At 44.8% G+C, this 72089-nt stretch overlaps 1 long non-coding RNA gene across 1 annotated transcript; it reads left to right on the forward strand.

Moving 5' to 3' along the window:
- Positions 1–5274: 5274 nt before the first annotated feature.
- LOC125921481 (uncharacterized) lies at positions 5275–19476 on the forward strand. Its single transcript, XR_007457444.1, has 3 exons — positions 5275–5635; positions 14326–14474; positions 16202–19476. It is a non-coding gene; the product is annotated as an uncharacterized LOC125921481 (long non-coding RNA).
- The last annotated feature ends 52613 nt before the right edge of the window (positions 19477–72089 follow it).

Consider the following 72089-nt stretch of genomic DNA (forward strand, 5'->3'; position numbering starts at 1 on the left):
GTCTTGGGCATCCGTGCTCGACCTGGGCCACTCACTGGCTGGGGGTTGGGAGTGGGGGTGGGGGACAGGGGTGGGAGTGTGGAGCCAGTTTGATACCCGTGGTGGGACAGAACAACAACAGCCAGCCAGGCCACCGGTCCACCTGCCTTCACGAGGTGGAGGCTTCCCCATTGCCCCCAGCATGAACCTCAAGGTTTTGGCACCCTTACCCTGACATGGGAGCTGTGGGCTGCTGTGGCCTGGGACCAGAATCCCCAGGACTCACAGTTTGAAGGGGTCGGAGCCACCCGGAGAAGCGCTGGCTGAGGACACGAAGGGAGGACATGAAGTGTTTCTCTCCTTTCCTTTCCTCTGCTCTCAACTCCTGATTCCAAAATCCTGGGAATGGCAGAGGCCGGTGGAAGGGCTGAAATGAACATCAGCCAAGATGGGGGACAACAGAGGCCTCTCTGGAGAGACTTTGGTCCACCTGACCCTCACCAAGCTCAGCCAAGCCAAGCCAGAAGCTTGGAAACAGAAAGTTCACCAAGAAGCAAAACTCTGAAATGGCCCCGGGTGCAGATCCAATCACCGTAAAACACGACACAGCACAGAGGGCTTCTCTACCCTCCTCACACCCGGACAGCCGCACTCTGCAGCGTCGGGAGGTTGGTAAACGAAGCCGAAGTGTCCCTGTGAGTCCCTGCTGACCCGGATTCCCCACCCCCACCCCAGCCTCCATTGCACAGGTCTGCTACCGATTCTCCTTCTCCCGGATCCCTGTGCCTGACCTGGGCCGGCGGCAGCACAGAGAGTGTGGGCCGCTCACGCTGTGCCTCGCCCCAAGGCAGCCTCCTAACTAATCCAGGGAGACAGACCAGAGCAAAAATTAAAAAAAAAAAAAAAAAAAAAAAAAAAGAAAAGAAAAGAAAAAATAACGCTCCATCTCTGAGAGCCTTTATTTTTATTTATTTATTTACTTCTTTAGTTATCTATTTCTGATACGGTGTGGAAGCATCCTGAAAGATCAAAGTGTCAACCTGAGGATCCGACGAAAACGAACCTTAGTGGCCCACACTCTACATGCCGCGTGGCAATGGCGACTGTCCCAATCCGGCAGGGAGAGTCGTTGTCCCTTGGTAATTATGCGCATCCATTAGCATGGCATCCATTCTTTGTCAGAAGCGTTCGGGGACAGTCTTCTGCAGAGAAACGCACAGCTCATGTGGTCTGCAGTCAGTCAGACGCCACAACGGACCTTCCCCTGGGAGATGCCGCCGATAACACCGTACGAAAGGCGGAGTCGCTGGGGTTTTGTTGGTGTTTGCTTGTTGGTGTTTTTAATCTCAGACGCCGGCACAGAGGCAGGGTGTCTGTGATAATTTTACTGACACCACCGACAAAAGCTTCACTCATGAAGGAAAATTAAACGTTAAGATTTCGTGGAAGATGACGGTGGGGTGGGGGCCGGTGAGCCGCAGAAGGTTGGGAGGGATGGGGAAGTGTCATTTCCTTTCCTTTAGGAAAGAAAAATACGGGGTGAGCCATAAACATAGCTTCATTCCCAAGCTGGCAATTCTTACACTTAATATGTTTTGTCAGGCAAGTCTTCAATACAGATTAAAATGAAATGCCAAGTAATTTCCACCTCTTGGCCGCTCATGTCTGCGAACAATGGAGAATGTTTTGATGAATGTCAGTTAATGGCACTTGTGCGCTTATAGATTTAGTCACAGCAGCAAGGACTGAGGAATGGGGGACAGGGTGGGGGGGGGGGCTGTCTGTGTGTGGAGAGAGGAGGGACAGGGAAGATTCTTCCATAATCCCTTTCTGACTGATTCGGTTCATGACAACCCAAATTGAAAGTGAACCAAAGACAAAATCAGGCCAAGATAAGGTGACCCTTTGTTGTTAATGAGGCTCAAAGCATCAAAGATGATTTCCAGAGCTGAGTCGGCTCAGAGGAGGAGTTGTGTGCATTCCAGATGCTTCGTCAGGCAGATTCTGTTTCCGTGGGAAGGAAGGGGGCAGCTGCATTGCTGGGGCCAAGCCTCTGGTCCGGCTGACGTCTTTCCCGCAGGTCTCGACAGTTGTACCTGAGTCGGTCCCCTTCCTCCTCGGTTCTGTCCTGACAGAAACCAGACACCGCAGAACCCACAGGCTGAGTCCTGTTCTCTCATTTCTCCCTGCACATCGCTGCCCTTGCAGCTTTGCATCCTGAAGCCCCGGTGTGAGGTGAATTTGAAGAGCAGGACAAAAACGAGCACCAGCGGAGTTCTGTCCCCCAGGGACTTGGGTCCTCATCTTCCTCACGAAGATCCTTTCTTCAGCTCGATTGGGAGGATTTGGTTTCACTACCTACCCCCTCATTGTTCAGAAGAGGAGCTTTAACTGAAGGTTGCTGGCTGGTTTTCTGGTTGTGTAGGTAACGACACTTCTTTCTGTCCAGCAGTGATTGTGAAGGAAGTGTCCCTGTTCAAAGTCTAGCGGGTTAAATTGGTTTTCCCTTCAAGGTAGCAGAGGCCAGCTGATTAACTCGACTTTGGTGCTTACATGGTCTGTGCTTGTTTTTGTTTTGTTTTTGTTTTGAAATCACTGGTTACCAAATCTGGTAGTGCCCAACCCAGTCTTCTTAGACTCAGAAAGACACTCGCTGAATCAGAAAGGAACTCGTGCGGGAATGCTTGGGACATGTGGAAACAAGATTCTCTTCCTGTGACCTAGGTGAGTCCCAAGGGCAAGGAAAATAAAACCAGATGTGTCGGGCTCAACCGTTTTCACTGTGAGCCAGTAGTGTTTACACCCTGTGCGTGTCTGGATCGGACCCGCAATGAAACTCTGGCGGGGGGGGGGGGGTCACCTTTCCCATTTTACCCTGAAGAGACTGAGCCCACACGACTTTCCCAAGAGAAAGGAATCAAGCCTCCGTCTGACCGCAGGTCCCAGCTGTCTTACCAAAGCCTTATTTTTCAGAAAGTCTCCCAATATAACTCAGAATTGAGCTTACTTGCTAAGTCACTCTCACTATACTTATATACTGGTGCTGAAAGTTTTAACCTTGTTTCCTTTGGGTCAGTAACTAGTCTGGAAGTGTCACGCGTGATGTCCGAAAGCTGAGTCTACATAGAGGATTGCTTTGCCTGTAGGAAGCCTGTACTTTCTCAAGTGCATTTCAGAAGCAGTTAAGTTTTTAAATTCTTAGATAATCTGAAAGGCTCATTTCACTGCCAATTCCAGGCTTTTCAAAACTGAAGTTTAAGGAGGTGCTTCTAAAGCAGAAATAAAGGGAATGGCCCAAGTCGGTCTCCCTTCTGCATCCAGGGAATTTGGCAAAGCCGTGGAGAGTAGGCACATCGCCAATCGTCCAGAGAAGGAAGGGTGCAGCCTTCTGGCAATGTGGGGGTTTGGAGGTCTGTGGCCAGAGCCCAGGTTCTCCCTCGTGCCTGACCCAGAGCCCCTTCTCCCTCCTCACCTCACTCCCCTCCAGGATCCAGAGGAATGCATTATTCTCTCCCCTCTCAGTCACCTGGGGCACATATAGATGTGGGGGAGCACACAGGTGAGGCCACGTCTCCGTTTCCTCACACAAAAAACTGGGGCCATGACACCTTCCTCCCCAGGGGTCTTGGAGAGGTGCGGAGGGCGCCTGGACCACCCAGCAGTCAGGCTTGGGAAAAGGTGGCATTCCAGAAGCTGTGCCAGCTTGCCCAGACATCTCTGTCCCTCCTCAGCAGACCTGAAATCGGTCTGTTTTTTGATAACAGTTCACGATGTTTTGACATTGGGAGGGAAGAGAGAGGGGGGAGTGTATGGTGCTGGGAGGTGACTATCGAGGCCCAGGCTGCAAAAGACAGTTTGAGAGGAAATTCTGAAAAGCAGGACTATCAGGCCAGAGAACTCCAGGGCATTTCCTCAGGCTCATTCCTCTGAGACCCTTTCATGATCAGAAGGACTCTTTAATTCTACAATCAAAGTGAAATCCCTGGCAAAACACCAACATAGAACTGAGCACCTCAGTCAGCAAATTTTGCTTCCTAAAGAACAGTCTCCACAAGTGGAAAACACTGGAGGTAACTAGGGAAGCAGAAAGAGGTGGGGTCCGGGAGCCCTGCCTCAGCCAAGACCACACCTCCATGCGGTGGGCAGAGTGGCATCGGGTCCCCAAGGCCCAGGAGTGGGGAGAGCCCAGGAGGGACATTCCTCCAAAAGGATTGTAAGATTTTGCTAAATTATATTTTGATGAAAGCCTGAGAAATGTCCACGAATGGATTCTAAGGGTGTTAGGCTAAGGAGGGTAGAATAGAGAAATTCTGAATTTATGTGTTTTAGCTCAAGCAGTTGGACGTGGCTCTAAAAGATTTCTTTGCTGACTGGCTGTAAGTTGGACTCAATGGTTCTATATTCAGTAAGGTTCTGGAACTTCCCTAGCATAATGCAGAAGGGAGGAACCGAAGGCTTAGGAAGGCTGGGAGGTTGGAGTAGACTTATCACGTGTGCCCCCCACACCCACTTCCTCACCATCCCCAGAGTAGGCTCAGGGGACCCTCTGCTGAGGCCGTGAGAAATATGGTAGGGAGGCAGCACGCACTGCCTGGGAGAGCTGTGTGGTGGCCAGCTCTGTAGGTTAGGCATGCTGGTGGGGACCCTGCCCCTGATTTCAGTGGGGATGGTGGGGTCAGTGTGTGGCAGAAACGAAGGACAGCACTTAACCTCCAGGGACAAGGGCACAGTTACCTCATGCGCATCAGAGTGTTTTCTCAATATTGCTGTCCAGCTCTCCTACCAACATCAATTCCTTTCTCCATTATTTTTCTGTGATCTGACACTAGAAACACCTGAACACCGTGTTGCCCACCTTGGCTATGAATCAACTGGATGCCTCTACTTTGACCCTTTTTAATTTTTCTTCCTAATGTTTGATATTGGAGAAAAACACTTCCAAGAACATAATGGGTTCGACCAACATGCTTATTATCCTTTGGCTTAATGAACTCTGAGTCCAGGGGCGTTATTTAGAAGGAACGTTCCAAAGTGTGCATCACTCCTCCAGGGCTCCCTAAGACAGAGCTCTGTAGGACCTCCCCACTGTGGCATTTGGGTTATTTCTGTGATCTTAGGGTGCATATTGATGAGTTGCCAATGATGGTGATGATGATGGCTGTGAATATTTATTGAGCCTGTGGATTACCTTTTATTCCTTCTTTTTTTTTTTTTTTTTAATGTTTATTTATTTTTGAGACAGAGAGAGACAGAGCATGAATGGGGGAGGAGCAGAGAGAGAGGGAGACACAGTCGGAAGCAGGCTCCAGGCTCTGAGCCATCAGCCCAGAGCCCGATGCGGGGCTCGAACTCACGAACCGTGAGATCGTGACCTGAGCCGAAGTCGGACGCTCAACCGACTGAGCTACCCCGGCGCCCCCCTTTTATTCCTTCTTAAAGCCAAGGAGGAGAAGTGTTATTCTAGTTCCTATTTTATTCTAGTTCCTATTTCCGACGAGGAAACTGTCAGCCAGTCGTTCGCAATCTGTCTCATTGACCTTTACCCTTCCGTCCCAGGTATCCAGGCTCTCTGTGGGAGTCCCCTCTGAACTGCAGCCACACTGCCCTCTACTTGATGAGTACTCCGTGGTCAGACACTCAGATGCAACCACGAAAGGTGAGCAGTGTTTTACAGTTAAATGTACTTAGGCATTGGTGGGGGCCGAGGGGGCTGGATTTCGTAAATGGCAAAGCCTCACGTGGACATCTTGTCTTGTTCAATTATAATAATCCAGTTCCGTGTTCTTCGTGATGCAGCTGGAGCTTGGGATAGATGAGTGAGTGCCCCAGGGTCATACAGCAGTAAGTGATGGTAACCCTCACCTTCTGACTCCAGGGCTCCCCCATTGTCTCCTACACCTCCATAAGCTGCCCATGGTTCTAAAAACTGGAAAAGGTAACAGAGGTGGTGTTTGGAAATGTTTGCCAGTGGACAAGCTGCCATTTTTCATTACCCCTTCACCTTGCTGGTCTGAAACCATTGTAGGTGTAAAGGAAATAAAAAGCATTGAGTACGAAGCAAATTTTGCTTCAGAGTCAAGTTAAGAGTGTTCACAAAGTACGTCTAGCCCCTACCAACCTGCAATTTTTGTAAAGATAAATAGGCTGCTCCCAGAAAAGTTTGCTTTAAGACCCACTATCTCAGTTTTCCCTATCGGCAACGTGAGGACAAACTGCGATCCATTATGGTGCTTTTGAGGACAAGAGGAGCAGAAGTCAGGGTGGATCTTTGACCGAGAAGACAAGCTTTGCAGAGGCTCTTCTCTTTCCAGCCCTTTCTCTTCAGCTTTCCTTGAAAGCCCTCCCCTCTCCTCCTCTGCCCCCAGACTGTTGCCTCTGAGAGTGAGGGGACAGAGGAATGGCATCAGCTAGGTTGTGGGCTTCGTGCTTTGTCTAAAGAGTATTGTGTTGTCACCCTACCTGGTTTTTATTTTGTTGTCTTTCTAAGAATGAGAATTGGGGGTGAGGGGAGGAGGGAAGGAGGAAAGTGCCTGGGCCTTGAAACAGGAAACTCTTCATCCTCTTGCCATCCAGGCTTGAAAGACCCATCAAAGCATGCCTCTAGAAGCATTGCGTCAAATGAGAGCTAAGAGGCACTTGAAGGTGTTGTGATGTTAGCTGCACCCTGTCAGTGTGTCTTAAAAAATACGCGAGTGCAGGGGAGAATTCCCTGCCAGTCGTGCCCACCATCCCTCTCCAAATTTTCCAGCCCAGACTTAAGACAGCAAATGAATGATAAGGTGGGCCTCCTTTGGTGTAAAGAAAGCCAGCCCCCGTGAAATTCAGCTGAGTCCGAACGTTACCTTTGCTAAGTCTGTAGTTGAGTGAGTATGAGGGTGACAATTTTCTGGAATTTTTTGTAGAATGAAGGAAGCTGGACATCCTGTGTTGTGTCCAGAATAAGGATGGAGAAGCTCAGCAGTACCTACAGGTCAGCAGGATTTATTTTGTGCCTTATGACGAGGCGTTCTGCATTGGCTGCAGCCTGGCTGTGGGCAAGACACATGATGTCCAATTTGGGGGCTCAAGAGTATTGTTATTCCCATGTTAGCGGTAAGCAGACTGAGGCACAGGGGCTCCCGGATGGCTCAGATGGTTGAGCATCCGATTTCAGCTCAGGTCATGATCTCGCAGTTGGTGAGTTCGAGCCCCACGTTGGTCTCTGTGCTGACCGCTCAGAGCCTGGAGCCTGCTTCGAATTTTGTGTCTCCCTCTCCCTGTGCCCCTCCCCTGCTCACACACTGTCTCTCTCCTTCAAAAATAAACATCAAAAAAAAACTTTTTAGCGGGGGGTGCACCTGGGTGGCTCAGTTGGTTAAGCGTCTGACTTCCGCTCAGGTCATGATCCCACGGTTCTTGGGTTCGAGCCCCGTGCTGGGCTCTGTGCTGACAGCTGAGAGGCTGGAGCCTGCTTTGAATTCTGTCACTCTCTCTCTCTCTCTGTCCCTACCCTGTTCATGCACTCTCTCACTCTCTTTCTCTCTCTCAAAAATAAATAGACATTAAAAAAAATTTTTTTTAACTGAGGCACAGGGTGTGAAAGCATGTGGACATAAGGCTGTTGGATGCAGTGAGGTCAGATGGGGCCACAGCTGTGAGGGTTGGGCTGCATCTTTGTATCCGTGCTGACGTCCACCTTTCCACGGCATCCACATCCACATCCACAGGGGTAGGGGCTCTTGATCTTCCCATGTCCTGGATGGACCTCTTCTCACAGTATCTTTAACTACGTACACTAAGATACCTAGGGTTTCAGAAGTGCTTTATTTGAAGTTTCCGGGATATTTGTCTAAGTATTCCTCATTCAGTTTCATCCGTAAATCATTATACAAAGAATTTTTTTAAATGGTGTTCCCAAGGAAGTTGCACGGACCCCCCTGAATTCTACCCTCTGCCTTGGTCCGTCCCACCTTCCCATTCCTCTGAGTAAGCCCCTACCCCAGGCGTGTGAGCCCCTTCACTTGCAAGAAAGCTGTCCCTGCCCCCAGGACTCAGAGGTGTGGCACCAGGGCCCAGAGTTCCACAGGAATTCCCAAATCCAGCTGATCTGGGGCTCCTCCCCGGGGCTAACAGCGGTGGGTCCCTGAGCTACTCCGATAATGGCACACTACAAAAGTCATGCCAGTGATGTGCCTAGGCCTGGAATCTGGGGGAGTGGACCCTCCAGGAGGCGACTGCTCCCAGCCCCCGGAAGCTGTTAGTAACCACAGAAAGATTCAGACTTGTGATTTGTCCTTCGAGTTTGCTAGTGATCTCTAAATGGCGGCTGGCTGGTCTCCTAACAGACTGTGCGCGTGACGCTGCAGTGGCCATCGCAGGTGGGCGAGCCCAGGTGTGCTGTGTGTGCCAGTATGTCCCCTCCTGAGGGCTGCGCACGCAGGACGGGTGGTGACTCATCACTCTCCCAAGCCGGTTGCCGTTATCTTCTCCGGAGCGTTTGGTGCTCGTGTACAGGTAGCTCGTTCCGTCCAGCAGAACCTCCCCTTGCTCCTGGGTTAAGCCTCCTTTCATTAAGACATTCTCTTCCTCCAAGACTGTGTCAGTTGCTGCATTTTCTCAGAGATCGTCTCTTGGGAGACGTCCTGGAGAGAAGAGAATGCAAAGCCGGTGTGACAGAGGCCAGGAATTGTGGGAGGGAGCAGGACTTCCCGAAACACGTAGGTCTCTGCTGAGAACCAGAGCTGCCCAGCCAGGCCTTTGAAGCCTCAACGCGCCGGTCGGGGTTTTCAGACAACAGCTTCTGTTTTTCCTTGAGAAAAAGCTGCTTGGTCAAGCTTCTCCAACATATATTTTGTCCGGCAAGAAACATCGTCGCCTGCAACAGAAATGACAGGAGGCAAGACAGCAGGAGGGACAGACAGGAGCGGAGAGCACCCACCTGCCAGGGGTGACAGGGCCGGCCCTCTGCACGGCCACCTCCGTCGGGGCCGGGGGTGCTCAGGCAGGCGGGGGGGGGGGGGCCTCTGCCGGGTCCTGGGCCAGCGGCAGGACGGGGAGAGAGCTCAGCAACTCCGTGCACGCCTTGGCTCTGGTCACTGGGCGATGGGGCTTTGTGTTTGAGAGAAAACGGAGACAGGACCGGCTTGTTCGTTTATTAATAGGCGTTTGTCACACACCAGGTTAGGAAATAATCCCCCTATTGTCGTTGTGTCTTAATCCTCCTGTTGTCAATATGTCTTCGGGGCTTGCCGGGGAGGGAGGTCCTTTTTCAAAAGAAATCCCTTTTCAGAGATAAATGCAGATGGACTTCTCTTTATACAACGGGCATGGCCCGAAAATGAAATGTGCCGCGAACGTGGTCTTTAAGGTATGGAGGAAACTTCCTTTTAAGGAAGAAACTTCCTTCTTCTCTTGAAGTCACTCCTTAGGTGGTTTTTGTATCAGCAGAGGCTTCTGTGTAGAGGGATTCTTTAAAGCAAGGGTTTTCTGCCTTTTGCTTGGACTCTAAAATAGTTACAAGCTGCATCGTTTAGGAAAGACAAGGAGCTGACAACCCTTTTGGAAACTCTTAGTGTCTCAGGGAAGTCGCATCCACCTCTGCTGAATGCATGTGGACTTTCACCTCCCTGGATCACATCCTCTCACACCCCTCTGAGACAAACCTAGTAAATGAGATCACCCCAACTTAGAAAAAAAAAAAATGCCAGCGGCCTTCAAGCATCTTCAAATTCAGTGAAGAATTACAAAAGCAGAGTCCCGAGAGCAGAGTCAAAAACAGGCCTCTTTAAATCGTGTGATTGTCAGTTAAATCTTCTAGAGTAGAGAAACCTGAGCAGTCTCTATCCCTCTGACAGGAGGAAGTGAGTGCTGAGTACATCCCTAGAGCCACCAGAGATCCTGGATGCAGCCAACTTTCACTTAGCTAAAAAGGAAGGGGGGGGGCAGGGAAGCACCACTAGCTATTCTCACCGTAGAAAAGAAGAAATCATCAACTCCCTCCATGATGCTAAGTAGCACGCATGGCAAAAGTGAATTTTCTGGCAGTGATTCCACCACGAAAAAAAGCTTCCTGCAGCACATGCAGGGAGCGGCCTCCTCAGACACGTCATGTGCTTCTAATTCTGCTCCCAGCCTTTATTCCAGCCCCTCACCCCCTACCTGCACTCAGCTACAGCAGCCCAGTGCCAGGAGGAGCTTCGCCTCTGTGAGGTTAATCGCCAGCGGGGGCCCCAGGTCTGGCTGGGATGTGGGATCGATCCTGCCAGAGGAAACGTAACAGGAAGCCGGTGCTGCCTTTTGTGCAGTAAGCAGAGCTCGAGGACGTTTGCATTCTGCTGGGCAAGCGTGACTCTCTCGAGACCCGGGCTCCGCGGACTGCCCGCTCAGCAGGAGTTCTCGCCAAGGCGACACACGGCTGTGCCTCAGTGGCCTCGTCGGAGCCACGGAGGCCAGAGTCACAACTGCTCATTCTGCAAATGGCACGATTCTATCATGTTTCAATCACGTGAAGTGTTACAAACCCATTCAAGAGATTGGCAAACGAACACCGGATTGAGATCTGTGCGGTCGACTTGAGGTGTATAGGGTTTTTCTAATGAATCACTGGAGCGTGCTGGATGCTAGAATTTCCTAATTTTTGCAGAAAAAGAGTCTTGGGGTTGTGTGGGGGATTTGTGCCATATTCTCCTCACCCCCCTTGAAACTTAAGTATAGGATTTGTGAACGACTGAAATGAAAAGGAAAAACACTGCATTTGGCATAGCTGTAACTTGGAACAAATAAATGCGAAAGAGAGTTGCGAATTCAGGAGGTCTACCTTGACTCAGATGCCAGCAGAAGAATTGGGATTGTGCCAGAGATGTATTTTGTAGCCTAAGGGCCCCGAGAGCCAGCAGCTCTGGGCTCAAACCAGGGCTGTGCGGCCACTTGCTGGGTAAGTTAGTTGTGGCTTCCAAGTCTCCATTTTACTATATTTTAATAATTTAGTACTTTTATTTCTCCGTTTTCTTAAAGTAGGAAATTGGCGAAACAGTACTCTGTCACCTCAACCAGATAATGAATGTGAAGTGTCACGTCTGGTCGTGGGTACACAGTAAGTCCTCCGCTAATGACTGGACTTAATTTACTAGAAGATCCAGCAGGATCTGGGAAGAATAGGTGGTGGTTGGGGCCTCGTTGCCAAGGGAGGCGTGTAGCTCTTCTCGGTAGCAAAATCCTCTCCTTACATCAAGAGCAAAACCCTGTCTTGATGCATCAGGACCAAACAGGGTTAGCCCTCTGCTCTCCAGGTTACCATGCAAGGGTCTAAGTGCTCACATCAGAGTGCACATCAGCTTTGTCCAAACACAGGGGCAGTTTGAAACCTACACATACACACCGTCATTCAAACACCACTCGTTCCTACGCACAGGGCAGCACACGTGGAACTGCCTTTTCCCCACACGCTTTAATATACGTATCCTTTCCTCGGTTTACTTTTTTTTTTTTTTTTTCAACGTTTTTTTATTTATTTTTGGGACAGAGAGAGACAGAGCATGAACGGGGGAGGGGCAGAGAGAGAGGGAGACACAGAATCGGAAGCAGGCTCCAGGCTCGGAGCCATCAGCCCAGAGCCTGACGCGGGGCTCGAACTCACAGACTGCGAGATCGTGACCTGGCTGAAGTCGGACGCTTAACCGACTGCGCCACCCAGGCGCCCCTGCTTTTTAAGTTTACTTATTTTGAGAGAGAGAGAGTGAGAGAGCGCGCATGGGAGAGGGGCGGGGCGGGGGGGATCTCAAGCAGGCTCTGCGTTTTCAGAGCAGAGCCCGATGCAGGGCTTGAACCTACAAACTGTGACTGAGATCATGACCTGAGCCAAAATTAAGAGTCAGATGTTTAACCAACTGAGCCACTCAGACACCCCACTGTCCTCATTTTAAATTGCTGCATAGTTATTCAACCGACAACTTTGGGACATTTAGATTTTTCTCCTTTTTGCTCTCAGTAACTCTGCAGTTAGTGTGCTTAAACATCTTTGCATACTTATTCTTTCCTTTGAATAAAATCCTATGAGAGGAATTACCAAGTCAATTCTACTTCCTTTAAGGACTTTTGTTTTATATTGCTAAATTATTTTCAAGGAAGAAGGCAGTTAACACTCTACAAAACAGTAAGTGAAAATGCCAGTCTCCTCATATGTGTACCAGCTGGACTTAATGAATTATTTTTAATCTTTGAAGAGCATTTTAAACACCCTATGGCCATTGAATTTGGATCATTAGATAAAGCAAAACACCTTGAGGAAATGTATGTATTTTCTATAACGGCCTTAAACTGTTTAGGGGAATCCTTTCTCTCTCTCTCTCTCTCTCTCTCTCTTTCTCTTTGTCTCTCTCTCTCTCTCTCTTAGGGGTACCTACCTATGTGATAAAAGCATTTTTTCATCAGATAAGTAAAAGTAAATGAAGAAAGAAAACCCACTCATAAGTCTTAGGGCTCAGACCAGAAGGCTAAGTGCACACTTACGCAGAAGGGACTCTGCAGCTGAGGGCGTTCGGGAAAAGAAACGAGCCAGGGTGGTCTGTGGTTTACCAGCCATGAGGAGGGCCCTGAGCTCGTGTTGAGCAGCTTGCCGACTGGCTCGCCTGTGCTTTTGACCGTAACCCTCACAATAACCCTGCACTGTAGAACCGACACTCCCGTTTGTGGCGGAAGGGTCTCAGAGGTTGCACGCCTCGCCCAGGGTCAGGTGGGAGCAGAGCCAGGACTGAGTCACTGGGAATCTCACCACAGACCCTTGTTCATCCACCTGGAACACGGTTCACACCTGCCACAGCGGCCAGGGATAACACAGAGAGCAGTGGTAGGGGCACTTTACAAAGGTCTCCGTAGAGCCAGATTTCTGTCATTAGCAGGCCAGAGAGTGGAATTTACATCTGGAGACCCTAAAAAACATGCCCGTGCGGAATTCGACCATGCACTTTGGATACGTACTATAGTAAGCTGCAGGTGGCAGTCCATTTTGACAAATTTCAAATCTGTGCTAAGATAAACTTACATGTATGTGTGTGCCAGCCTCATTCATTGTGATCAACGTATATTAAGTCACTGAATCTTCACAGCAGTTCTATCTTTTGGGTGCTGCGGTCATGCCCATTCTACAGATGAGGACACGTGAGTCCAGAGAGGTGATACCATGTGCCTTAGTTGCTGCAGAGGTAGAAAGTAGACCGGTTGGTATTTGAACCTGGGCAGATCTGACTATAAAGCCCATGTTCTTAACCCCACCAGGCCATGGACAGGAGGAGCGGTCCACTGTGGGGCCTGGAGGTGCTGTCCCCATGTCAGGTGCCTAGCAGACAAAGGTGGTTGCAGGAAGGGGTGCACCTGTTCTAATAATCCATGTTAACGATCCCGTTACGACGTAACGAGGTTGGCATCGTTAAGATGGTGGGCGAGATGTATTTGCTCCATTCAGTCATCTTCAGGCCTTGGAGAACCTAGGAGAAAGAAGAGACGCTTCGCAGATTTTCCTGTTTAACCCTTCCCATTACCACGTTCGGCTGGCAGCCGGGCGAAGCTACTGGAAGGAGTCTGGAGGCCCGCTGAGAGCCTCGGCATTCTTGCTGAATGACATTGGCAATGGCAGCTGTCCAAACACTGTGGTTGACTTTCAAACCATTTAATTGAAACCATATTTAAATTTAAAAAATTAATAAAGAAGAGGAAGAGGAAGGGGCGGGTGCCAGAGTAGGAGAAAGATCTTGGCAAAAAAAACCTCATATGCACTTTTTCCACCATTGGATTGGCCAGACAGGGCCACAAAGCTGAGACAACAGGATTAGCAAAATTGCATTGTTGGACATAGGCACAGCGTGACATGTGCTCCAGCAAAGGCATTTGGCAGGATTAACCTGCCAAGGATAAAGATGTAGCAGACAAGGGGCTGAATTAATGGACTGGCATGACAGAAGCGGGGAAATCTATTTGCATGCAATATTAACTGTGCTAATAAACTCCGGGGCTGTGCTCCGCAGGCCAGGCAGCCCTCCTTGACCAGGAGTTTGTATTTTGAAGTCCACCTGGACGGCATCAGCCAAGATGGGCTAAAGCAAGCAGAATTCCCAGGTTGCATTCAGGTTTATTTTTGCCATTGTCCTAGAGTAGACATGCTGTCTTAAATGCTTATAACAGTATCTGTGACTACTTACTGTGCAGAATGATCCTAATACCTTGGAGCTTTGGGGCCAAAGGGTCTTCCTTTTAGAGGGTTAGTGTCTATGAAAAAGCGATGAAGAAACGTAAGTACGACACACTCTAGAATAAACACCTACTTGGAGTGGGTTGTTTTGCCTGATTTGTGTATTCTCACTCCCTGCACATCAGAACGGTGAGCGAATGAGAAGGCCCAGGATGCAAAATTTCGGGAGGCGCTCACAGTCCTGCTCCTGCAAGAGTGGGGTCAGCATCTGAGAGCAGGTGACTCGTTCCCCTCACCTTGGGCCCGCCCTGCTGAAAGTGACCATGGGAACGTGGTAAGATACACCTGTTCAGCACGTGGGTGCCCTTACATGCATTTAACACAGACACCAAAGCACAGCTGGATTTGGGGAGGTGGGAGGGGAGGGGCCCAATAAGGCTTGTGCTGTCCACCAGGGTCCTGCTTTATGGGGCAGGAGAGCAAGGTATTGTCCACCAACTCCATTGTGCCGCTGGTGGGGGCTCCTGAGGATGTCCGCTCCCTGACACCGAGCTGACACACGCCTGTTCCCGCTCCTGACCCGAGGAAGCCCCCAGGCCTAGGACATTCTGTACGTGGGAGCAGTGGTGCTGGACATCAGCAGCACCCGCCACGTGGGCAAGATGGAATTTGCCTCTGAAGATGCTGAAGCCGTATGGGACTCCTGCTGCTCTGAGGCTCATTGGGAATGTCAGTGTTTAACAGAGCTCTGGATTTAAAGCAGTGGTCCCCAAATCTGGCTTATCAGAGTCCCTGGGATGGGGTGGGGGGGTAGATTCCTGAGCTTCGCTCCCAGACGGACTGGAGTAGGATCTGGAGTGGGGTTGGAGCCCTGAGCCCCCCTCCAGCCCCCCACGGAGCCAGCCAGACTGAGGGCTGGTGTCCGAGGCTGAACGAGTTTGTGTTGACTCTTGTTCAACCTGGGAGGTGGTGGATGAGGGAACCCCCTGTGTTCCTGTTGCTGTCATCTTTTCCCAGAAGTACCAGGCGGCAAAACAGTTTGTTGATTTGAGACCTCTGATGTTATACAGCTTAGATAAATGCCATGTACTTGGGATTGCCAGCACCGAGTGGCCATTTTGTGACTTAAAAAAAACAAAACAAGACTAAACAATTAGCTGGCTTGACCCCATCAAGTGTGTAGTGATCATAAGCAGGCCAATGTAGAAAATAACGAGATAAAAGGTTTTGGTTAAAATCGATGCAGGATTTTGGAACACCAGAAATCTTACATTCCCTGAAAAATGCTCCTGGGGTAGTTGAGGTCCTTAGGGAGGCAAAAGTTGGGAGGAAGGCCCTGAGGTGGGAGAGGACAGGGTAGGTTCCAGCTTTGCCATTCCAGTGTGGCTGGATGACGCTAGAGCCCCCAGCCCTCTGGCAGGTGGGGTTGCGTGAAGACCAAAACCACTCACCGGGTCACATGCCCTGTTATAGTTCTGTGTCTGCCCAGGGAAAGAGGTGCCTTCTTGAGCCCACAAAATGCTCCATCTACAGGAAAGGCCTGCTTCTTTAATTTCAGAAGGCACCATATGGTCTATCTTTGTGTTCCAAGATCTGAGAGAGGGAGTGCAGCTAAGTCCATGAGGAGGGGAGGTGACGGTGGACAGGCACAGGGAGGGAGCTGAGTCACCAGCACCTGTGGGATTTCGCGGGGAATTTGGATTTTATTCTGGGTTTGATGGGAAGGGAGCGAGTGTTTGAAGCAACGCAGGGACACGCTCTGATTCATATTTTAAAAGGATCACTCAGGCTGCAGAGTGAAGAGTGACTCACAAAGGGACAGTTGGATGTGTGTGTGTTGTGTCCTGGTGAGAGGGCAGGGGTCTGCGCTGGGGGTACAGGGCGGCTGTGGAGATGAAGAAATGCCATTCGATGGCAAAATATTGGGCTCTCTGGACGCTGATGATTCATGGGGAGCAGTGAGGACAAATCGTTAACCCACTGGTGTCCGCAGCCCCCCAGCTTTGCAGGACTTTGTTGCCGATTGAGAGCACATCTAAGCTGAAAGCTCTTGTGTTTCAGGTGCCGTGCAGATCCCAGCTACCGGTGACTCCACAATGGCCGCTGCCCTTGGGACCACTGTCTCCTAAAACAGGACTGAAGCCTGGAACAACACTGGACGCAAAAGGTACAAAAATCCTAGATGCCACCAGGTCAAGAGCTTGCAAAGGGGCCAGAGGACCTTCTTGAGGGCTGACCCTGGAGCCCGACTGCAGGAAGAGGGGTGCACTGGGTAGAAAGGGTTAGGGGCATTCAGTCCACGGAAGCATGCCCACGTGGTGTATTGTGGGCACTCCTGCTCCGTAAGTGGGGGGCGGGGGTCAAGCAGGGAAGTGCATTAGGATCTGAGACTCTATCAGGGGCACAAAAGGAGCCTTGGAGAGGTTCAGCCAGATTAGACAGACCCTCTGGGAGAATCCTTCTGATGCCCTGTAGATGAGGGTGGGGTTAGCCTAAAGGCAGGGAGCTGAGTTAGGTCCCGCAGTCATCTATTCATATAAAATCATTCGTTACAAATAGCACCGTGTATGCCCCTCAGGTCCTTGGTGCCGTTTTGATTCATGTCACAGATTCATCTACAAGGTTGCAGTAGAGTCACTGGACTACGAGAATCTTCCTTTAAATCATACATTCACCCAGCCAGTATTAATCCAGCATCCCCCATGTGGCCAATGCTGGGGACCCAATGGCAAGCTTAGAGTTGAGTGGAAGAGACGTCATGCACACTGTATAACAGGTGCCTTGAAGGAAGAGTCTCAGATGCCTGGGAAGCATGTCGTGAGGAGTCCAGTCTGGTCTGGGGGATGGGAGTCAGTCCAGGAGGTGACTTTGGAGTTGAAGTCTGAAGGAGGACTTGGTATTAAACTACACAAAATGGAGAGGGAGGATTCTAGGTGAAGGAAGCAGCTTGTGTAAAGGCCCTGTGGTAGGGAAGAATATGGCATATTTGAGAAGTTAGAAAAACCGAGAGGGAGAGGAGGAGGGAAGTGAAGGATAAGGGGAAAAAAAAGAGGGCCAGGCCTGCTTTGCACAGTGCCCACTCCTTACAAGCATTTGAAGTTACTTTTTGTTAATTTTTTTTTAATGTTTATTTATTTTTGAGACAGAGACAGAGCATGAACGGGGGAGGGTCAGAGAGAGAGGGAGGCACAGAATCTGAAGCAGGCTCCAGGCTCTGAGCTGTCAGCACAGAGCCCGACGCGGGGCTCGAACTCACGGACCGTGAGATCATGACCCGAGCCGAAGTCGGACGCTTAACCGACTGAGCCACCCAGGCGCCCCTGAAGTTACTTTTTTAGACAATCATTTTTTATCTCTCTTTGGCACCCTGAGCACTGGTGAGTTGTAGACAGAACCAAGAAGAGGTGGCTATGGACAGCTGTGTTCATGGCCTCAGCTTCTCCCCTATTCCCCAGTCTCCTTTTGCCCCTCAGATGTAGGAATACCAGTCCCCAGGTTCGTGATGTTTTGCCCTCATAGGAATCTGTGCAGGTTTCAGTTTTAGGAACTTGGTACCAGTACCACCTTCCCACGTACACAGTCTTGGCCAAAAAAGGGCACTAACTTTGCTGAAGTTTCTGGCCACTCAGCACTGGCAATTAACAGTCCCCCTGCTTTATTTTTACAAGGAACTAATCTCACTTTCTAGAACTTGCTCATTCTCAGAGTGGGTGATTGTTAGCCTTTAAGACAATCCACTAGACAGAAAAATTTTGGGATGTCTCTCTACCCAAAGCTCAGCAAGCCAGCCACATAACTTGGTGCCAACACTTATCGAATACACATGTATATCAGGTGTTTGCCGTATGCAAGGTTTTCCAATCTTACTACTCTGTTCGGTGGATACTAAAACTGAGGCCCAGAAGGTTCTGCAACCGGCCCTGGGAACACAAATAGGAAGGGACAGTCTGAACACACACCCTGGGGCCTGGCACGGGCAGCCCATGCACGGTAGACACTCAGCTTAGCAGTGCTGTGGCCCATAGAGGCCCGAGTGTAGACATCATGGCCTACTGTCCCAGCCAGGATTCTTCAATAGTAGACATAAAAATTCAGATGTTTCTGAACTCCAAAGCCAAGTGGTTTACACGGCACCACTGTGGCTGATGAATTATCAAACTTTCTGCCTCCCCCAACTCTGGCAAGAACTTTGGTAGAACTTCTGTGCCACATCCAGTGCTAGGAACTTGCCAACTTTGCGTCCTTAAAATAAAGCAGGTTCCAAGATAGATGGCAGAAAGTGGAAAACATTTTTCTTGATCGGGTAACTAACTAAGAACCATGCAGCAGGCAGGAGCCATTTTTGGCCAAAGAAGCTATTCATTTAAAAGTGTTTATCGACACCTGGAAATAGGGATTCAGCTTCAAATGCTATTTTCATGTCAGTTTATGTTGCATAATTTCCTAATGCTGATAAAAACCTAGGCGAACACCAAAACGAGAATTCCAAAGTCATTTCACTGCTGACACGCTCCTCCGTGTCTACCCGCTGAATCTGATTGCCGAGCAGCCCGGCGGGTCACCTGCTGGTGGAAAGGCAGAGCACAGTGACGGCTCATCGGGGTTCACACCGACCACCCGATTTCCTTTCGGTCAGTCTCACGGCTTTTGTTGGTTTGCGTGACAGCCTCAGATCTTCAGCGATCACCCCTACTTTGTGCTTGGAATGTGTCTCCCCCCTTTGGAGGATGACTCGGAAAGACTCTCCGTCGCTGGATTCCATTCTGAGCCTGGTCACCCTCAGTAAACGAGGGAGCGGCTCCACACAGCCTTCGGGGTCTGAGGACGGACAGATGGAAGGGGCGGAGGTAGGGGGTCTTGGCAGAGTCGCTACTTAGAACACGAGGCGAGTGTGGTTTCCGCGTGTGGCAGCAGAGCGACTGGGGGTCCCTGCCTTCCTGCCACGTAAGTTTCAGTGAGGAAGAATCTTGGCTCACCACTTTGGCTTAGGAATATCTGGTTACCGAGCCACCTCCCAGGGCGGGGATGCGCAAGCTCTGGGGGGCTGTATTTCCCACCGAGGACTTGCTGAAGGCAGGAGGGCCCCCCCAGAGAAGCACCGATGCGCAGGTACGTCTGCGTCCAGGGGCCCCGGGCTCCTTGGAGCCCCCGACGCCACCCATGACTCCGGGGGATGGGAGGGCTGGCCGAGGACGTGGCAAACAGGGAACGCCCAGGGGACGAGGGTAGAGGGAGATGAGATGTCGACACTGCTCGCGTTCGCGTCTAACCCACGGCTGCTCTCTGTCCCCTCCCCCCGTGCCAGCAGCACCGAGGACGCGACCGCACCACCGCCAGCGGCCCCAGTGACCTCCCGGCACGGTGCGGTGGGGCAGCTGGTGTTGTGAATCAGGCCGTTGCCACTCAGAGAACGGCTACTTCACAACACCAGGGTCACACCCCACCACAGGCACCGGCCGCCAGGACCCTGCGGCGGCTCATCCCGGGGCACGCCCAGGGCCTCTGGAAGCCCAGCTTGCACGCGGCTGTGGCTCTTCCTGTGCGCAGCGTGGACTCCACCGCAAACAGGTGCCCGGGGCTGTTTGCCCCCCAGCACGAGTGTCCCCCTCCACTGGTAAGGAAGCAGCCCCCCTCCCGGCATTAGCGTCCACAGAGAAGACCGTGCTGCGGGCTTCCCACTGTGAGACGGCGTTCTGGCCCCTCGGGGGGCTTGAGCGCCCCTCAACTGAGCGCTTCCTGCTGGGTGCCGGGAACACACGGGGTGAACGCGGGTCTCGGGTTTGATACGTGGGGGTGGTGGCTTTGAAAAGGGCAAGGTGGAGGGGAGGGGACCCCTAGTTACAGATGGTGGCCCCGGGGGAGACTCCTGGGGAGACCGAGGCCTCTTGCAGCCGCACAGATGGGGAGCACATCTATGTTGTAGATGGCCCCAGGTCCCCGGAGTGTAAATGCCTTGGTCTGAGTGCAAGAGTGCCACGGCTCTCCATCGGGCGTGTGTCCCCAGCTTGGCTGGATGACAGCCAAGCACAAGAGGACCCTTCCTGGAGTGTAGACTTGTCTGACACTCCCATGCTGGTAATGTGACCTGTCACCTGCACTGACAGGTGGGCTCTCTTTCCACGGACCTCACAGGTAGGGACCTGGCAGAGCTGGAAACCAATGGAGGTCTCCAGAGTCCATGTGTTTCTGTGCCTAACGTAAACCTTACATGTGACGCCACCGTATTTCAGCACCAAGGGGGCAAGTTTAGAGATGGAGTGGCTGGGTTGGCCGGTGTCCTTTCCGAAGTGCTAAGGACTAAGTAAAGGAAGAAGTCTATCTCTCTGGCTTTCTGTGGGACAGGGAGAGTGTCCACAGCCGCTCCGCTCAACCCAGGCTCTGTGTGACCGCAGTGTTGTGCCGCTGTCCCCTGGGAAGCAGAGGGCCGGACGAAACCAGCCCCGTGGAAGGACGACCCAGGACAAGGTTACGTAGAGCCCGGGTCGGGCAGAGCAGCCCTGGGTCTCTGGCACCTCGGAGTCCCGGAAGCTGAGTCCACTGCCTCAGCTAAGTTCTCCCCCTCACCCATCCCCAACTGCTGTGGTATCTCTGAAGTCCATACTCAGTCATGCTTGGGACAGTGTTGTAGAGTTAAAAGAGTCCCAGTTGTTCAGATAGGTCTGCCTGCCTTCTCCTCAAAACGTATCAGCTGCAAGTCTCTGACAAGCCACCCACTTCCCAGTCCCCTACCACCCGGAGAACCCAGGCCGGCGCCACTCACGGCGTGGGCCACAGTGGCACCGTCAGCAGGCGGCAAAGGCCGAGCCCTGGGCCCCACCGCCCACCCTTTGCATCACGATCTTGGGGCAAGGACAGTGTGTTAACGGGCCCTGCAGGGGGCCCTCCAGAGCCCCAACCACCCCTTTGTCTCCCCACACCCTTTCCAGCCTCCATCCAACCCCATCTCTTCTGCAGTCGCAGCCAGAATGCCCTCTTCGGGATGCATGCCTGCGTCATGTGAATCCCTCCACCCTGCCTGAAACTCCTTCAAGAGTTGGCCTCACTCTGACGGTAGGTAGTTAGACCCCATGAGCGGCATGTGGGGCCTCAGGCCCAGGGCCCTTGTGCAGCTCAGCTCTGGCCGCAATGCTCCCAGCCCTCACCAGCCTCCCTGTAACTAACTGATGTCTGACTCTCCTGCGGGTTTCAGACAGAGCCTGGCTTCCTGTGGGCCAGCGCCGCAGCCTGGAGGCCGGATGCACCCAGCAGGCTGAATTCTGCCTTTTCAGAACGCTCCTCTCACGCGGCCATCGTGCATCCATTCCTGGGACTCTCCGCTGAGGGTGCGTCTTCCCCTGCTCCTTGAGGACAGGGACATTCCGCTTCATTCACCCCTGCGCCTCCAGCGCAGCTCCAGGTCCAGCATGGAGTAGTAGCTCAGCGATCTATTTGTTCAGTAAATGTGAGGGTCCTTCAAGGTTACGTTCTCTCTCTCTCTCTCTCGCCCACTGGAGCCCCGGGTCTGTCTTTGCCCTTCAGTGACGTTGAAATCACGGTAGCAGGCACTTACAGAGTCGAGTCAGTGTGTCAGGCACTGTTCTGAGCACTTTGTGTACAGCTAGCCGTTTCCTCGTTGCCTCGGTTTCCTCGTTGCCTCGGTTTCCTCGTAACGGGCAGGTGACATAAGCGTTTTAGTAGCTGGGTCCCGAGACCACACCGTCCATGCTGCTGGCAATTGGTAGCACTGCTCTTCAAACGCTTGCAGTCTGGCCCCACGGTCCACACCGTGAGCCACTGCTTCGTGCTACTCGGGAGCCAGAACGAAGGGGACAGGGCTGAACAGGGAAGTCCCTAGGGCTTGCTCCCAGGGACCGAGCAAAGCCGTCTCCATTCTCAGATCTTCCACCCTGGTGTCCTTAGTCAGGTAGACCAGGCAGTATTCTCCCTGTTTATGCCTTTCTAAAAGGTTAGATCCTAACCTTGTTAAAAGCACTTCAGAGTGGAACCTGATTAAAAACCTAATAAAATAAGAAATGGGGTCAAGTCCAGAGAGAGAAAACTGTTGAAGACAGAGGAAGTTCGACTTAATTTTGTTGTGAAGCTGGTGAATTCATCTGAGGTTTGCACAGTTACCCTCGGAGGTCAGAGGCTGCAAAGGCAAATGGATGTGCTCTGAGAACTGCGTGCTTCTGAGAGCCGGCCTAGGGGGTACGACCCTCGGCTGGTCTGCCCAGTGCTTAGCGCCAGGCAAAGCCCTATGCCTGGTCTGCACTCCTCTGTCCGCAGTATGGCTCCTCTTCCAAAATGCACGCGGCCTCACTGAGAACAGCCTCCCCATCATGCCGAACATCCCAGACCCTCCACTGAAGCACACTGGATGCTACCTGACTGTGCCACCGGAAAGAAACAAGAGGACACCTGGGTGGCTCAATCTGTTAAGGGTCCGACTTCGGCTCAGGTCACGATCTCGCGGTCTGTGAGTTCGAGCCCCGCGTCGGGCTCTGTGCCGACAGCTCGGAGCCTGGAGCCTGTTCGGATTCTGTGTCTCCCTCTCTCTCTACCCCTCCCCTGTTCGCTCGCTCGCTCTCAAAAATAAAATTTTTAAGAAATTAAAAAAGAAACTAGAATGTCCATTCCCCCACCCTCTTCTGAAACCTTGGTTAAGTGATCTACATCACCCGAAGCTCTGAGTTCAGAACCTTTGTAACTACCTTGGGGGTCCCGCGTTTGCTGCTACCACATTCCCGTGGGGACTCTCTCAAGGGGCCCCTCTGCAGACCACCAGAAGCTTGGGAGCTGCAGGGAACTTGTCTGATATGCACTTTGACATCCACTCTGCTGACCCCGGTCCGTGCCTCTGGGGAAAGCCAGGTTCAGAAAGGACATTTTCCGGGTAAATACTTAGTATCAAGTAAAACAGTGGTTCTCAAAATGTCACCAGCATCAGCTTCACCTGGGAACTTGACCTGAAAATTCTTCATGTACCCCCCCCCCCCCCCAGCCCTGCTGAATCGGAAACTCTGGGCTGAGGCCCAGCCATCGGCATGTGAACCAGCCTTTATGGGATTCTGAAGTGCCTCAAGTTTGAGAACCACTAAAACACAGTGAAAGACGGGGGGACACCCCACTTTCAGTACCAAATGAGAAAAGGGCACAGTAATGGAGTGCCCTTGCCCGCCATCCACAGCAGTGTGAAAAATAGGGCATTGACTATACGTCAAATAATGTGTTTTAAACCCACTTTTCTGATTTTTAAAAGTGAATCCTCAGGTGTTCTGGACTCTGGAAATCTGACCCTTCCCTTCTTCATCGTAATTAACATGCCCAGAACGTCCTTTGCTTTCTCCCAGCAGGGACATTGAAAGGTAACGTATTTGCCACTGATTTAAAGGCTTGTGTTTTGGGTTTTTTTCCATGATTATTAAATTCTTAACACAGTGTAGGGCAAATTTTAAAGGCTTTATATTTCTTTAATCCGAGCTCACACCACCCCATTTTCAGGAGAACTGGAGGCAACGGGAGGTGAAGCAGCCTGCCCCCCCTCCCCATCTCCCCAGGAGTAAGAGGTATATGCCTGCTAGAGCAGACGTTGGAACCCAGGGTGTCCCTAGACCCATGGTCAGACCTGCTTTTGATTTGCCACCTCCATTAAGAACAGCTGGGACCAGGAAAGACTAGCCATGCAGCTCAGCACCCTGTGTCTGAGCAGTGAAGAGCCATTTATGATTGGCAGCTAACTTGGGGAACCCCTGACTCCAAAATGTCATGCTGTGAAGACAAAACCCTCCGGGCAGTCGTTTCAAATAAATTTGTTCCTCTTTTACCTTGTTTTGTTTTTGACGAGAGTAGATTCGCTTGTCTTGTCTTGCTTATAGTCATCACTAGATGTTTACCTTAGGCCCCATGGATGGTGTTTTATGTAGGCCTTGTGCAAGCCATGGCCAAGGACACTTGCACCCCGTGTATCTGTCTTTTGGTAGGTACTGGCCCCATGGCAGTGGCTTAAAAAAAAAAGATAACAGTGATTTGAAGGTTTCCGTTCATTGTGTAACAAGGCAAAGGTTCCCACGTACTGCAGTCAGCCTGTCTGCAGGAAAGCTGTGTGGACGCCTTTGCTGGGATTTCAGGAAGACTCTCCCAGACAGAACCCAAGTGGAAGGTTTACACTTTGCAGCGTTGTGATTCTGTTTTTTATAGTTGGGAAAGTGGAGGTTCAAGGTCAAGTAACCTGCATTAGGCACAGCCCAGCCCTGTATTTCCAGAGCCACAGGCCTTTCTGCTCCAGAACAAAGACCCTGACCCGCTCCTCTGCTGGTATTTACTGCCTTGGTGGGGTGGGGGCTGGCGTGTGTCCTCTCAGTTGGGTACAGGGCAGCTCCAGGAAGGGAAGCAGTAGTGTCATTCCTGTTTCTCAGGTGAGGAGCAGGCTTGGAAAGGTCAAGAAGTTTGCCAGTTCTCCCAGCTGTTGAGTGAAGAGTCAGGCTCTGAAGGTGTCTTCTTCTGACCCTGCTAATGGGCCCCCTCCTCCCCTCTACCCCACCGCAGGCTGCAACGTGGGACTGACTGCCTTCCAAACGTTCTAGCTGTCTTCAGCTTGAAACACTGGAGCTTGGGGAGAGAAGGCACTGGAAGTTGGGGGAAAAAAAACCGTGCCCTCCTGGGGCAGACCTCCAAGCTTGTTCCTTCAGGCCTGACTCAAGTGGAAGAAGTGTGTGTGTGTAATTGACTTTTTGTGAAACTCACTTAATTCTCTTCTGTCTCTGCCTGTACTGTTTCTTCTTGTACATCGCCTGGGGGAATACTCTTCAATGTTTAGAGGCACAAAACAAATAACAGAAAAAAGGAAACACTGTTCCAGGAACAAACCATTCAAAATCAGAAGTATTACAGATGTATGGAATAGAATATGAAAGTCCCTTCTCATCCCCAGAGATAACCACTTATTTTTTTAATGATTTTTATTTTTTATTTTTTTAGTTATTACAAAAGTCCTACACATTTATCAGTACATCAGAATGAATTAAAAGTAAATACATGCTGGGGCACCTGGGTGGCTCAGTCAGTTAAGGCTCTGACTTCAGCTCAGGTCGTGATCTCACAATCATGGGTTCAAACCCCTTGCTGGGCTCTGTGCTCACAGCTCAGAGCCTGGAGTCTGCTTCGAATTCCCTCTCTCTCTCTCTCTCTCCCTCCCCCCCCCTCCACTTGTGCTCTGTTTCTCTCTCAAAAATAAGCATTAAAAAAATACATGCTTCATTGCTCAGACTTTTTTGACAGGCACAGGTCTGAGACCACATCGATGCATACAGCTTACCTCATGGGTCACCAGGTCTCCCCACCATTGAGCCCCTTGATTTCTGACTCAGAGTAAATGGAATCGGCGAGGGCTGACCTGCAATCCTTTTGAAACAAATCAATCACTGAGTTCTGACCTTCAGTGCCCAGGGCCACCTGGAATCTGCCTCCTCTCCCCAGCCCACCCCTCCCCTACCATCCTGCAGTTCTGCTTACTGCCCGCCCGTAGGGCTTGCTTAGGCTCCCTTCCCTACAGACTATTCTCTTTCCCCAGGTGACAGCTTGACTCCCTCCCTCCCCTGAATTTCCCATAGAATATGTGCCACTGGCCACAGCACAGTCCTTCCCTCCTGTCTTCCTACCCTGTTCAGCCTTGTCTCCAAAGCCAGATCACCTTCGGATTCTGACATAATTTACCTGTGATCTGATCTCCCACTATAACCCCCTGAGGGCAGTGATCACTGTCTGCTTTGTTCGTTGATCCCCAGCACCCAGAACAGGTCCTGGCACACACTAGGTATTCAGTACGTGTTGGATGAGCAAATGTGGGAGCCACCTTTGCCAAGGCTGAGGAGTAAAGGGCCCTTCTACTGGCCCCCAGCTCCTGCACCCCAGCCCCCCTGTGCTGCTCACATGAGTGGCTTCCTCCCAGCTGAATTCAAATGGCCTTTAAGCGCTGGGAAACTCAAGGTTCATCAAGTCCGGTGCCCTCATCTTACCGATAAGGGTGATGAGGCCCACAGGCCAGGGCACTTGCCAAGGGGAAGAATGCCTTCCGTGGGCATTGTGGCCAGAGGCTGATGTGGACAAGCCCAGGAATCTTGGATGCATCTTGCCAAGCTTAGGGACACAGAAAATCGCTTCCGGGCTGCCTTCCTTGAGCTGACCAGATCAGGTTACCCCGTTACAAACATGGTACCTCCTACTTCAAAACCCTTTATACTCTAATTTAGCAAAGAATCAACTATGATTTTGCAATATCCTCTCTACCAAGCAGTAAGCTTCAGGCGCCTAGGGCCAGGGTCGAATTTGTTCTTGGCCTCCCCAGGACCTGGCACAATGGCCAGCACATGGTAGGCGTTTTGAGGGACACCTGACTCGCTGTCTCATGAGTGCCTTAACACCTCCTCCATCCCGTAAAAGACATCCAGTGTCCCTCCTCCCAGAGCCACCAAACATTCAGACACTACCTCCAAGTAGACATCATCAGCTGGGGAAGAGAGTGTCTTTGTGAAGACGTCCCTGTTTCTCTCTGTGGAGTGGTAGGAGTGACCTAGGACTTAGGGAAGAGACCCAAATTCCGTTACTAGCAGCCAAAAGCATTCATAACTTGTCTAACCAGAACTGTTACAGCGGAATTATCACCCATCACAAGAAGCCTGGAGGTGGGGAGTCCAGGGTTGATGCAGTGTTTCAAAAACCCAGGCCATACCTTTCTGGTCCATCACCTGATGCTCACGAGGCATCACTGCCACGTCCCGGGAGGAAGAAAGGGGAAGCGTAAGGACCAGAAATACACCTCCATTTATCAGGAGACAGCTCTCCCAGAATCCTCCGCAGAGCTGACTTCCACTTACATCTCATTGGCTGGAACCGCATGACGTGGCCGCACTGGCAGAGCGCCTAGAGGAGGTAGAGATTCAACCACTGGGAGTGGACAAGCTGAAGCAATGAGGGAAATAGGTATAATAGCTGTAGAATTAGCCAGCAGCATCTGCCAAGACTACGAAGTTATTTTTTAATATCACCGTTTCTGTGGGCCTTCTTATTGCAAAAGCAATGAGTCACATTGTTACTTCAGAAAAGATTTAAAAATGTCTACAGTCCCATCACACAGAAGTAACCACTGCTTATGCCTGGCTTATTATTCTTCCAGTTCTTTGTATCTTTCAACATGGACAAAACCACACTATGGGTTGCTCTGTAATTAGCCTTTTCACTTGATACAGTGAAAAGTCCTTCCAAATCATTAAACATGCTTTGCAGAATCACATCCTATGTCTGTGTGTTCCATTGAATTAGGTGCCGTGATTTGCTTCTTTGGCCCCTTCATGTGGCGCCTTTTGGGGTTTGTAAGGGTGCGATGTGACAAACCAACACTCATCGCTAACTCTCTGCTCAGCGGCCCCCCCTTCTCAGAAGGGGTCAGGAGAGAATAGTCTTGGACATGCACAGTCCTGAGAGCTTCGAGGGCCCCTGCCAAGTGGCCTCCCTGGATGGGTTGTTCCAATGTACCCCCCTTCCAGCAGATCCAACACCCATTTCTCTCCACACTTTTCACCAACACTGATAAGATAGACTGGGGGAACAGGGGCAGTAGGCTGACACAGCCCCCTCTTTTCCCAGAGGAAGTTACAGAGGAAGCACTTGCACTATGGCTCAGCCAGCCCTGGAACCCGGGCCTTGGCACTGCATTGTGCCCCCTCCTAGAGCACCCACGGGGTAGAGAGAAGCACTGGGATGCAGGAGAGTCTGCGGGGTCTCAGGAGGCAGGAAGTGGTGACAAGCATTGTCAAGAAGGGCGGGCCAAGCCCAGGAGGCCTTGGGGGCACAGTGCCCCATAGGTCATGGGTGTGGGCAGTCCTGGGTCTGGGAGTCACCCTGGGCAGATAGATTTGCTTCTGACCCAGCACTGCAGTGCCACTTGAGCTGTGGGACCCTACGATGCTCACTTCCTTGTCTCTGGGACCAGTAAAATGGAGAAATAGAGCTCATATCCGGGTCCTCTTGCCAGCCATTCATGCCTATTACCAACTGAATTGTCTCCTTTAAAGTTCATATGTTGGAGCCCTAACCTCCAGTGCCTTAGAATGGAACTGCATTTGGAGATAGGACATTTAGGGGGATAATTACAGTTAAATGAGGTCATAAGTGTGGGCCTTGATCTGATAGGACTGGTATCCTTATAAGAAGAGGTAGACACACCAGATCTCTCTTCCTGACTAGGCACAGAATAAAGGCCACGTGAGGACACAGCAAAAAGTTGGCTGTCTATCGACCAAGTAAAGAGCCCTCAGAAGAAACCACACCTGCCATCGCTTTGATCTTGGATGTCCAGGCTCCAGAACTGCAAGAAATAAATTCCTGTGGTTTATTAAGAAATAAATTCCTGTGGTCTGTGCTATTTTGTTAGGGCAGCCCAAGCCGACTAAGATGGTGCCCCCACAGGCGTCGGGATTGATGCTGCTTCTCCTTCATTCTGAGCCACAAGTATCAGATACCCTGAAACTGGAGGGAGAGTCTTTCCAAGCCTTGAATACTTGGTGTGACAGATGCTGCGGATGCCCATGCTTTATCCAGATGGACTCTGGTTCCCCGTGGCCATCATGGGCAGTTCCCTGCATGGTGACTACATCCCCTCTCAAGCTCTGTACCTGAAGCTCTTTGTGGTAACCCTGGAGCCTGCTCAGCCTCTATGCGGGCCACATCTGCCAGGAGGTGTCAGGGAGCCAGTGCCCCTGGGGCTGTCTTCCATGAATGAGGAATAGAAGTCAAAACGGTCCCAATATTCTGCACAGTTCCTCAGACAGTCCCCAGCAGGTTCAAGCACATGTTGACTGGCTCACTGATGCCTCTTTATTGGCTCATACTTTATTTATTGGCTCTTTATTGGCTCATACTCTTCCTCTCTGTAATTCCTCCTCCCGGAGATCGCCTCTCAGACCTCTTAGGTGCATATGCATACACACTACCCAGATAGAACGTATACTTTGGGGACAACGAACAGCACTATAGCTGCAAAGCCCAAGTTCTTATCACAGGGATGATGGCCGCTGAAGCAATGGCGACCACCACAGAACATTGAACCAGGAGTCTTCAAATCCCAGCTCTGTCTGCCTCTCACTAGCAGGGCCGTCTCAGGGCAGACACCAATGTAGGTCTCCACATCATCAACTGTGGGAGTGGAAATAACACCAACCTCACAGAACTGATGAGAGGCCTGAGGAAGATAATGTGGGAAAAGAGCCTGGCCCACAGTGTGCATTCGGCAAAAGGAAGCCACCCTTTCTTTCTGAGGCAGCTATGAAGTTGTACTGCTCAGGTCTGGCTTCCAGAAAGAACTCACTGCTCTGTTGCTAGGAGTACAGCAAGCTGACGGCAACCAGCTGTGGTGCCTTCAGCTGTGCCTCAGTCTCTGAGCAGAGGCCCTGCCCTTTCCAGGCAGCCCCCCAGCCCATGACTGAGCACAGCAGAGTCCTGAGGCCAGCCCTTTCCTTGTGGTATAGAATTTCTCTGAGGAGAAATCTTTGCTCAGGAGCTCTTCACTAGACCAGCTGAAGCTCCATCAGACCTGCATGACAGAAGTTCTCCTGCCCAATCCTGCTGCCTCCCCTTTTTACCCTTCACAGTTATCCACCCTCTTCCCTCCCCCAGCCATTACCCCCCAAAACCTCTCTCACTCCTACTCCCTCCCAGGTGGGTCCTCTCAAGAGATGATGGTAAGGCATCTTTCCCTTCCTCTCTTATTTCTGAATAGACCTATTACAGGAAATAGCAGCAACAAAGAGAGGTTTTCATAGGGTTCCATGTGAAGGTCTCTAGTCTTTTGGTTCCAAAAAAATTAGGATCACTCAGGACTCTTTCATTGCAAGCGATAGACCCTAATTAATGTAATAGGAAAACGAACAAGAGTTTATTGGAATGCTATGGAATACTCAGAGTTATTTAAGGAAAAGCTATAAAGAACCAGGCTCCAAAAGGACAGGGACCCAACAGCTCACCATCTCCTAGAATTATGAGCTCTTTTTTTTTTTTTTTTTAAACAGGACACCACTGTTGACATAAAGAAGTTCTAGTCAAATTTTAGTCTTTGTAACACCCTACTTAGGGTTCAAATGCTGGGGAGAAGGTGTCTAATCGGCCCAAAAGGTGGTGGAGCGCCTGGAGAAGCAACTCTTCTCTTACAGATGGACAGAACCACTGACTCTGTATCCAAAGCAAGACCAAGGTGTCATGAGGAGGTGAATGGGTCTGCCATGTGGCTGTTAGCTTTGATATAACTGAATGGGAGAAGAGGCAATACCCACCCTGCCCCAAATCACGCCAGGAGCCCAAAAGCAATGCGTTGCCAATATATCTCCACCTGTTCGCTCCTGCCCAACCACCATCCATTCCTTCCCTCAGTGTTTTTGAGTTTCTTGGGTTCAATATCATTGCACCTGATTTTAACGTTTTCATCCCCACGAAGTGTCAGAGATGCAGTCAAGAAGGGCCTACACAAACTATTTCAAAAATTCTTGCCTGGGATACAGTAAACTCCCTCCCTTTCCTCCAAAAGAAAACCACCCCTTCCCCGTGCAACCCCTCCCCCCACTCTCCACCCTGAAGAAAGATGTGTTTTTAATGTTTATTTATTTATTTTGAGAGAGAGCATGCATTTGAGCTGGGGAGGGGCAGAGAGACAGAGAGGGAGAGAGAGAGAATCCCAAGCAGGCTCTGCACCATCAGCCCAGAGCCAGACATGGGGCTTGATCTCAGGAACCAGGAGAACCTGAGCTGAAATGAAGAGTTCAATGTGCTTAACTGACTGAGCCACCCAGGTGTCCCTGAAAGACATTCTTGATAGCACCAACTGAATCCTCAGGCCCTCTGTAATTCTGCCACCTTTGAAAGGTCTTGGATTTAGTAATATCTTTAATGTATATCTATTTTTGAGAGGGAGGGACACAGAGTGCAAGCAGGGGAGGGGTAGAGAGAGAGAGGGAGACACAGAATGCGAAGCAGGCTCCAGGCTCTGAGCTGTCAGCACAGAGCCCGATGCGGGGCTCACACCCATGAACCGTGAGATCACGACCGGAGCTGAAGTCAGACGCTCAATCAACTGAGCCACCCAGGCGCCCCTAGTAACAACATCTTTAAAGGCTATTTCACATTCCTTTAACTTTTCAGATTAAGCTCCTTATCCCAACCCTAAAGCATGTTTGAGAGTTGAGGAAATTCATTACCATGCAGAAGGCTGCCAGCTGGGCCAGGAGGCCTGGCAGCAGGTGATGTGGTGCCCTGCCCACATCCTCTAGGCAGGGACTCACGTTCAAATGCTGAAGTCTGCTGCCTGCCAACACCTGCGATTCTCTGCCTAAGGACTTTTGTGGGGTTTTGTTTCCGTTCTGACTGCTCACAGGTCAAGCTGCAGGTAGAAAGTTACACCCCTGGGAGCAGCCCTCATCCAAAGATAGAGGGGGATTTGCTAGACAAACCCACCAGCCTCCTTGCCCCTTAGGAAGGTGACTCGGTCTCCCAAAGTTCCTCGGGGGACAACCCCTGCCCTGAGCTCTCCTTACCGGGGGCAGTCATTTCTGACAACTCACCTTTACCAGCTTCCCCTTCCCTGCCTCATTCCCCATTCTACCGGTGACTCCCTGGATCGCCTCCCCCCAGATTACCTGCACATAAATCTTGGTCTCGGTTTGTGTTCCCCTAGAGGTAGACCTCAAGACAAAGCCATCTTTGAAACAGTTAAAGTTTCTCTCAGAAAGACTTGGAGAACAGCAGCACCGCTGCGCTGCTGGCGGAGGTGCGGGAAGCAGGCGCTAGGCAGAGCCCCGCACCAGCTGGGGAAATCCGGACGCGCAAGCTACCGCCTTCTCCCCTGCACCAGCCAGGAGCCCCGCCTCCGTGCACAGATGCAGGTTGTGCCCTCCAGGCCTGGGGGGAGCCAGGAGGCTGCTTCTGGGAATAGAAGGGGTGCAGATGCCAACAGCCCTTCACTGCCTATAGGCGTATTTCACACTGACAGACTACCGGGGGTGTAGGACTATTTTTATTTAAAACACCGGTTGCCATGGTAACATCCACATGACCCAATACTTATTCTAAGTCACACAGAAAATACCCTTGGGAAGGGGGAGAGAGAAGCCCCATGAGAATGCAGTGCAGCTCTGGGATTCAAACAGCAAAGCGACAGCTCCCGGGCAAGAGGAGGCCACCCCAGCTCCTGTGTCTGAGCTCATGCTCCTGCACCCGGCCGAGTTCTCCAGGACTCTCACTTCGCCATCAGTGAAGAGGTGTAAAGGCATGTGAGGAGTGCTAGCATCTGCCCACCTGCCGTAGCTCCTCCTGGAAGGCCAGAAGTTTCGTCTGGAGTGACCTATTTCACCAGTCAAGACGGGTGCTAAGAATGGGCCCGGGGCACAGGGTGGGGATGCTGGCAGGGGGACCCGCGCCCAGCCCTGCTCAGTGTTCCACTGCCTGCTCGGGCTGTAGGGAGTTTGCAGGGCCGTGCATAGGCCCTGCGGCAGAAGAACGGGGGTTGGGAAGGCAAGGCCTGCTGCGCCATGTGTAGAGCACCCGCGAGGAGAAAAGGAAACCAGGGGAGAAGTGCTGGCTTTTCAGAACCAGAAGGAGAGCTCATCCTACAGCAGCCTCCACCTGCGTACCTCCCTGCCCCGGGCGGCATTTCGGCCTCTGCACACCTTTAGTGGGTTTTTACCTCCCCAGTAGCATAATCCCAGGCTGGCAATGTTAACATCTGAGGCCCTCAGAGGCACAGAGGACCCAGGGGTCCCCAAAAGACCTGCCAGGGACTGGCCAGAGGCCACGCAGCTGTGGTGGGTCAGTGTAGTAATTTGCATAATTCGTAATTGTTAACATTACTATGGGTGGGGTGGATGTGGGCCACCCTTGAGGACCCCCAACTGGACAAAGGACACCACACCTTTCCCCTCCCCCAGGCGATTCAATAGTGATTACAATAATAACAACAGCTCACACTGATTGAACACTTAACGTATGAGAGTGTCTGGCTCATTTGACCCTCACAGTGACCTTCAAGGGACCACTGTAACACACAGTCTGCAGATGACAACCTCCAGTTCCCCATCACTGAGCTTAAGTAACCTGCTCAAGCAGCTGCTATGCGATAGAGCCTCGACCTGAACGCAGATCTGATTCCTCAGTAAGTGCTTTTTTCTCCACGTCACGCTGTGAAAGTAACCGACTGGGACTGCCTTGACGGGGACGATGGCCGCAGAGGAGCAGAGAGAGGTGTGCATGGAAGCAGAGAAAGTCTCTGTTTCCTCATCTTTCAAAGGGAAGTGACGTGCACCTATAGCAGATGCTGCCAGTGTCCCTCTCGTAGCCACTCGGCTCCCTCAGCAGGCTGCCTAGAGATGATTTCCCCAAGTCCACTCCTTCCTACCTGACAGTGTCGTCCAGCCACAGCGGTGGGCTTAACTGAACATGTGGGGCAGGCCACACGTGTCCAAGAGTTAACGCTCTAGAGGCAGCCTCAACCAGTGAGGATGGGGCTGGTAAAGGTTCTTTCAAAGGGTCCCTATTGGGCTAGAGCCCTGGGTGTCCACTGTGTAACCTGCACCTTCATGCCCCAAATATCCATTTTCCTCCCTTCTCTGTCTCACTTCCCCATACCGTCACCGTGTTTCCCGGGATCACCTCGCAAATAAAGCACCTGAGTCCTTGTCTCAGGATCTGCTTTGCAGAGAACCCAATGTAAGACACGATCTCCCGTGGTTCAGGGAAGATTGAATGAGAATGCATGCCAAGCTCTGAGCACAAGGAACACTTTAATGGCATCTAATATCTCTTGTTATATATAATATGTACTTGGGGAACAGAGTGGCATTTGGCTGTGAATTTACTTTGTACATTTTGGGCTGTATATTCCTTAAACTAGAAATCCCTAATCTGGGATTCAGTTTGGCTGCGGTGACCATCCACCAAATTCTTGATCCTCACATGGATCACTGGGAAAGACTACCTTCTATATCAGTTTTTCTAGTAAAATTTCCTTATAGCCCAAAGGACAGGTTGCATAAAGTCGATAAGGCCTCAGACAAAACTGTAATTGATCTCTTCTGTCACCCTGCAGGCTCATGGCGCCTTATTGCTGCCCGAAGAGAAACCTGCCCCTGACACAGGAGAGCCCCTGTGCTTCCTCGATCTCACTTTACCTGAAATAAAGCTACGCCGTGAACAAGCTTGAACTGATGTTCTCCGTCGCGGTCGGCACCTCAGAGGGAGCAGAGGGAGCATGCGTGTGCCCGGCTGCCCAGGGGACAGCTGGAAGCAGGTCATTCCTTCCCCTCACACTTCCACCAGGCTTCACGTTTCTTTTGAATATCCTGCTTTCAGCTGCAACTTTCATATGCCTTTTTAATTCTACTCCATAATGTATCCATATCTTAGAAAAATAGAATTGAGGCCACACCCCTGCCAACATGATGAATAGGAGTCACATTTCCTGACCTCTTGGTTTTATTTAAGCTGTTGGCTTTTGTGTCCTCTAATTCCACAGGCTGCTTTGTGTTTTCAGAAAAGAAAAAAAAAAAAAGAAATCAGAACACATGTGACAGGATATTTGAATCAGAAAATTAAAAAGAGGTTTTCTCGTCCACCCACAGCACCCTCTCCTATTTAGAGCAGAGAGCCTCAAACTTTCGTTTAGATGAGAGCCACGGGGAAGGGAGGAGCTTTTCAAATGCAGCTCCTTAGTCCCACTCCAGGAGGCTGATTTTAGGCTTTGAGATTCTTTTTAAAGCCAGGATGCTGGTCATTCCAATAAAGGTCATATTTGGACTTTCACTTTGTTCCTTTAAATCATAGTTTCTCAAAGAGAGGTGTCCCTAGAACACCCCTCTGTCCACCTCTGCCCTAAGCTCCCAGAGACGTTCAGCAGATCAGAGAATGCTGCTTCTTTGCCTGTCAAAGGCAAACAAACAGCTTGAAAATCTGATGCTTCACAAGGAATCATGTACCTCAAGGATTAAAAGCCCACAAATGAACCAGTTTGTTCATTTCTATTCTATTCTCCATGAATATGATTTTTTCAATCCATGATTATTTATAGATATCCTAGGACTATGAGCTACCTATCATGCACATTCCCTCAAGATGAAATTTATTACCTCAAATAGTAACAGAAAGAACACACGGACTGCCCCTCGGAGGTGTTTGGCATGGACATGGCAGATATAGATCCTGCAGAAAGAAGTCCTTGGAAGTTTCCTGACATCAGAAGGGGAACATCTCCACCTCCATCCAATATTCTTGGTTAATTCAGCTCAGAAATATTCCACCTGCACATTCCCCAGGCTTCTTGTTTGACACACAATGTCACCATTTGGATCAAGACTCGGGAAACGAAATAGCATCAAAATAGCTAATAATGAAAGAATTTTTTCAAAAATTTCAGACACACACATAGGGATGCAGTGATCACCTTTCAGCATGAACCAGTCTAGCAACACCATCCAGAGAGGCTAATCTATTCGTTCCTTATAAGCATCTAAGCAAAAGCTTGCTCCTTCACACTGGATCTCGAGGGAGACTTCAGGGGACAAGAGTCTATGCTTGTTGTAGACTATGTTGCAGATTTAACTATAGGAAGGGAAGGGAGTCAGGGAGCCCTGAAATTCCAGTTAGAAAGAGATCTTCAATACATTTCTGTCTTTACCAACCAATTCTGTCACAATTATGGAGGGAGCCATAGATCCACACACAAACATGGAGATAACCTCTCTTTAAGCCTGCTCAGTCCCAAAGGAGGCATAGTTCCAGCCCACTTCTAGGAAGGAATCATTCTTATAATTAGAAGATTTGAGCACATTACTCTAACTTTTCCACCACGTATCCATCAGTTCCCATCAGATGGGTGTCCGGGAGCACTGCATCACTATTTCCACTGACTAGGGGAACGGAAAAGTGGGACACAGAAGGGTTCCTTGTCAAGCTAGTTTACCCCTGGGGGCCAATGGAGCTTAATGCCATCCCCAAGGCCACTCTGGGAGCTGGTATAGGACAAACACTTGAAAGAACTGGAGTATTTGTTACTTGAAGCCTACTCCCAGGGGCCGTTAATTCCTGGTAGACTCAGGCAGACCATAGGTGGGAAAAATGTCTTCTACCACCAGACTGAGTCCTCAGGTACCAAAATGTAGACTCAGGCAGCTGGAAGTCTGATGGCTGGCTGGTAAGAACAAGGGGATGTGGATATCAGCAGGGAGAGCTACAGATTCTCAGTCTAAGAGAATTATTTGCCTCTTTTCTGTATCAAAGACTGCTTCCTATGGACAGTAAGATGAAGGGAAGGAAGCAAAGGAAGGAGGGAAAGAAAATCCACTCTTGTCACCATATTTCTAATGTAGCAAGGCAACTGGTATGAAAACATTGTGACATAATTTCACATGGAGCTAGAATGTACTGCCTTTTTAGAATATGAGTATAGCGGGGTGCCTGGGTGGCTCAGTTGGTTAAGTGTCCAACTTTGGCTCAGGTCATGATCTCACAGTGTGTGAGTTTGGGCTTCGCGTCGGGCTCTGTGCTGACAGCTCAGAGCCTGGAGCCTACTTCAGATTCTGTGTCTCCCTCTCTCTCTGCCCCTCCCCTCCTCTCTCTCTCTTTCTTAAAAATAAATAAACATTTTAAAAATTAAAGAAAAAAAGAAAAGTTCAGGAAAATCTGTTTCCTATACACAGAAGTGACCTCCAAGTTGATAAACTTTAAGTAATAGACTCTTGGGACAGGTGGAAGATCCTGAGAAGTTTGGTGGTTACTAATTAGCAGCATAGGTTTTAAAAGGTTGGAAAACACTGCCAGTGTAAGTAAGGTCAAGAAGTTAAACACTATGTGGCCAAGGATCTGGGGGAGCGGATGAGAGCCACCTTGTGATTTAAAAAAAAAAAGAAGAAGAAGACACCCTAATGTAGAGTGTGTTGGGCAACCCAGGATCCTTTATGAAAACAAATCTGGCACTGAGTTTTACTCTGGAAGGAACTTCAACCTGTACCCTTGAGTGTCATCCCCTCTTAGGGTGCTCTTAGTCTGACCCCCAAGCGGTACTGACCCGCCCCCCCAAACACTCAGCTTCTCAGATGTATTCTGAGCTCCCCCAAAAGCAGATTCTGAGATAAGGTCTGTTTGAGGGTAGTTTATTTGTAGAGTTATATGAAGCATTAATGAGGTAGTAGGAAACAGAAAATGACAATAAAGGGTGCATTAATGAGCAGGTTGTTAGTGTGGGTAACTGGTCTCAGTCCTGCTGGGGACCTTCTGGGGAACCATATGGAATCCCTTTGGATGAAAAGCTGCACAATTTTTCCTAGGTCCCTGTCCCCCAGAGTCATGAGCTCTTTTGCACTTCTGGACTGACTGGAAGTGAAATTCCTACAGGCCTCTCAGGTTTGGAGAAAGCTCAAAGGCAGAAAAGCACAAAGAAATTGTGGGGTCCACTCATGGCATCCCTGGAGGTTCATTGCTCAGATATCCTTCAATGAACCTGCTGCAATGCATCTCCTGCTGCTGCACCCTCTGATCTGCCATGACACTCACCCCAAAGCCATACTTTCCCTGGTTGCTTCCATCTAACAAGAGTACAACAGGGGCACTGGAATCAGGTCGCTCCTACCCAGTGCAGGACTTGTCTAAAGGGCAATCTCTGCACATGGACTCTCCATTGCCCTTGCCAAGATTCTCTCAGAACTACACTGTGGTCTGAGGAACTCCCTGCCTACTTTTGCTTCCTCCCCTTTATCCTTAACAGAAGTTTCCCTTTATAAACCTTTTGTTCATCTCACCCTGCTCTGACACCAGCCTCTAAGAGTACCTGAAGTGACACAAAGCTTTCAAAACCCTATTAGTTGGTGTGGAGCTGTCCAGGGCTGTGGTGCTGAAATCAGAAGTAGGCCAAGGAGATACAGGAACAAAATATATCTGTGTTCTCTCTCCCTAGTTGTGAAACCATTAAATAGTGCAACATATTCCCTTGGTTATCCTTGGCCAGAGGAAGTATCTGGTACTTTCAAAAGGCTTATTTAAATGCCATGAAGTATAAAATGAGGAGATTGCCACAAGACCACATAGAGTAGTTTCCATGGGTGCTGTTCCTAGAAACATGAATGCTGCTGAAATCTGCAAAGTCACTCTCAGTTGTTCAAAGTTCCAAAACCAGAAGTAAGGTGGCTTCTACCCTTCTGATTGCCACCTTCTTACAAATATCTTACATCAGCAAAGCCTAACAGGAACCCAATTGGCAAGATTAACTAGAAATGCAGCTCCATATTTTCAGCCTTCAAAGTGCAGACTGGAAAGAAGAGCTACTGAGGCATATGAATGAGGCTGAAGGCCCACAGATGACTCCTGGGATTGAGGGCAGCCTTTTAACGTCATCATTAATGTGGCACAGTCTCATGTGGGGTCTCATGTGGGGCACATGAGTCAGGTGTCTTTGCCCCACAGACACAGTCTCATGTGGGATCAGGTGTCTTTGCCCCACAGATATGGTGAGGTGGAAAGGTGAGAATACTAAGCTTGGATTCTGTCAACCCCTGCTGGAGACCAGATGTGTGACCTGGGCAAGTAATATGAGTCTCAGCAACCTAATTAGCAGAGGCAAGTCTGGGTCAGAGGTTCTCAAACAGTATTCCAAGGAACCCTAGGGTGCACAGACCTTTTAGAGGTTACTGAGAAGTGTGAAAGGGGAGAGGAGGCCAGGACCACCTGAACTAGAGTAACCCCACCTTTATCTGATTCTCATTCTAATGTTTTCCAAGATTTTCTCTGAAACTTAAAATAAAAAATTTGAAAAACTTATACCCAAGATTATTTTTAAGGCCTTTTCTATCCTTATCTTTTGAAAGTCTATGGGACTAGAACAAAATCTGGTTCCTGCCTCATAGAAGTATGTAAATTTTGGGAGCTACCTAACATCTCTGAATCACTCTTCTCATCTGCAAAATAATGACATCATTACTAAATAGATGCTGTCAGGTGATATTCACACATGCCAATGCCACACCCACCCCCCTAAGAGAGTTACCATCAGTATCATTTTATTGTTGAGGAAGCTGAGGCCCAAAGAGCTTGGGTAACAAATCCCATTATGCAGCAAGGAAATAGTTCAATTTCCATCAGGCTCCAACATCTCTGTTTTCTGTACTACCTTCTGTTTTAGAATTCTATGAGGAAAAATAAAATGATAAATGCCATAATGTTTTAAAAATCATGACACAGGCATAAAGAGCTACTATTCTATGGATGAAAAAATAAGACCCATCTATATTCTGCCTAGAAGAGATTCATTTCAGATGTAAGGACATATACAGACTGAAAGTGAAGGGATGAGAAAAAAATATTCCATGAAAATTGAAACAAAAAGAAGTCTGGGGTGGCTATGCTTATTTAAGAATTTAAAACAAAGACTGTAATAAGAGACAAAGAAGGACATTACACAATGGTAAAGGGATCAATCCAACAACAGAATATAAAATTTATAAATATTTATGCACCCAAAGTAGAACATCTAAATATATAGAGCAAATATTAACAGAACTAAAGGGAGAAATAGACAGCATTACAATAATGGCAGAGGATTTTAATACCCAATTTATATCAATGGATAGATCATTCAGAGAGAAATCAATAAGGAAACATTATTGACACATTAGGCAAGATGGACTTAACAGATATACACAGAACATTCCATTCAAAAAGCAATAGAACACATATTCTTCTCAAGTACACATAAAACATTCTCTATAATAGACTGCATGTTAGACCACAAAACAACTCTAAATAAGTTTGAGGAGATTGAAATCCTATCAAGCATCTTTTCAACCATGTCGTATGACACTAGAAATCAATTAAAAGAAGAAAACTGAAAAACTCACAAATATGTGGAGATAAAACAACATGCTTCTGAACAACCAATAGGTCAAAGAAATCAAAAGAGCGATTTAAAAAATATCTTGAGACGAATGAAAATGGAAACACAATATAACAAAACTCATGGTACACAGCAAAAGAAGTTCTAAGAGGGAAGGTCATAATGATAAATACCTCAAGAAACAAGTAAAATTTCAAGTAAACCTAGCTTTACACCTCAAGGAACTAAAAAAGGAAGAACAAAGCCCAAAGTTAGTAGAAGGCAGGAAAAAAAGCATCAGAGTGAAAATAAATGAAGTAGAGATTAAAAGGAAATAGGAAAGATCAATGAAACTAAGAGCTGATTCTTTGAAAAGATAACAAAATGGAAAAAACTTTAGACAGACTGACCAAGAAAAATAGAGACGACTCAAAAAACAAAATCAACAATGAAATAGGAGACATCGCAACTGATACCACAGAAATACAAAGGATCAGAGGCACCTGGGTGGCTCAGTTGGTTAAGTGTCCGACTCTTGATATCTGCTCAGGTAATGGTCTCACAATTCATGAGATCAAGCCCCACAGTGGGTTCTGCACTGACAATGCAGAGCCTGCTTAGGATTCTCTCTCTCCCTCTCTCTGCCCCTCCCCCACTTGCTTGCTCTCTCTCAAAATAAATGAATAAACATTAAAAAAAAGAAATAACAAACGAACAGGAGAGACTACTATGGAAAATTATATGCCAAAAGTTGACAATCTTGAAAAAGTAGATAAATTCCTAAAAAACACAATCTTCCCAGACTGAATAATGAAGAAATAGCAAATATGAACAGATGGATTACTAGTAAGGAGATTGAATCAATAATCAAAACCTCTAAAGAAATAAACATTTAGGACCAGACAGCTTCACTGGAGAATTCTACCAAACATTTAAAGAATTAATACCAAACATTTTCAAACTCTTCCAAAAAATAGAAGGAGGAACACTTTCAAACTCATTTTATTAGTCCAGCATTACCTTGATACCAAAAGTAAACAAGAACTCCACAAGAAGACTAACTACAAGCCAATGTTCTTAATGAACATAGGTGCAAAAACCCTCAACAAAATATTAGAAAAACGAATTCAACAGTACATTAAAAGGATCGTAAACCATGATCATGTGATAATTATTCCATGCAAAGATGCAAGGATGGTTCAAACTATAAACCATTCAATGTGATACACATTAACAAAATGAAAGATAAAATCATGTGATCATCTTAACAAATGCAAAAGAAGCATTTGACAAAATTCAACATCCATTTATGATAAAAACCGAACAAAGTGCATATAGAGAGAATGTACTTCACCATAATGACAGTCATTATGACAAATCCACAGCTAACAACATATTCAATGGTAAAAAAACCAAAAAGCTTGGTTTCTAAGATCAGGAACAAGACAAAGATGCCCATTTTTGGCACTTTTATCCAACATAGTATTAGAAGTTTTAGCCAGAGCATTTAGGCATCCAAATAAGAATGGAAGAAGTAAAATTGTCACTATTTTCAGATGACATTATACATAGAAAACCCTCAAGACTCCACCAAAAACCTGTTAAAACTAATCAACAAATTCAGTAAAGTTGCAGGATACAAAATCAATAGACAAAAATTTGTTGTCTTTCTATATACTAATAATGAACTATCAGAAAAAGATATTAAGAAAACAAACCCATTTCCAAATGCATCAAAAATAATACAATAACTAAAAATAAATTTAACAAAGGAGGTAAAAGACCTATGCACTAAAAACTATAAGACATTGACAAAAGAAACTGAAGAAGATATTTATGAATAGAAAATATATTCCATGCTCATGGATTGGAAGAATCAATATTGTGAAAATATCTGCACTACTCAAAGCAATCTACAGATTCAATACAACCCATATCAAAATTCCAATGGCACTTTTCACAGAAATAGAACAAACAATCCTAAAATTTGTATGGAACCACATGAGACCCCAAACAAATAAAGTAATCTTAGGAAAGACTAACAAAGCTGGAAATATCATGCTTACTGATTTCAAACTATACTACAAGGCTATAGTAATCAAAACAGTATGCTATTGGGAAAAAAAAAACAGGCCCATAAATCAATGGAAAAGAATAGAGAGCCCAGAAAAAACCCCACATATATAGGGTCAATTAACTTACAACATAGAAGCTAAGAATATAAAATGGAGAAAGGACAGTCTCTTCAATAAATGGTATTTGGAAAACTGGACAGCCATATACAACTGAATGAAATTGAACTAAAATATTATACCATACACAAAAATTAACTCAAATGGATTAAAGACTTGATTGTAAGACCTGAAACCGTAAAACTCCTAGAGAAAACATAAGCAATAAGGTCCTTGATAATATCTTGTCAATGATTTTTTTTATTTGACAGTAAAAGCAAAGTCAACACAAGCAAAAATAAACAAGTAGGACTACATCAATTGAAAAAGTTTTTATACAGCAAAGGAAACCATCAACAAAATGAAAAGCAACCTACCAAATGGGATAAAATATTTGCAAATCATATACCTAATAAGAGGTCAATTAAGAACTCATAGAATGCAAAAGCAAAACACACACACACACACACACACACACACACACAAACAATCCAATTAAAAAATGGGAGGAAGATCTAAATGGACATATTTTTAAAGAAGCCATACAGATGGCCAACAGACACATGAAAAGATGCTCAACATTAGTAATCATCAGGAAATTGCAAATAAAAACTACAATGAGGTATCTCCTCACACTTGTTAGAATGCCTGTTACCAAAAAAAGAAAAATAACAAATGTTGGTGAGGACATGGAGAAAAGGAAATCCTCAGGCCCTGTAGGTAGGAATGTAAATTGGTACAGTCAAAATGGAAAACAGTAAGGAGTTTCCTTAAAAAATTCAGAATAGAAATACCATATGACCCAGTGATTCAATTTCTGGGTATTTTTCTGAAGGAAACAACACACCAACACACTAACTTAAACACACTAACTTAAAAGGATCTATGCACCCCATGTTCATTATAACATTATTTACAATAGATATGAAAGCAACCTAAGTGTCCATTGATAAATGAGTGGATAAAGAAATACACAATGAAATATTATTCAGCCATAATAAAAGAAGGAAATCTTGCCATATGTGATAACATGGATGGAACTTTAGGGTATTATGCTAAGTAAAATAAGTCAGACAGAGGAAGACAAGTACTGTATGATCCCACTTATGTGCACAATCTAAACAAACAAACAAAATGAGCTTATAGATGCAGAGAACAGATTGGTGGTTGTTAGAGGTGGGAAGTCAGTGAAATGGGTATGAAAGAAAAAGAGAGGGGCACCTGGGTGGCTCAATCAGTTGAGCATCCAACTTCGGCTCAGGTCATGATCTCACAGCTTGTGAGTTCAAGCCCCGCATCCGGCTCTGTGCTGACAGCTCAGAGCTTGGAGCCTGCTTCTGATTCTGCGTCTACCTCTCTCTCTGCCCCTCCCCCACTCATGCTCTGTCTCTCTCTGTCTCAGAAATAAATAAACATAAAAAAAAGTTTAAAAAAAAGAAAGAAAGAAAAAGAGAGAGAGAGAAGGAAAGAAGGAAGGAAGGAAGGAAGGAAGGAAGGAAGGAAGGAAGGAGTGGCCAATGTCCACAGGCAAACGAAGGCACTCCTATCAGGCAAGACATTCCAGGAGTCTAAAGATCAACTTCCAAGAGCCAGACTTTGGGTCAGGTTCATTTTTCAATACACAGGGGGATAATAACAGTTTTTATTTTATGGGCTTATTGTGAAGATTAAATGAGTTACTACAAGTCAACCATCCCAATTGCATCCCAATGCAATTCCAAAATCCCCAATACTCTGAAAACTGGAAATCTCTCATAAATCATTTAGTGGCAAAACTTACTTCCCAATTAGTGGGAATTTTCATTTTCCTACAGAAATATCTGTGTGTGTTACACCCCTCGGGGTTTAACAGTATAATCAGCATCTGTCACATATCACCTTTCTAAAACCCAAAAGGTATTTGGATACTGAGGTACTTGGATAAAGAATTGTGGGCTATAAATGTAGGTACTAGTGACCATTCAAATGCAAACTGTTTTGGGGGTGCCTGGGTGGCTCAGTCGGTTGTGTCAGACTCCTGATTTTGGCTCAGGTCATGATCTCAGGGTCATGAAATCCAGCCTCATGCATTGGGCTGTGTGCTGGGCATGAAGCCCGCTTAAAATTCTCTCTCTCCCTCTGCCTCTGTCCCTCCTCCTTCTGCTCCCCCCTCAAAAAATGCAAACCATTATTATTTTCTACTAAGATAAATAAAAATGCAGTAAAAGAAGAAAACACCCCCAGAAGTGATCAAGACCACTGACTGAATATCCCTTTGGCAAAATTTTTACCCCAACAAAATAAATTTTGTAGAAGATTAGTCTTGTTAGGTTTAGTATCCTAAGTAATAATATGGTCTATTTTGACATAGTAAATAAAAATTAAATATTATCATAACAATGTTAGGCAGGGATTGCTGAGGGTGTGGGGAGTAGATGTGGTATCATGGTAGTTTTGAGGGTTTGCTAAGACTTTCAGCCCTGTGCACTTATTGACAGACTTGCTGTATATGTAGTTCCGAACATCCTGACACTTGCCACGTGAAGAGTTTCTTAGCACTCCTTACCAATTTTTAGACATTTATTGCTTCATGAGGCTACCAATTGTTTATATTATTGTTTTTCCCTCCCTAGAAAAAAATGTTTAAACCATGTCCTTGTCTATTTGTGTCAAAAGAGTAGAATCGTGCCTGAAATCAGACTGCTGGGAGAGGTAAATCAGGATTGAAAATGTCAAAGAAGAGGGGTACCTGGGTGGCTCAGTCAGTTAAGTGTCCAACTCTTGACTTGGGCTCAGATCATGATGCCCTGGTTATGCGATTGAGACCCATGTCAGCTCCTCACTGAGCAGGTAGCCTGCTTAAGATTCCCTCTCTCTGTTGGTTAAGCATCTGACTCCTGACTTCCACTCAGATCATGATCTCATAGTTTGTGAGTTCAAGTCCAACATCAGGCTCTGCACTGGTAGTGCAGAGCCTGCTTGGGATTTTCTCTTCTCTCTCTGCTCTTCCCCCACTTGTTCTCTCTCTGTCTCTCTGCCTCTCTCTCTCTCTCTCTCACACAAAATAAATAAATAAACATTTTTTAAAAAGTCAAAGAAAGGTCACAAGAGCCCACTCACATCACAAACAAGGAGGAAAACAGAACCATCAAGGAACCAGCCTTTCCACATGTGTCACTATACTGTCTTCAGTCCTTTCTGGAACCAGTGGGAAAATGGATGGATGGACACAGAGATCATCTGATCAGAGGACAACAGCCTCTGGTTCCCAATCCCTAAATCCAAAGAGCCCTGAAAACAGAAAGATTTATTTGTAACTTAGTTACAAACTTACCCTGGACTGATGAAAGACTATTTTTAGTCTTATGCTACTCAGTATGAATATTCATAGTTCTGGCTGCAGAAATATTAATGTGTTTGATTACAGGGTGCTTTCCCAGGCTCCACTGGGGGTGTTAAATAATATATGTGCTGAATTACCTTTGTAAAAGATCCCCAGAATTCTGAATTCAGAAATATATCAAGGTTTTTGGAAAAGGGATTACAGACTTACAATTGCATGAAACCCCAAGGAGTAGATGTTATCTTTTATTTTAAGGATAGTAAAACAGATTTAGAGATGTTAAGTAACTTGCCCAAAGTCACACAATAAGCAGCAAAATATTATAAACTTTGATAGGATAACTATGTCAGTTGTGACTTCCAATGAACGAGACTTTGCATGACAGTGTCAGGGAGCTGATGCCACCTGAAGGTACACTGAAAATTATGAAGAGAGGTTTTGCTGCTGGCAAAGTTACACTGTTGAGATCTCCACCAGGTCCCAGAGAGGCCTTCCATCTCCAAATTCAAGGAAACTGTGCCCTCTGACTTTAAGAAAATATGTTTCTTCTAGCCCTTGAAAGCAGAGGAATTTGATAAAGAAGTTGCCTGGCAAAGAAAAAAAAAACACCAGACTGAAATCAAAACAAATCATTTTTTGCATATTAATCAGGCTCCTGATTGAAACTATGCTGGCTGCTTCGAGAGAGGAATATTAACAGTAAAGCGCTGCTAATTTAAGCACAACCAATTTAAAAAGATGTACCTAGAAATGGCCACATGGGAGAATCACTTAAGCTGCATCAACCACCCACTTCGTTTGGTGGGATATGCCTGGGTTGGGAGCTCCAATGTCATGACATTTGCTTCTACCTTGAGGGTAGAGAATGAAATCATCCATTCCTTATAACCCACAGGTCTCTGGTTTTCAAGAATCCATCCCAATTTACTCCTTCCACGTAAGCAAGAGGGGTCTGAAAGAAAGACCCTGATCTGGGCCTGAAAAGACTATGTAGGAACTACCACAACGCTTGAGCCCCAGCCCCATGATGCTGGACAGCAGCATTGGTAAATGGCTGGTCGGTAAACCTCTCCTGTATTAGACATTGCTCAGATCCCCAGATCTGCTCTTCCCAGATCCCCTCAGACCCCCTTCCACTGGTTCTGTTTGCCCCTCTATGAGCTCCTCAATGCTTGTACCCATGACTCTCTTGGAAAGACTGCTGGAGCTCCTGAAGCAGTTTTGCCCACAGGCACCGGACATTCATCTCTGAGGCCCTCCCTTCCACTTATCCCTGTGCAGAGTGGGTCCGGCATTCTGTGGACAGGTGCTAGTCATTGGGAGCGAAAGCACACTGAGGGGACCACATGCATAAAAATGGTACATGAATCCATGGGCACATGGGCCAGAGTGCTGACAAGGTCTGCTTACAAAGCCCTTTCTAAACTTTTTGCCCGGAGTTCCCACATGATTATTTCTGGCACTAATTCGTGTGATCCTTTGCATAGGAAACAAGTCCTACCTTCACCTGCACATTTCTCTTAGTTGTATCTTATGTTTTCAAGGGCCTAAGATGGCATTTTTGTGGCAGCCACAAGGAGACACAGTTATATTTCATAGGTCTCTGCAAGTCCTAACAGAAAGAATAACAAACTTATTCTGGTTCCTGATAGGACCCTTTATTCCCCACTCACAGCTCAAAATATCCAGCAACAGAAATCATCTCCCTGGTTCCTGAATTTGGAATGATACTGACCAGATTTATTCCATACCTATTAGGAACAAGTACAGGCATTTCATAATGTAAAAAAGCACTTGACAATATGGCCTGAGATGGATACATGCAATTCAAAACACACTAGTGTCAAATGATTGATTGCTACACACACACACACACACACACACACACACTTCCTCTCCCTCCCCCTCCCTCTCTCTTTCTCTCTCTTAAAGAACCCTCCTAACATCATTTATACCTATTAAATTGGAAAAGATGATAACGGGCAATAAATACTGGTGATGGTGAGTGAGGGTGCAGGAACATAGGCTCTTAGGTGCTGCTGAGTGGGATGCAAATTATTGCAACACTTCTGAAAGCCAAATATGTTTCAAAAGACTAAATACATGCATGTACTTTGATCCTCAAAAAAAATCTGTTTAGAAAATTTGGGGGGTGTATAGTTTAATGAATTTTAATACCTATGTAGATTCCAGTAACCACCAATACAATAAGTATACATTAAAAAATCTCTTATGTTCTTCCTTTATAGTTACCCTGTCCCCCCACAATTCCTGGAAACCATAGAGTTGTTTTTCAGTCCCTATAGTTTATCTTTTCAAGAATGTCCTATAACTGGAATCACAGTATGTAATCTTCTTTAACTCAACACAATGTGTTTTTTAGGCTCATCTAAGTTGTTGCATTTATCAATAATTTGCTTCTTTTTATTGCTGGCAGAGTATTCCATTGTATAGTATACATGTACTGTAGTTTATCCATTTACTAATTAAATTATATTTGGGTTATTTACAGTTTTTGGTAATTATGAACAAAGCTGCTATAAACATTTGTGCACAGGTTTTATGTGAACATAGGTCTTCAATTTTTAAAAAAAAAATTTATGTTTTATTTTATATTTGAGAGACAGAGACAGAGAGGGAGGAGGGGAGGTGCAGAGATGGAGACAGAATCTGAAGCAGGCTCCAGGCTCCAAGCCGCCAGCCCAGAGCCCGACATGGGGCTTGAACCCAGGAGCAGTGAGATCGTGACCTGAGCCAAAGTTGGACGCTCAACTGACTGAGTCACACAGGCATCCCTTCAATTCTTTAGATAACCAGTAGTGGGATTGCTGAGTCATACTATAGGTATATGGTTAACTATTTAAGAAACTGTATTATTACAAACAGCCAAACTATTTTCAAGACTTATGTTCCCACCAGCAATGTAAAGAGTTTCAATTGCTCCACAGTCTCATAACACTCAGAATTGTATTACTCATGTTCACCTTCTGGTAGATGTGGTGATAGCTCACCATAGCTTAAAGTACATTTATCTAATAATAAAGGACAATTATCTAATACTATCTCACCATAGTTTAAAGTACATGGTGTCTAATATCATTTCATGTGCTTATTTGCTATCTGTATGTTATCGCCAATGAAATGTCTGTTCATGTCTTTTGCTCATTTTTAAATTTTTTACTGTTGAGTTTGAGAGTTCTTTATATATTTGGGTATCATTCCTTTGTCAGGTATATGATTTGTAACTATTTTCTACCAGTCTTAGCTTCTATTTTATTCTTTCAGCAGTTATTTGCAGACTAAAATTTTAAATTTTAGTGAAGCCCAATTTATCAATATTTTCCTTTATGCATCATACTGTAGTTTCATGTCTAAGAACTCTTCACCTAAGTTTAAGTCACAAAGACTTTGTCCTATGTTTTATTCTAAAAAGGTTTTTTTAAGTTTATTTGTTTTGAGAAAGAGACAGAGAGAAAGAGAGCCAACAGGGGAGAGAGAGAGAGAGAAAGAATCCCAAGCAGGCTCCATGCTATCAGTACAGAGCCCATTGTGGGGCTCAAACTCATGAACTGTAAGATCATGACCTAGGTTGAAATCAAGAGTCAGACGCTCAACCAACTGAGCCACCCAAGTGCCTTAATTCTAAAAGTTTTATAGTTTAGTGTTTTACACTTAGATTTTTATTATTTTCAGTTAACTTTTATATATAGTATAAGGTTTAGGTCAAGGTTTGTTTGATTCTAACACTATTTGCTGGAAAAAACAACAACTATTCTTTTTCCCATTGAATTACTTGGGGTCCTTGTAAAATATTGGTTGGGCATATTTGTATGAATCTATTTCTGTAGTCTCTAATCTATGTTTCTTTGATTGATATATCTATCTCTTCATCAATATAATACTCTCTTGATTACTGTAAGTCTTAAAATTGAGTAATGCAATTTTTCCAACTATATTCTTCTTTTTCAAAATTGTTTTAGTTATTCCAAATTATTTGTTTTCCATAAATATTAGAATAGTTTTGTCTACATTTGCTAAAATCCCCTGCTGTGATTTTCATATTAAATCTCCACTGTATACTGTCAGTGTATAGAAATATGACTAGTTTTTGTATATTGACCTGCAAACTTGCTTGCCTCACTTATTAGTTCTAGGAGTTTTTTTTTTTTTTTTTTTTTTTTGATGACTCCCTGAGATTTTCTACACAGAAAATCGTGTTGTCTGTGAAAGGAGATCATTTTATTTCTTCCTTTGCAATCTATATGGTTTTTTAGTTTTGTTTGTTTTTGTTGTTTATTTGATTCTTTTTTCTTGATTGCATTAGCTAAGAGTTCCAGTGTCATATTGAATGGTGGTGGTGAATGGACGTCCTTGCCTTGTTTCTAATACTAGAAGGCAATTATTCTGCCTTTTACTAGCAGGTATGTTAGCTGTAGATTTTTTTGTAAGCGCCCTTTATCAGGTTGAGGAAATTCTCTTCTACAATTCTCCACCCAATGCGTGTTTTTCCTATGCCATCAAGCAACTCTCTGACACCAGCTGGGTATCCTACATTTCAATGCAATTCTGACACTATCTGGAGATAGAATCAGGTCCCACAGACTCAGCCCCACAAGACTGCTCCCCTTCCCACTTGAGACATCAGTCACAGACCATACCTTCTATTCTTAGTTTGTTGAAAATGTTTATAAAGAATGTGATATGGAGCTGCAGAGCAAACGGTCAAGACAGAATTTTTGAGAGCTTTTGGTACAAAAAGTGCTTTTATTATGGCACAAGGATAGGACTCATGGGCAGAAAGAGCTGCCCTGTGATTGTGAGGAGCAATTGATTATATACTTTTTAAGTTGGGGAAGGGTAGAGATAATGGAAGTCTCTAAAGCGATTTCCATATGTTAAAGAACACTTACAGGATCCTGGAGGTCTGGCTATTGTCAAGTTAAGGTTGCTTTTAGTCTCTCCCAAAACATCAATATTAAGGCAGCCTTGAGTACCTTAAGGAATGTCACACTCTGCATGTCTCAGATACTTATCAGTGGGCTGCAAGTTGTAAGGAAATTTAATTTTATCTACATTTCTCTTGCCTTTGTTCTCATTAGAATGGATGTTGGAATTTGTCAAATATCTTTTCTGTATCTATTGATTTTATCATATGGGGTGTTTTTTCTTTAGACTATTAATGTGGTAAATTACATGGATCAATTTCTGAATATCGAATCAGCTTGGATTCCAAACTAAACCTCACTTGATCACAGTGCATTAACCTTTTTATATATTACCTTTTATAATTTGCTAATATTTTCTTGAGCATTTTTACATCTACTTTCATGAGCAATGTTGATATGTACTTTTTTGTACTACCTTTGTCTGGTTTTGGTATCAGGGTAATGCTGGACTCAAAATGAGTTGGGATAAAGTGAGTTGGGAAATATTTCCTTGTCTTTTATTTTCTGAAAGACTGTTCAGAATTGGTATTTCGTTGAATTTGCCCATGAAATCATGTGGGTTTGAAGATTTATTTTTTGGAAGGATTTTAACTACAAGTTCAATTTCTTTAATAGCTACAGGATGGTACATGTTCTCTATTTTATCTAAGGTGAGGTTTGATAGTTTGTGGATTTTGAGGAATTGGTCCACTTAATCTAAGTTCTCCAACTGTTTAGAGCAGGTGGTAGTATTATGATAGGAAAAAAATTGGATAAAAAAAGCAGAAAGGGAAAGATTAGGACCTGAGGTCCCTGGGTAGAGAAAAACACATATTTTGGAAGAATGCTGGGAGTGTCTGATCACAGAAACCACCCCCCACCCCCGGCAGGTGTAAAGGTTCGTTTTAAGAATGTAACAGACACCACCCACTCCCCCCTCAGTTTCCCTGAGGTATTTGACTAAAGACCTAACTAAAAATAAGTAGTAGACCATAAAACCTATGACCCACAGGGAATGTTATGGCCATAGACCAGTCCTCATACAATGGAAATGAGCCAAATGGGGGGGGGGAGTGACCAGAACCTTATAAAACAAGGACTCTTGTCTATTGTCAGTGGCCATTCACTTTTGAATGCCCCCTCTCTGTAAAGAGAGCTTTCCTACTATTCCTAACTTTCTAATCTTAATCTCTAATAAACTTTTGCCTGCTGGTTATTTTGTGTCCACCTCTTCATTCTTCGAAGAAGCAAGACAAGGAATCCTGGGTATTGTGGTAAAAACTCCTGCGATAGTATTGTTTGTAAAGCCTGTGACGTCTGTAGTGATAGCCACTTTTTCATTCATTCCTAATGCTGTTAATTTGTGTCTTTTTTCTTCTTTGCTTTCTTGGTCCTGCTAAATGCTAATTAATCTTTTTGAAATATCAGCCTTTGATTTCACAGATTTATCTATTGATTTTCTTTTCTAATTTCATTAATTTCTGATCTTTCTGTTAGACCTTTTGTTATTATTTCGCAGATTCTTGAGGTTTTGCTCACTTTTTTTCCCAATATTTTTTCTGTTTTTCAGATGGACATAGATCAATAGAATTTAGGCAAAGTTCATTGACCCTTTCCTCTATCTACTATTGGGTCCATCCAGAGAGTTTTTTAGTTTGGTTGTTGTAATTTTCTATTATAAAATTTACATTTAATTCTCCTTTATGTACTCTATTTCTTCATTGAGTCTATTTTTAGCATGTGTTTCAAAGCATGTTCACAATTGCTTGAGTATTTTTATAATGGCTGACTTAAAGTCTTTGTCAGATAATTCTGTCATTTTTGGTTTTCTTTTATTTTCTAATTTTTAAAATATTTGTTTATTCTTGAGAGAGAGAGAGAGAGAGAGAGAACGGGGAAGGGGCAGAGAGCAAGGGAGACACAGAATCTGAAGGAGGCTCCAAGCTCTGAGCTGTCAGCACAGAGCCTGCCGCAGGGCTCAAACCCATGAACTGGGAGATCATGACCTGAGTGGAAGTCTGACACTTAACCGACTGAGCCATCCAGACGCCCCAGGTCATTTTTGTTTCTATGCATTGGCATCTGTTGATTGTCCTTTCCCACGCAAGGTTAAGTTTTTCTGGTCTTTCATATGCTAATTAATTTTGGACTGTATCCTGACATTTTAAAAAATTAATTAATTTACTTATTTTTGTAATTTACATCCAAGTTAATTAGCATATAGTGCAACAATGATTTTAGGAGAAGTTTCCAGTGATCCATCCCCTACGCATAACACCCAGTGGTCACCCCAACAAGTGTCTTCTTTAATACCCCTTATCCATTTAGCCCATCCCCCATCCCACAACCCTTCCAGCAACCCTCTGTTTGTTCTCTATATTTAAGAGTCTCTTTTGTTTTGTCTTCCTCCTTGTTTTTATATTATTTTTGCTTCCCTTCCCTTATGTTCATCTGTTTTGTATCTTAAATTCCTCATAGGAGTGAAGTCATATGATATTTGTCTTTCTCTGACTTATTTCGCTTAAAATAACACACTCTAGTTCCATCCATGTTGCTGCAAATGGTAAGATTTCATTCTTTTTGATTGCTGAGTAATACTCCATTGTATATATACATGCCACATCTTCTTTATCCATTCATCCGTCAATGGACATTTGGGCTGTTTCCATACTTTGGCTATTGTCAATAGTGCTGCTATAAACATTGGGGTGCATGTGACTTTCAAACAGCACACCTGTATCCCTTGAATAAATACCTAGTACTGCAACTGCTGGGTCGTAAGGTAATTCTATTTTCAACTTTTTGAGGAACCTCCATACTGTTTTCCAGAGTGGCTGCACCAATTTGCATTCCCACCAGCAGTATAAAAGGGTTCCTCTTTTTCCACATCCTCACCAACATCTGTTGTTGCCTGAGTTGTTAATTTTAGCTATCTGACTGGTATGAGGTGGTATCTCATTGTGGTTTTAATTTGTATTTCCCTGATGATGAGTGATGTTGAGCATTTTTTCATGTGTCTGTTTGCCATCTGATGTCTTCTTTGGAGAAGTTATTTGTTTTTTGGGTGTTGAGTTTTGATAAGTTCTTTCTAGATTTTGGATACTAACCCTTTATCTGATATGTCATTTGCAAGTATCTTCTCCCATTCCTTTGGTTTCCTTTTAGTTTTGCTGATTTTTTCCTTCATTGTGCAGAATTTGTTATTTTGATGAGGTCCCAATAATTCATTTTTCCTTTTGTTTCCCTTGCCTCCTGAGACGTGTTGAGTAAGAAGTTGCTGCACCCAAGGTCAAAGAGGTTTTTGCCTGTTTTCTCCTCGAGGATTTTGATGGCATCTTCTCTTACATTGAAGTCTTTCATCCATTTTGAATTTATTTTTGTATATGGTGTAAGAAAGTGGTCTAGGTTCATTCTTCTGCATGTCACTGTCCAGTTTTCCCAGCATCATTTGCTCAAGAGACTGTCTTTGTTCCATTGGATATTCTTTCCTGCTTTGTCAAAGGTTGGTTGGCCATACGTTTCTGGGTCCATTTCTGGATTCTCTATTCTGTTCCATCGATCTGAGTGTTTTTGTGCCAGTACCGTACTGTCTTGATGATTATAGCTTTGTAAGACATCTTAAAGTCCGGGATTGTGATGCCTCCAGCTTTGGTTTTCTTTTTCAGGATTGCTTTGGCTATTTGGGGTCTTTTCTGGTTCCATACTAATTTTAGGATTGTTTGTTCTACCTCTATGAAGAATGTTGATGTTATTTTGATAGGGATTGCATTGAATATGTAGATTGCTTTGGGTAGTATTCAACATTTTAACAATATTTATTCTTCCAATCCAGGAGCATGGAATATTTTTCCATTTCTTTGTGTCTTCTTCAATTTCTTTCATAAGCTTTCTATAGTTTTCAGTATATAGATTTTTCACCTCTTTGGTTAATTTTTTTCCTAGGTATTTTATGGTTTTTGGTGCAATTGTAAATGGGATTGATTCCTTGATTTCTCTTTCTGTTGCTTCATTATTGGTATATAGGAATGCAACCGATTTCTGTGCATTGATTTTATATCCTGTGACTTTACTGTATTCATGGATCAGTTCTAGCAAGTTTTTTTTTTTCCGTGACCAAACTGTCAGGCTTCCAGCCGGCACCTCCCTCCTGAGCATATCTCAGATGGGCTGTGTTTCCCAACCCCTCACTTCTGAGGGACTGCAGCTTTGACCCACTCAGACCCTCTGGGGAAGGGTCTTGCATAGCAATGGCCAGGTGCCAGCCCACCCCCAGGAATGCTCATATGGCCGTACTGCTCCCAATACCCAGAGACTGTGGCTGGGTGCCAGCCCACTCCAGAAAAAGTTCACGTGATCATATAGCAGCAGCGTTTCAAGGATTATGGTAAATCACAACACACATCTGGCACCAGACTTCACCCTTAATGTCCTTGTTCCAACACCCATGAACTTGGCTGTTCTCCAGGGTCCACTGGGACCTTTGCCTGTGGGGAGGCTATACAGCCTCTACCAAATGTCCTCCCAGCAAGGAAACCACCTCTCCCCATGTGGCCCGAGGACCTCTTGGACCTCGCTCTCTGCTCCTGGGGATTCACCCTTCCCACCAGAGCTCTGCCAGGTATCAAGCTACAGAGTTTCAGACTCTGTGCTCTCCCTGTTTATAGAGTCTTAATGGTATTTAAACTCTCTCCTTTATCCATTCTCCCTTTTTTGTTCAGTCCCTTGTGGCTGTTTCCACTCTTCCTCTTTCTCTCTAGCTGCTTTCGGTGGGGGGAGGGGGTGCTTTTCCCATACTCCCCTCCCCCCCATCTTTGTCCTCTCTCTACAAGCAAAAACAGCTCCCTGCCCTCCACAGCTTCTCTTTCCCCCATTCACTTCTCCACACTGCGTACCTGCTAAGTTCTGTGGTTCAAGTTGCACAGATTGTTGTGTTGATCCTCAAATCAGTTTTCTAGGTGTGCAAGATGGTTTGATGTTGATCTGGCTACATTTCAGGGATGAGAGATGCAAAAAAAACTTCCATTCTGTTCCGCCATCTTGGCCCCCACCTGTATCCTGACATTTTAAATATTATGTTTTGATACTCTGAATCTTGTTTAAATCCTATGGAGAGTGTTGATGTTTTTGTTTTAGCAGGCAAAGGAACTGATTGGGTTTAGGCTAAAAATTTCAACCTGGAAGCTATGTTTCCAATGTCAGTTTATCTGTCAAAATCTTTGCAATGCTTTTCATGTCTGTCATGGATGTGCATCACTCACTCTGGAACCCAGGGTTCTCAGTGTACTCCATCCAAGTAATCTATCCATTACTTTAGCTCTCAAAATCTTTAATATGCTATTTATGATATCATGCACACCGCACGCCTCAGAAGAGAACCCTGGAGCTCATAAACAACTATTTATAACAGGTGTGTTCATTAACAGTTGCTTCTCTGATCTCCTTCTTCTCTGAAGTCTCCCTGGTACTTTCTGATTTCTTAGATCTCTCCTGTGGCCAGAAACCTTGGACTGTAGTTACCCTACTCAACCACACACTTCCATGGATGGGTCTGCATTCAAGCCAAATGGTGGGAAGATAGAAATTAAAAAATCAACTGGGGGCTGGCCTCACCATCTTGGTATCAAAATCAACTACTGCCCTCCTTAGGATGACAAACTAGCCTAGGAGGTTATATAGCCTGGAAAAATGCCCACATTCAAGCCACTAGTGACTGTCTCACAGCACCATTGTCCAGCTTGATACTGAGAATTACACTGGGCTCTGATCACCACTAATCATACCATAGCCATCACTATCCTCAGATGCCATTGCATCAGCAAGGACAATTATCTGTTGTTCTCACTCTTTTGCATCCCTCTGACCCATTCATAGTGTCTCTTTTCTATAACACTCCCAGAAGGCCACTGTAGGTTTTGTAATTCTTAATTTCTTTTTACTAACACAAGATATTAACTTTTAGCACTAAACTACGTACCAAAAATGATAAAGGTAGAATTTTAGAGAACAGGGACACCACTGAGAACGTGAGTTGTAGGAAAGAAGGCTTTTTGTAGACTGGGGCAGGGCTGGGTCTTGAAGTATGATATCAGAAGGAGGATATCATCTATTCATCTATTGTTGCACTTTGAAGAGTAACAAACCATCTTTAAATATTTCTCACTTACGGACTTAAAGCCAACCAGGGAAGTTCTACTTCTGGTTTTAATTTTGTCCTTTCTACGGTTTCTGTGAATTCCTGTGGTTTATATTTTCATATGTCTCACAGCTTTCAATCTGGCAGCATTAATTTGCCTTAAGTTTGCATTGCATCAACCTGGCCTCACCAGTTCTTATATGAATTTACTCATGTCAAATATTTTGTGTTTTTGCTATACTTCACCAAGGACTTGAGGGATCGTATGTCAGGGTCCCATCTTGAAATACATGGCCTTCAATGACCTTGCTGGTTATTTTCTCTCTCCCTCTCTTCTTCTCCCTCTCCTCCCCTTCTCCCTCTCTCATTCACTTCAACTTCCCCTTTCTCTCGACCCACAAATATCTTCTCTTTTCTTTCACTAACCATTTTATTCTCACCCTATCCCCTCAGGGTTTCAACTGCTTCCCAATGGCTTAACAAAGTACTTCTTTCAAACATATCCAGTGCTCTACTCAAGAGAATACTTGGTAAAGAATATTCTCTCTCAAAGCCATCACAGTTATGTGTTTTTCTTCTTATATCTCCAATCAGTTATTCTTACTCAAGTTATTATTTAAGAATAACTAGATATTCAATAAGCAAACAATCTGTAGAAGATTTAACCTACTTAAAAGGGGGAGAAATGAGATGTGTCTACCTGTGTACTATCCCTTGAAGAAGCTTATAAAAGTACAGCCCCAGTAGCTGGGATGCTCTGAGGAGAACCCCATTGGGGAGAACAATGGCTAAAAATAGCACTTGACCTTGGGTATCTGAAAGGAAAATGATGAAAAATGTTGACCAAAAGAGTTTAAAGTATCTTTGAAGAAAAAAGAAAAATAAAAGCACACCCACTTTTTTAAAGTGCATGGAAGTCACCTTCTGCACTTTCTGGAGAGGAAAAGCTATTCAGCCAAGATGTAGGCTTTCAGGAATGACCTTCAAAAGGCAAGGGGCAGCACTCTATAAACCAAGAAGATGGTGGAGGCAACAGGGCAGCAGAGAAGAGTGATAGATGCCCCAAAACACTGGAGAGATCACAAAATAAGTAGCCAGATCAGGAAACAGAGCTATCATGGAATCAAAACTAAAAAAGGCTGCTTTTACTCTCAGCAAAGAGATATATGTCAGATGAACTGCAGGTTCTGGGACTGAAGGCATTCGTGAGAACTGAATGTTCCAACAGAGGAATGAGGGAGGAAGAATCTGATTCTAGCATCTTACCACAAATATGTTTACCAATGCCAGCACCCTAGCCACTTTGCAATGGAGATTCTTCTTATTTGGAGGAAATGAAAGACTGAGAGAGGGGTGTTTTCCCCCCATACTCTCCAATTGCTGTCTTGCTCTGATCTTTCCCTTGTGTTACTCCCCTTTCTCTTAACTACATAAGAGCTCCACCACATGCTAGCAACTGTGAAGAACTCAAAATGAATGAGACCATCACTATCCAGGCTGTCCAGAACCTAGTAAAGAAAACAGACTAATGAAACATATGTTGAAAAAAATAATTGTGCCCTTAGAAATAAGGAAGAAGACTTTTAGTTCATGTAAGAAGTAGCTTTAAGCAAAGCCTTGAACATACTGACTTTGTTGGGTGGAGCTGGGTTGGGAAGAAAGACCTTTAGTGGGCAAAAGTAAGTGTATCCACCATATGCTAGACACTGATACTGTCCATGGGTTATGTTAAGTTTGTTTTAACAATTTATTCAGTGATACTAGATGTCAGACTCTGGGGATCCAGCTATGAACAGAGGAATCACTTTCTTTATGGAAGTTAGTGTATAATGGTATGACAGGCAGAATAGTGGCCTCCCAATGTGTCTACATTCTAAACCACAGAACCTGTGAATATGTTCTTACGTTATGTGGCAAAGAAGAATAAAGGTAGCGGGTGGAATTAAGGCTGACCTTAAAATAGATCAATGATCCTGAACCAATGTAATCACAAGGGTCCCTAAACATAGAAGATGGAGACAGAAGACAAAGTGTCAGTGATTGATGTGAACGACTTGACCAGCCATTACTGACTTTGAAGATGGGAAAGTCCATGAGCAAGGAATGTAGGCTTCCTTTAGAATCTGGAAAAGGCAATAAAAAGGATTCTTCCCTAGAGCCCTGAGAAAGGAACACAGTCCTGCTGACACATAGATTTTAGCACAGTAGCATTCATTTTGGACTACTGACCTCCACAACTGTAGGACGAATAAGTTTGTTTCAAGTCACTAAATTTTGGGGAACTGCATGTTGCTGCCAATACTTTTACCTGGTAAGGAGTAAGGCAGAAAGGGCTGTAGAAGGTGTGTTGCAGTGAGAGATAGCAGGCCATTGTGTTCATTCCAACTTTGCCATTAATTCATAGATTTACTCATTCATTTAGCTGGAACTATGTGCTGGGCAGAGTGCCATATACCAGAATACAACAGAGAACAAGACAAGAAAGTTTCCAGCTCCTGAGGAACTTGCAGTCTAATTGGAAAGAAGATAAAAAGTCAATGAAAAGATAAATTATCCAAATGGCAATAAGCACACTGAATAAATAACATCATAGTGCCATAAGAAATACAATGGTCATGGAAGGCCTTTCTGAGGAGATATTTAAGTTGAAATCCATTAAAAAGGGAGAAAAACATGTAAAGGACGTATGCAAAAAGGACAGGAAAAACAAGGTCCTGTCGCTGGAAAGAGCTGTTAGCATGGTCTAAGATTTTTTTTTTTTTTGCACTTTGTGTGGTTTATTTATCTCAATTACACCTCAATCAAACTTGAGAAAGAAAGTGAGGGAGGGAAACGTTTGAGGGAGTGGCCAATATTCCTACCCACCATCCTTTTATAGTTTCTTGGCTGTAGGCAGAAACCCGGGGTTCCTTAGGGCCCCAATCCCAGGAGAAGGCACGCCTCTCACACGCCAACACAAACAGAGGTATAGTGGCTGAAGGCAGGTCACCTTAACATGGGCCACTTTGGCAGGAAGATTATTTTGAGCTAAAGACAGTCAAGACCCTAAGGACTCCAGAGCAACTTTTGCCCCTCTTTTAATTACATACAAAAATCTCAAATTTGTTGTTGTTGTTGTTTTGTTTTGTTTTAATACATGTATTTTTAAAATTTTTATTTATTTTTAATATAATTTATTGTCAAGTTGACTAACATACAGTGTATATATACAGTGTGCTCTTGGTTTTGGATTTAGATTCCCATGATTCATCACAACATACAACGCTCATCCCAACAAGTGCCCTCCTCAATGCCCATCACCCATTTTCCCCTCTTCCCAATTCTGCCCCCCATCAACTCTCAGTTTGTTCTCTGTATTTAAGAGTCCCTTATGGTTCGCCTCCCTCTCTCTCTGTTTGAAACTATTTTTTCCCTTTCCCTTTCCCCATGGTCTTCTGTTAAGTTTCTTGAGTTCCACATATGAATGAAAACATATGATATCTGTCTTTCTCTGATTGACTTATTATTTCACTTAGCCTAATACCCTCCAGTTCCATCCACGTTGCTGCAAATGGCAGGATTTCATTCTTTCTCATTGCCAAGTAGTATTCCATTGTATATATAAACCAGGTCTTCTTTATCCATTAATCTGTTTATGAACATTTAGGCTCTTTCCATAATTTGGCTATTGTTGAAAGTGCTGGTATAAACATTGGGATACATGTGCCCCTATGAATCAGCACTTCTGTATCCTTTGGATAAATTCCTACAAGTGCTGTTGATGGACTATAGGGTAGTTCTATTTTTAATTTTTTGAGGAACCCCCACACCGTTTTCCAGAGCAGCTGCACCAGTTTGCATTCTCACCAACAGTCCAAGACGGTTCCCATTCCCATCCTCGCCAGCATCTATTGTTTCCTGAGTTGTTCATTTTAGCCACTCTGACTGGTGTGAGGTGGTATCGCGGTGTGGTTTTGATTTGTATTTCCCTGGTGATGAGTGATGTTGAGCATCTTTTCATGTGTCTGTTGGCCATCTGCATGTCTTCTTTGGAAAAGTGTCTATTCATGTCTTCTGCCCATTTCTTCACTGGACTATTTGTTTTTTGGGGTGTTGAGTTTGGTAAGTTCTTTAATAGATTTTGGATACTGACCCTTTATCCAATATGTCATTAGCGAATATCCTTTCCCATTCTGTTGGTTGCCTTTTGGTTTTGTTGATTGTTTTCTTTGCAGCCCAGAAGCTTTTTATCTTCATGAGGTCCCAATAGTTCATTTTTGCTTTTCTTTCCATAGCTTTTGGAGATGTGTGGACAAGAAACTGCTGTGGCTGAGGTCAAAGAGGTTGTTGCCTGTTTTTTCCTCTAGGATTTTGATGTTTTCCTGTCTCACATTTAGGTCTTTCATCCATTTTGAGTTCATTTTTGTGTATGGTGTAAGAAAGTGGTCCAGATTCATTCTTCTGCATGTTGCTGTCCAGTTCTCCCAGCACCATTTGCAAAAAAACAAAACCAAAACCAAAAAAACCTGTCTTTTTTCCATTGAATACTCTTTCCTGCTTTCTCAAAGGTTAGTTGGCCATACGTTTGTGGGTCCAATTCTGGGTTCTCTATTCTAGTCCATTGGCCTATATGTCTGTTTTTGTGACAATACCATACTGTCTTGAAGATTACACCTTTGTAGCATAGGTTAAAGGCTGGGATTGTGATGCCTCCTACTTTGGTTTTCTTTTTCAACATTACTTTGGCTATTCTGGGTCTTTTGTGGTTCCATACAAATTTTAGGATTGTTTGTTCTAGCTTTAAGAAGAATGCCAGTACAGTTTTGATTGAGATTGCATTGAATGTGTAGATTGCTTTGAGTAGTATTGACATTTTAAAAATATTTGTTCTTCCAATCAACATTTCTTTGTGTCTTTTTCAATTTCTTCTTCTATAGTTTTCAGCATACAGATCTTTTACATCTTTGGTTAGGTTTATTCCTAGGTATTTTATGGTTCTTGGTGCAGTTGTAAATGGGACCAATTTCTTGATTTCTCTTTCTGTTGCTTAATTATTGGTGTATAGAAATGCAACCGATTTCTGTACATTGATTTTGTATCCTGCAACTTTGCTGAATTCATGTATCAGTTCTAGCAGCTTTTTGGTGGAGTCTTTTGGGTTTTCCATGTAAAGTATCATGTTGTCTGCCAAAAGTGAAAGTTTGACTTCTTCTTTGCCAATTTGGATGCCTTTTATTTCATTTTGTTGTCTGATTACTGAGGCTAGGACTCCAACACTATGTTAAGCAACATAGTAGTGGGAGTGGGCATCCCTAACATGTTTCTGTCTCAAAGGGAAAGCTCTATGTTTTTCCCTATTGAGGGTGATATTAGCTGTGGGCTTTTCATATATGGCTTTTATGATGTTAACATATGTTCCTTCTATCTCAACTTTCTGGAGGGTTTTTATTAAGAAAGCATGCTGTATTTTGTCAAATACTTTCCCTGCATCTATTGACAGGATCATATGCTTTCTTTCTTCTATTAATGTGATGTATCACATTGATTGATTTGCAAATATTGAACCAGGCCTGCAGCTCAGGGATGAATCCCAGTTGATCATGGTGAATAATTCTTTCAATATGTTGTTGAATTTAATTTGCTAGTATCTTGTTGAGAATTTTTTCATTCATGTTCTTCAGGGATATTGGCCTGAAAATCTTTTTTTGGGGGTCTCTGTCTGGTTTGGGAATCAAGGTAATGCCGCCTTCATAGAATGAGTCCAGAAGCTTTCCTTCCATTTCTATTTTTTGGAATGCTTGAGAACATAGGTATTAACTCTGCTTTAAATATCTGGTAGAATTCCCCTGGGAAACCATCTGGCCCAGGACTTTTATCTGTTGGGAGATTTTTGATAACTTATTCCATATATTTTCTGGTTATGGGTCTGTTCCAACTTTCTATTTCTTCCTGTTTGAGTTTTGGTAGTGTGTGGGTGTCTAGGAATTTGTCCATTTCTTCCAGGTTGTCCAATTTGTTGGCATATAATTTTTCATAGTATTCTCTAATTGTTTGTATTACTGTGGTGTTGGTTGTGACCTCTCTTCTTTCATTATTGATTTTATCTATTTGGATTCTCTCTCTTTTCTTTTTGAGAAGTCTGGCTGGGGGTGTTATCAATTTTGTTTATTCTTTTGAAAAACCATCTCTTAGATTCATTGATCTGTTCTACTGGTTTTTTTTTTGAAACTATAGTGTTTAGTTCTGTTTTATTTCTCTTCTCCTGCTGGCTTTGGGGTTTCTTTGATGTTCTGCTTCTAGTTCCTTTAGGTGTGAGGTTAGGTTTTATATTTGGAATTTTTCTTTTTCTTGAGATAGGCCTGGATTACAATGTGCTTGCCTCTTAGGACTGCCTTTGCTGCATCCCAAAGGGTTTGGACTGTCATGTTTTCATTTTCATTTGCTTCAACATATTTTAAATTTTTTCTTTAATTGCCTGGTTGACCCATTCATTCTTTAGTAGGATGTTCTTTAACATCCATGCATTTGGAGGTTTTTCGAATTTTTTCTTGTGGTTGATTTCAAGTTTCATAGCATTGTGACCTGAAAATGTGCATGGTATGATGTCAATTCTTTTATTTTTATTGAGGGCTGTTCTGTGACCCAGTATGTGATCTATCCTGGAGAATGTTCCATGTACACTTGGGAAGAACATGTATTCTGCTGCTTTTGGATGAATACTTCTGAATATATCGGTCAAGTCCATCTGGCCCCTGTATCATTCAGAATCATCGTTTCTTTATTGATTTTCTCCCTAGATGATCTGTCCATTGTTGTAAGTGGAGTATCAAAGTCCTTTGCAATTAACATTCTTATTCATAAGATTGCTTATGTTTGTGATTAATTGATTTATATATTTGGGTTCCACCAAGTTGAGGGCATAAACATTTACAATTGTTAGCTCTTCTTGAAGGATAGATCCCTTAATTATGATATAATGTCCTTCATCTCTTGTTACAGGCTTTAGTTTAAAATCTAGTTTGCCTGAAATAAGTATGGCTACTCCAGCTTTCTTTTGACTTCCAGTAGCATGATAGATGGTTCTCCATCCCCTCAACTTCAATCTGAAGGTGTCCTCAGGTCTAAACTGAGTCTCTTGTAGATAGCATATATAGATAGATCTTGATTTTTAATGATTCTGATACCCTATATCTTTTCATTGGAGCATTTAGTCCATTTACATTCAGTGTTATTATTGAAAGATAGGGATTTAGTATCATTGTGTTATCTGTAGGTTTCATGTTTGTGGTGATTTCTCTGGTCCTTTGTAGTCTTTGCAGCATTCCACTCACAGAGTCCCCCTTAGGATCTCCTGCTGGGCTGGTTTAGAGGTCATGAACTCCCTCAGTTTTTGTCTGGGAAGGCCTTTATCTCTCCTTCTATTCCGAATGACAGCCTTGCTAGCAAACGGATTCTTGTTTGCATATTTTTCCTATTCAGTACATTGAATATTTCCTGCCACTCCCTTCTGGCCTGCCAAGTTTCAGTGGACAGGTCTGCTGCTACTCTTATGTGTCTACCCTTGTAGGTTAAGGCCCGTTTATGCTGAGCTGCTTTCAGAATTCTCTCTTTATCTTTGTAGTTTGCCAATTTCACTATGATATGTGGAGAAGACCTAGTCTTGTTATGTCTGAAGGGAGTTCTCTGTGCCTCCTGGACTTGGATGTCTGTTTCCTTCCCCAGATTAGGGAAGTTCTCAGCTAAAATTTGTTCAAATAAACCTTTTGCCCCTTTCTCTCTCTCTCTCTCTCTCTCTCTCTCTCTCTCTCTCCTTCTGGAACTCTTATGACTCTTATTACGTTGCATTGAATCACTTAGTTTTCTAATTCTCCCCTCATGGTCTAGTATTTTATCTCTTTTTCTTGGCTTCATCATTTTCCATAATTTTAACCTCAATTTCACTTATTCTCTCCTCTGCTTCCTCCACGCTTGCTGTCACTGCATCTACTTTGTTTTGCACCTCATTTATAGCATTTTTAAATTTGTCTTGACTATTTATTTCCTTGATCTCTGCAGCAATAGATTCTCTTCTGTCTTCTATGCTTTTTTCAAGCCCAGCTATTAATGTTATGACTAGTATTCTAAGTTATTGTTCAGATACATTGTTTATATCTGTTTTGACCAATTATCTGGCTGTCATTTCTTCCTAGAGTTCCTTAGAGGATAATCCTTCCATTTTGCCATTTTGTCTACTTTTCTGTCTTTCACATTTTTTAATAGTTTGTTATGTGTTCTGCCCCTGCAAGCACTACTATAAAGGGGTCAAACACTGTCCAGAGTCCAGTTCTTCAGGAGGTGTTTTTGGAGTGTATTGTGTGGTCTCTGTTTTTGTGACTCAGGTTGCTTTATCTCCCTACTTGTAATGGTTGTTTGGACCTTCCACCAGGTATGCTTTGATTTGTTCATTGAAGTAACCCCGGAAAAAAAAAACTTAAAAAGGGGAGGAGGTGGAGGAAGAAGCCACAGAAGAAGAGTCTTTTGTCCTTAGAGTGGCTATATACCTTCTTCTCACAGCACTCAAGGGAGGGGACCAGTCTCTCTGATTGCACCTTTGAGCTCACTCCTGAGCCTGGAATGGCTCTCCTTCCCCCTCCACCCCGCGCGCATGTACAGGGTGGCAGGCTGCAGTCAGGAGAAAGTCCTGCAACCCTGAATGGTGTTAGAAATTTGTTCTCTTTTCTTCCTTTTTTCTCTCCACAGAAGGGATCCCTCCCATTTTATCTCTCCTAATTCACACACACCTATGGCCCACCAAGTTGTCCCATAGGCCCCTGGAGATGTTTTTATCACTCTGTAGTCCAGATTCCTAGAATTTCAGGCCTTCTTGCCTCAATACTGCTGTGTTTGAGGGATGAGAGAACTTCAGGTTCCCCTACTTCTCTGCCATATTGACTCCTCTCAATAGCTACTTTAAATGTAAATGGACTGAATGCTCTAATCAAGAGACATAGGATAATAGAATGGATAAAAACAAGATCTATCCATATGCTGCCTACAAGCAACTCACTTCATACCTGAAGACACATACAAATAGAAAGTGAAAGGATGGAAAAAGATATTCTATTTAAATGGAAACAACAACAAAAGGCTGGGATAACAATACATATATTAGATAAAATAGACTGTAAAACAAAGACTGTAACAAGAGACAAATAAGGGCATTACATAATGCTCAAAGAACAAATCTAATTAGAGGATATAACAATTGTAAATATCCATGCACCCAACACCGAAGCATCTAAATCATAAAGCAAATAGTAATAGAACTAAAATAAGAAATTGACAGTAATATAATAGTAAGGCACTTTAACACCTTACTTACTTTAATGGATAAATCACCCAGACAGAAAATCAATAAGGAAACCATGGCTTTGAAAAGCACCTTAGACCAAATGGACTTAAGAGATATATATAGAACATTCTATCCAAAAAACAACAGAATACACATTCTTTTCAAGTGCATATAGAACATTCTCCAGGATAGATCACATGTTGGGTCACAAAACAAGTGTTAATAAACTTAAGAAAACTGAAATCATATATAGTCTTTTTTTTTACCACAATGGTATGAAATTAGCACTTAATTACAAGAAAAAAAACCTGGAAAAAATATAAACATGGGGTTAAACAATGCTATTAAACTACCAATGGGTCAATGAAGAAATCAAAGAGGAAATCAAAAGTTCCCTAGAGACAAATGAAAGTGGAAACACAACAGTTCAAAATCCTTGGGATGCAACAAGAGCAATTTTTAAGAGGGAAATTTAGAGGACTTTAGGAAGATGGTGGAGTAGGAGGACCCTGAGTCCACCCAATCCCACTTTTTCAACTAGATGTCCACATCCAAGTCAACAAACTAGAGAGCAATCTGAAGACTGACAGAATAAACTCCACAACTAAATGTAGAGAAGAAGCTGCATCTGAAAAGTTAGGGAAGTTGTAAAGGCAGAGGAAGACTGCCCACAGAAGGGAGGGAGCTGTACACCCAGAGAGGGCAGAGAAATGGGCTCTTGTGCCAGGTAGCTCCCCCCAGGGAAGACTAATCCACATAACATTTGGCTTTAGAAACCAGAGGGGCTGCATTCCCTGAGTTCATATAACCAGTGGTACTTGGAGTCTGGACCTTTAAAAGTCTGCTTACTCAGCACCAGGTGAACAGGGAGGGTGAGTAAAGGTTCTGCCCAGTATCTTTAGAGAGACAGCAGCCTACGTGGAAATGCATCACAAAAATGGCAGTTTATACAATGGCAGAGGCAAATGGGAGAGAAAACTGTTTATACTGATTTGGAGCTTATTGGGATACTTCTCTGAAAACAAGGTACATGGCAGGTGCCATTTTCCTCCCCCATCACCCAGCATAAACACAGAGCACCTGTGATATGTGGGACTGCACAGGCATTTGCTATCTAACCCACTAGCAGTGCACCACACCCATGAGTTCTTCTAAAGACTAGTCTTCTCAGCCCTAGGCTCAAGGCAAATTTTGTTAAAGCAGGACACGGGCCCTACAAGTTGCACTATGCAGAACCACCGTACCAGGCCCAGCTGCAGTTCAGGACCCAGCCACCATACCACACCCAGCTGCACACCTCCCAGGCATCACTGAACACTAGGTCCAGCCCTGCCCAGACTCACTCTCCAGCAACCCTGTCACACAGCTCCAGCTGCTTAGAGTTTCCCCTACTTCTCTGCCATAAGCACGCTGCTCTCTGCTTCTCTGCTCTCTAAGCACAGCTCCAGTGCTTAGAGGAATATCACATAGGACTTGTGACCCAACACAAACTTTACAAATACCACAGCCTTACTCCCAATTCCCCAGTGGGCATGCCCCCTCAGACCTGGCCTGCCTGGGTCCCACTAACAGCAGAGACAGGAAGCACAGCCCACAACAGCAGAGTGCAGATGACTGCACTGAAAGGAAAAGTGACTCAGACACAACAGCAGGGTGTAAACAACACACATAGAATACTCTCCTGGTGTGCCAAGTTCTGGTGAACAGGGGACACTGCAATGCAGGGTGCTTCAGGAGCTCTTCTTCATAAAGTAACTACTTTCAAGAACTGAAGACACAGCTGACTTTCTTAACACACAGAAACAGACACAGCAAGGCAGACTAAATGAGGAGACAGAAATTTATCCCAGATGAAAGAACAGGACAAGGCCACAACCAGAGATCTAAGCAAAACAAACATAAGAAACATGCCTGATAAAGAATTTAAAGCAATGATCAAAAGGATACTCACTGGACTTGAGAAAAAAGTGGAAGACATGAGTGAGACTCTTAACACACAGATAAGGAATAACATTGCAGAGATAAAGGGCACAGTAAACAAAGTGAGAAACACACTTGATGGAATGAGCAGCAGGGTGGAAGAAACAGAGAAACAAATTATTGACTGGACAACTGAGTAATGGAAAGTATTCAAGCTGAACAAAAAAAAGAGAGAAAAGAATTATGCAAAATGAGAATAGACTTATGATTTCATCTAACAAAATAAAATTCATATTATAGAGATCCTAAAGAAGAAGAGAGAGAAAAGAGGGCAGAAAATTTATTTGAAGAAATAATAGCTGAAAATTGCCCTATTCTGGGGAAAGAAACAGATATCCAGATCCAGGAGACACAGAAAACCCCCAACAGAATCAACAAAAGCAGACTCACACTGAGACATATTGTAATTAACTTGCAAAATATAGTGATAAAGAAAAATCTTGAAAGCAACAAGACAAAAGAAGTCATTAACTTATAAGGGAAAACCCATACGGCTAGCAGATTTTTTCAACAGAAACTTTGCAAGCCAGAAGGGAGTAACATGATATATTCAAGATGCTAAATGGGGGAAATCTGCAGCCAAGAATACTCTGTCCAGTAAGGCTATCATTCAGAATAAGACAAAGAGTTTCCCAAACAAAAACTAAAGGAGTTTGTGACCACTAAGCTAGCCCTGCAAGAAATATTAAAAGGGACCCTCTTAGTGGAGAGGAGAGACCAAAAGTGATAGTATAGAGGTAGGAAACACAAAAGCAGTGAAACTTATAAAACTTTTTAATAAGCCTTTTGTTCATAAACATATGCCTACTTATAGAGGTAGGAAACACAAAACATAAAACATAAAACTTTATAAACACAAAAGCAATAAAACTAAATATTTCTATAAAAGATCAGTCAAGAAACTCACAAAAAAGGATAGAATATATAATAACATATAACTGAAACATGGGAAAGACAGAAAAGAATGAATTCAAACTTAAGTGATCATCAACTTAATGTAACTCCTATATGACGAAGATTTAATATACAAACCTAATGGTAACCAGAAATGGTTTCTCTGTGTTAAGAAAATCGGCTGTGTCTTCACAGCTTTCACATTTCAACAAAACATGAAACAGAAAAACTCAAGAAAGGATCAGAGAAAGTCTTTGTAAACAATCACAAAACAAGTAATAAAATGGCAATAAATACATATCAATCAATAATTACTTTGAATGTAAATGGAGAAAATACTCCAATCAAAAGACATAGGGTAACAGAATGGATTAAAAAAAAAAAAAAAAAACAAGACCCATCTCTTCGCTGCCTACAAAAGACCAATTTTAGACCTAAAGATACCTGAAGATTGAAAGTGAGAAGATGGAGAATGGAGTTAAGATAGCAAAGTATTATGGGGACCCTGAGTTTATCTCCTCCTTGAAACACAGCTATATCAGTGTCAAACCATTTTGAACACCTAGAAAATTGATTTGAGGATTAATGCAACAATATGCATAACTTGAGCCAGAGAACATGGCAGGTACATGCTGCGGAGAGGTTAATTGGGGGAGAGAAAAGCTGCAGGACTGTGGGAGGTAGGGAGTCATTTTTGTGGAGAGGATAGAGAAAGAGAAAGGGGGAGAGTGTAGTGCAGCACAGTGGCAACGCACAAGAAAAACACTCGCCTCCTGAAAGTAGGAGAGAAAGAGAGAAAGTAAGTGAAAACACTCACAGGGGACTAGACAAGAAACCTGTTCCTCAAAAACGTTAATGGGGAGAAAGGAGAAAGTTTCAATACCTCCAAGATTCTATAAACAGTAGAGTGCAGAGCTCAGAGCTCAGTGCCTGGCTGTGCTCTGGCAAGGAAGCAGGGCAAATTTCCAGGGACCAACAGCAAGGTCTGAGGGGTCCATGTGCCACAGGGGGAGAAGCAGTTCTCCTGCTTGGACTGCATTTGGTAGAGGCCATATGGCTTCCCCATAGCCAAAAGTCCTGGTGGAACCTAGAGAGCTGCCACATTTACTGATATTGGAACAAAGATGACAGAGGGCAGCGAAACCTGGCCCCAGCTGTGTGTTGTGATTTACCATAAACTCTGAGTCTCTGCCACTGTGTAATCATATGAGTGTTTTCTGGGACAAGCCAGCACCTGGCCATTGCTCAGCAAGACCCTTCCCCAAAGAATCAGAGTGGGTCCAAGCCATGGGGATCTCTGAAGTGTGGGGTTTGAAACAGCCCCATGTGAAATAAAACTCTGTAGGGAAGTGCCACCTGGCAGACAGAGAGCTTGGACACAGACAGGGTAGAGGCAGGGAGCAGACAGAAACCTGAGACAAAGGAGGGGTGCTTGATCACGTGTCTGTGAGGGCATGAAATTCAAGCATCAGAGACTACAAAGTTGGGTGAAGCCATTTTCACCTCTAGTGTATGTGCAGTAGTGCACACGTGCACACACAGATGGACTCCGGTGAGCTAATTAGCAACACTGAGTGGGAAATGGAGCCATTATACCAAGCCCTGCCCGCATGCACCCTCCAGGCACATCCCCCAGAAGACCAGCACAAATGTCTTTCACCTGCTTAGTCTACAGGCTATAGTGAGCCGCAAAGTTTCAGTTCTACAGGGAACTGGATATAACTTCATTCAGGTTTCATTCTGTTTGTATGTTCGTTTGTTCATTTTCTTTATTTCTGTTTTTGCTTGTGTTGTTTTCTTTATTCTTTCTTTTTCTTGGATAAAGAAAGAGCAAATTTTTTTATTCTAGTTTATTTTTTATTTTAAATAGAATTACCATAGGATCCAGGAATTCTTAAAAAAAATTTTTTTTAATGTTTATTTATTTTTAACAGAGAGAGAGAGAGAGAGAGTGAGTGGGGAGGGGCAGAGAGAGAGGGAGACACAATCCAAAGTAGGCTCCAGGCTCTGAGCTGTCAGCACAGAGCCCGATGTGGTGCTTGAACTCACAGACTGCAAGATCATGACCTAAGCCAAAGTCGGATGCTCAACCGACTGAGCCATCCAGGCGCCACATTTTTTATTTTATATTATTCTATTGTATTATTTAAAATTTTTTTATTTTTAAATTTTTAACTGTTTTTTCCTTTCTCTCTTTTTCTTTTCTATCAGGCTTCTCTGAACAATCACACCAAAACACACCTAGGATCTAGCTTCCTTTGTTTGATTTGTTTTGTTTTGCTTTTATTTTTTTAATTTTAATTCTTTATTTTATTAATTTTTTTCTTCCTCCAAAATGACAAGACTGAGGAACTCACCACATTAGAAACAACAAGAAGAAATGACAGCAAGGGATTTAATCAACACAGATATAAGTAAGATATCTGAACTAGAATTTAGAAACACGATTATAAGAATACTAGCTGGGGTTGAGAAAGCAGAGAAGACCTTTCTGTGGAGATAAAAAAACTAAAATCTAGTCAGGCTGAAATTTAAAAGCTATAATCAAGATGCAATCTTGAACAGATGCCATGACAGCAAGGCTTGATGAAGCAGAGCAGTGAATCAGTGAGATAGAAGATAAAATTATAGAAAATAATGAAGCAGGAAAAAAAGAGGGAAACAAAGGCAAAAGATCACGATACAGGATTTAGACAACTCAGTGACTTATTAAAAAGGAATAACATTCAAATCATAAGAGTCCCAGAAGAGGAAGAGAAAATGAGACAGAAGGTTTATGTGAGTAAATTATACCAGAAAACTTTCCTGATGTGGGGAAGGACACAGAGATCAAAATGTAAGAAGCACAGAGAACTCCCATGAAATTCAACAAAAAACAATCATTACCAAAGCATATCATAGTCAAATTCACAAAATACACAGACAAGGAAAGAATCCTGAAAGCAGCAAGAGAAAAAAGTCCTTAACCTACAAAGGAAGACAGATCAGGTTCACAGCAGATCTGTCCACAGAAACCTGGCAGGCCATAAAGGAGTGACAGGATATATTAAACGTTCAGAATTGGAAAAATATGTCACCAAGATTCTTTATCCAGCAAGACTATCATTCAGAATAGGACAAGAGATAAAGAATTTCCCAAACAAAAAAAAAAAAAACAAAAAACAAAAAACACCAAAAAACAAAAAAACCTAACAGAGTTCATGACCACCAAACCAGCCCTACAAGAAATTTTAAGGGGGACTCTTTGAGTGGGGAACAAAACAAAACAAGACAAAACAAGACTAAAAGCAACAAAGACTAGAAAGAACTAGAAAATATCACCAGAAACACCAACTCTACAGGCA

This window comes from Panthera uncia, chromosome C2, assembly GCF_023721935.1.
Source record: "Panthera uncia isolate 11264 chromosome C2, Puncia_PCG_1.0, whole genome shotgun sequence".
Taxonomy (NCBI): domain Eukaryota; kingdom Metazoa; phylum Chordata; class Mammalia; order Carnivora; family Felidae; genus Panthera; species Panthera uncia.